This window comes from Nicotiana tabacum, chromosome 6 (assembly GCF_000715075.1).
Source record: "Nicotiana tabacum cultivar K326 chromosome 6, ASM71507v2, whole genome shotgun sequence".
NCBI lineage: Eukaryota > Viridiplantae > Streptophyta > Magnoliopsida > Solanales > Solanaceae > Nicotiana > Nicotiana tabacum.
The window spans coordinates 207,138,781-207,207,013 of NC_134085.1; the positions used below are offsets into that span (position 1 = coordinate 207,138,781).

The 68,233-nt window shown below is 37.7% G+C and overlaps 3 protein-coding genes across 12 annotated transcripts; all 3 read left to right on the forward strand.

Annotated features, from left to right (window-relative positions):
* The first annotated feature begins 36,257 nt into the window (after nt 1–36,257).
* LOC107815454 (ribonuclease TUDOR 1) lies at nt 36,258–43,889 on the forward strand. The gene is made up of 17 exons (XM_016641032.2): nt 36,258–36,606; nt 37,294–37,450; nt 37,545–37,619; nt 37,704–37,817; nt 37,910–38,011; nt 38,615–38,821; nt 38,907–39,122; nt 39,195–39,302; nt 40,014–40,184; nt 40,280–40,477; nt 40,564–40,917; nt 40,998–41,228; nt 41,310–41,498; nt 41,608–41,685; nt 41,820–42,014; nt 42,659–43,036; nt 43,390–43,889. The coding sequence occupies exons 2-17, from the start codon at nt 37,313–37,315 to the stop codon at nt 43,576–43,578; spliced, it is 2,943 nt and encodes a 980-aa protein (XP_016496518.2). The 5' UTR covers nt 36,258–36,606; nt 37,294–37,312; the 3' UTR covers nt 43,579–43,889.
* A 5,698-nt stretch (nt 43,890–49,587) lies between these two features.
* LOC107815456 (inositol polyphosphate multikinase alpha) lies at nt 49,588–52,855 on the forward strand. Of its 4 annotated transcripts, none has more exons than XM_016641037.2 (2): nt 49,588–49,728; nt 51,752–52,855. In XM_016641037.2, the coding sequence occupies exon 2, from the start codon at nt 51,810–51,812 to the stop codon at nt 52,722–52,724; it is 915 nt and encodes a 304-aa protein (XP_016496523.1). In that variant the 5' UTR covers nt 49,588–49,728; nt 51,752–51,809; the 3' UTR covers nt 52,725–52,855. The 4 variants fall into 4 exon arrangements, with proteins under 4 accessions (XP_016496523.1, XP_016496525.1, XP_016496524.1 ...); XM_016641039.2 differs by lacking the exon at nt 49,588–49,728 and adding an exon at nt 49,776–49,826; XM_016641038.2 differs by lacking the exon at nt 49,588–49,728 and adding an exon at nt 49,786–49,912.
* Nucleotides 52,856–52,980: 125 nt separating this feature from the next.
* Nucleotides 52,981–60,533, forward strand: LOC107815455 (uncharacterized). 7 transcript variants are annotated; one of them, XR_001654744.2, is made up of 12 exons: nt 52,981–53,633; nt 53,803–53,937; nt 54,089–54,212; nt 54,348–54,487; nt 54,638–54,782; nt 55,352–55,530; nt 57,310–57,550; nt 57,805–57,888; nt 58,046–58,191; nt 58,583–58,699; nt 58,948–59,133; nt 59,803–59,863. XR_001654744.2 is itself a non-coding variant. In XM_016641033.2 (12 exons), exons 1-12 carry the CDS (start codon nt 53,565–53,567, stop codon nt 60,278–60,280), a joined length of 1,947 nt encoding a protein of 648 aa, XP_016496519.1. In that variant the 5' UTR covers nt 52,981–53,564; the 3' UTR covers nt 60,281–60,533. The 7 variants fall into 7 exon arrangements, 5 of the variants coding, with proteins under 5 accessions (XP_016496519.1, XP_016496520.1, XP_016496521.1 ...); XR_012711145.1 differs by having other exon boundaries at nt 58,592–58,699; XM_016641033.2 differs by having other exon boundaries at nt 59,045–59,133; nt 59,803–60,533.
* The last annotated feature ends 7,700 nt before the right edge of the window (nt 60,534–68,233 follow it).

Sequence of the window (68,233 nt, forward strand, 5' to 3'; positions counted from 1 at the left end):
TGTTGAATCTCTTTCCAACATAGAATTTAAGAGATATGTACCTGAAAATGAAGGTAGAAGGAGTGAATTTCAGCAGTTGCAGCAGTAACAAAATACTGGTAAAATATCAGTACTTCCACAGATTTGAGCAATAATAAGACCCAAGAAACCCAGATTCACAAGAGCAAAGCTTCTTAAAGAATTTCAGATTTTAAAACCAAATAGTATCAATACACAGACTCGGACAGATTCCAAAAGAACAACAAGGTTTCAGATTTTTTCTTTTCTTTTCTATTTTTCTGTTTCAGCTTCACTGTGTGTGTGTGTGTGTGTGAATACTCTCTTTTGGTTTCTTTCTGTTTCTTCTTCCTCTTCAGATTCCAGGAAGAATCTGATTTTTCTGCTTGATTTTCTCTTTTATCTCACTCTAGGTGTATTTTTCTTAAATTCTCTTTTAAAATCTGATCTAAAAATCTGATTTTTCCTCTTCAAAATCTGTCTCACTCTGATTTTTTCCTCTTCAAAATCTGTCTCTCTCTAAGCTCTCCTCAAGTCAGTCCCCATTCCCCCCTCTTATACAGGTCTGCCTTGACCCTTTTCTCCTTTTAAAATCAGCAAGTTTCCATTAAGAACTGCTTTTGATTAATTTAAATGATCCTATCCTGATTTTAAGCAGCCCATTACCCTTTGTTTCCCATTACCCCATTAAATTAAAAGCCACTAACACTCCACTATCAGCACACTACTACCCTCACTGTTTCATTACCAGTAGTACCCCTGAAAGCTTACTGTTATTACTGCCCTCAAGGAAATCAGAATCTGATACAAAAATAGATTTTAAAATCTGTTCAAAATCGATTATCCTTCTGAATTAAACAGCTATAACCAATCCTATCAAGTTCTGGACTGAATCTTGACTGAGAATGCACTTTTCTAACACAATGGTATCTAACCAACATTTGTGAAATTGAAATTAAACCTAATATCACAACAAATTATACTGAATTCAACATAACAAGTCAAACTGAATTTCAGCATTGAACTAAGATCAAACAAACACAGGAGCATTGTGAGTATACTGACAATGCCCTGTTCAGAAAACAATATATACACATTATACATTTGAATTTACTGATTTGCTAACAAACATGATTTAATTGACTAGTATTAATCATTTGACTATTTACAACATTTGTTCATAATCAGTCTAAAACAAAAAGAAACAGACTGTTTCAATCAGCATTTTCAGAAATGAAAATTCATAATATAACTAATCGACGAACTTAATCGAGTCGATTACACACAATGTAAACAATCACAACCAACAGAAATAATTCATATTTGGATTAAGTAGACGGGTAGGAGACAAAGATGACAGAATTAATCAAAAAATAAAAACAGGAAAAATTAACAGGTTATTAAACAAACAAGAATATATGTAGAATACTCATAAGAAACAGAAAAAATACCTTTGAATCCTTCAATTTTATTCCGACTCGGACTCAACTTGGATTCGGACTTTGTTTGAAATCAAACAGACCTTAGTCGAAGTATTTTCTACTGAAAATACTTTGACTAAGGTCGATTAAACCTCAATCTTTAATCAATTTGGACAGAATCCAGAAGTTTGGTATTTCTAGGGTTCCTGAAGATTCGATTTGGGATTTAACCATTTCGGTCAGATTCGAGGGGGACCAAATACGACACAAGGGTGAGGGTAACCTAGGGGTCATTGGGTGTCAGTTTAGAACAGATCTGAGTTTGTTCTTGTTTGGTCCGAATCTTCAAAAAAAATTCGAGAAGTTCTGAGGGGATTCGAACCAAACAAACAACAGATCTATACCTAGGGTGGTTAGGGGAAGCTATGGTGTTATTTTGGAAGCCATTGGAAAGGTTTGAGTTTTCAGACCCACCTTCGATTTAATATTCGAAGAGTTGGGGTCTGATTCGAAGGAAACTAAGGTCAGATCTGTGTAGAGGATGTTCAGGGGATTCTAGGGTGTTATTTTGGTGACCGGCGGCGTTGATGCCGCCGGGTTTCAGGCGGTGGGATTCTAGGGCGGCTAGGGTTAGGAGTGGGGTTTGGGGACGATGATGAACAGTGAGAGGAGGGGGGGTGTTCAGTTAGGGGCCGGGGTAGGGCTTGGGACTTATATAGGGGTGGGGTGGATTGATCTCATCCGTTGGATCAATTAAGATGCACGGTTGAGATCAATCCACTTATCCAAACGACATCATTTGATTTAAGTTGGGGAAAGGGTCAACCCGGGGTTGAAATGGATCGGGTTTGGGTGAGTTTTTTAAGACCGTGGGATCAAAATGGATGAACAGTTCAGATCTAGTTGCCCTAAACGTCGTCGTTTTATTTATGCAGGGGCTGAACTGGACCGTTTGATTGCAATGAATCAACGGCTCAGATTTGAGGTACCTCATGCGACGTCGTTTAGGCTTGTTCGAATTGGACCGGACAGGGGGATGTTGGATTGGGCTGTGGGATTCATTTCGTTTGGGCCTGGATTTTAATCCAGGTCCGATTTTCATATTCTAACTTATATTTTTATTTTATTTTATTATTAATTAATAAAATCCTAATCAAAAATTATAAAAACAAAATTATCATTACAATAATACTAATTATCTTTTAATAACCATTAACACGTAGATAAAACATTAATCACATAACGACACATTTAAAAATAGAACGAATGCATATTTTTTGTGATTTTATTTAAATTATCTTTCAAATGCATAATTAAATCCTATATGCATGCAACATGTATTTTATTTTAATTTTCATTTCATTATGACGAAGTAAACATTTATGGACATAACACAAATATTTAACGCCACGCAAATTCAAAAATTACACAGTAAAAGAAATTTAATTTTTTTATTTATTTATTTTGGAGTAGTTTTCGTAAGGCAAAAAATCACGTGCTCACAGTTATGACAGAAGATCAGCAACTGAAGCTGCTCAAACAACTCTCAATTCTTCCGACAACCTTCCGAACCCATCCCCGAGGCCCCCGGGACCTCCACCAAAGGCACAACCAAGTCCAATACCACAGTTCAAACTTATACCAATCCTTAAAACACCTAAAACAACATCGAAACGTTGAATCAACCACGGATTCAAGCCTAAGAACTCCAAAACTCTCAATTTACGCTTTCGATAAAAAATTCTATCAAACCTCGTCCGAATGACCTGATATTTTGCACACATGCCACATTAAACACTACGGAGATACTCCAACTTTCGGAATTCCATTTCGAGCATCGGATCAAAATCTCACGATCGAACCGGAAACTTCAAAATTCGACTTTTGGCATTTCAAGCCTAAATTAGCTACGGGCCTACAAAACACAATCCGAACACGCCCCTAAGGCAGAAATCATCCAACGGAGCTAACGGAACTATCGAAATTCTATTTTGAGGCCGTCTTTACACTGTACCGACTACGGTCAAATTTTCAAAACTTAAGCTCTCATTTAGGGACTAAGTGTCCCAAAACTCTCCGAAACTCAAAACCGAACATCCCGGCAAATCAAAATAGTAGAAATAAACACGAGGAAAGCAGTTAATAGGGGATCAGGGCGTAAGTTCTTAAAACGACCGGCCGGGTCGTTACATCCCCCTACACTTAAACATTCATTCGTCCTTGAACGAGCATAGAAGCATACCTGAAGTAATGAAAAGATGAGGGTAACAACTGCGCATATCCTGCTCGGTCTCCCAGGTCGCCTCCTCGACCGGCTGACCCCGCCACTGAACCTTCACGGATGCAATGTTCTTTAACCTCAGCTTTCGAACCTGCCTGTCCAATATCGCCACTGGCTCCTCAATATAAAATAGATCCTTGTCCAACTGGATTGAACTGAAATCCAACACGTGTGACGGATCCCCGTGATACCTCCGAATCATCGAAACATGAAATACTGGATGAACTCCTACCAAGCTGGGAGGTAAGGCAAGCTCATAAGCAACCTCCCCAACACGCCTCAATATCTTAAAAGGGCCAATAAACCTCAGACTCAACTTTCCCTTCTTCCCAAATCTCATAACGCCCTTCATAGGCGAAACCCGAAGCAGAACCCACTCTCCAACCATATAGGAAATATCACGAACCTTTCGGTTCGCGTAACTCTTTTGTCTGGACTAGGCTGTACGGAGTCTATCCTGAATCACCTTAACCTCTCCAAAGCATCCTGAACCAAGTCTGTGCCCAATAATCTAGCCTCACCCGGCTCAAACCAACCCACCGGGGATCTACATCGCCTACCATATAAAGCCTAATACGGTGCCATCTGAATATTGGACTGTTAGTTGTTATTGTAGGCAAACTCCGCCAATGGCAAGAACTGATTCCAAGACCCTCCAAACTCAATCACATACGCACGGAGCATATTCTCAAAAATCTGAATAGTGCACTCGGACTCTCCGTCCGTCTAAGGGTGAAATGTCGTACTCAACTCCACCCGAGTACCCAACTCATGCTGAACGACCCTCCAGAATCGTGAAGTGAACTGAGTACCTCTATCTAAAATGATGGAAACTGGAATACTATGCAGACGAACAATCTCCCAGATATAAATCTCCGCCAACCGCTCCGAAGAATAAGTAGTACACACAGGAATGAAGTGTGCGGACTTGGTCAGCCGATCCACAATCACCCAAATGGCATCAAACTTTCTCAAAGTCCGTGGGAGCCCAACTACAAAATGCATGGTAATCCTCTCCCACTTCCACTCCGGAATCTCTATTTGTTAAATTAACTCTCCCAGTCTCTGGTGCTCATACTTCACATACTAACAATTGAGGCACCGAGCGACAAATCCAACTATATCTTTCTTCATCCGCCTCCACCAATAGTGCTGCCTCAAATCCTGATACATCTTCACGGCACCCGGGTGAATGGAATACCGCGAACTATGGGCCTTCTCTAGAATCAACTCTCGAAGCCCATTAACATTGGGTACACAAATCTGACCCTGCATCCTCAATACCCCGTCATCACCAATAGTCATATCTTTGGCATCACCACGCTGAACCTTGTCCCTGAGGACAAGCAAACGGGGGTCATCATATTGATGCTCCCTGATACGATCAAATAAGTAAGACCGAGAAACCACTCAAGCTAGAACCCGGTTGGGTTCCGAAAGATCCAATCTCACAAACTAGCTGGCTAAGACCTGAACATCCATAGCCATAGGCCTCTCCCATGCTGGTAAATAAGCCAAACTCCCCAAACTCTCTGTCCGGTGACTCAAGGCATCGGCCACCATATTGGCCTTGCCCGGGTGATACAAAATAGTGATATCATAGTCCTTCAGCAACTCTAACCACCTTCTCTGGCGCAAATTTAGATCCTTTTGCTTGAACAGGTGTTGCAAGCTCCGATGATCAGTATAAATCTCACAAGGCACACCATACAAATAGTAATGCCAGATCTTCAGGCGTGAATAGTGGCACTAGCTCGAGATCATGAATAGGGTAATTCTTCTCATGCACCTTCAACTTTTAGGATGCGTAGGCAATCACCTTACCGTCCTGCATCAAAACCGCTCCAAGGGCAATCCTCGAGGCATCACAATAAACAGTGTAAGACCCCGAACCTGTAGGCACTATAAAAATTGGGGTTGTAGTCAGAGCTGTCTTGAGCTTCTGAAAGCTCGCCTCACACTCTTCCGTCCACTGAAACGGAGCACCCTTCTGGGTCAGTCTGGTCATAGGGGCTACGATTGATGAAAACCCTCCACAAAACGACGTTAGTAACCTGCCAAGTTAAGAAACTACGGATCTCTATAGCTAAGGATGGTCTGGGCCAACTCTGCACTGCCTCTACTTTCTTCGAATCCACCTGAACACCCTCACTCAATACCACGTGGCCTTAGAATGCCACGGAATCCAACCAAAACTCACACTTCGAGAACTTTTCATATAACTTCTTTTCCCTCAGAGTTTGGAGCACTGCCCTCAGGTGCCGCTCATGATCTTCCCGACTCTAGGAATACACCAAAATATCATCAATAAAGACAATGATGAACAAGTCAAGATACGACTGGAACACACTGTGCATCAAATGCATAACAGCTACTGGGGTATTGATTAGCCCAAATGACTAACAAGAAACTCATAATGACCATACCGAGTCCTGAATCAGTTTTCAGGATATCTGGCTCCCGAATATTCAACTGATGGTAACTTGAGCACAAGTCAATCTTAGAAAACACTAGTGCGCCTTGAGGCTGGTCAAACAGATCATTAATATGAGGCAAAGGATAACGGTTCTTCACTGTAACTTTGTTCAACTGGCGATAATTAATACACATACGCATAGAACCATCTTTTTTCTTCACAAACAAGACATGAGCACCCCAAGGTGATACAATGGGCCTAATAAAACCCTTATCAAGCAATTCCTATAATTGATCCTTCAATTTCTTCAACTCAAGAGGAGCCATACGATATAGAGGAATAGAAATGGGTTGAGTACCCGGCAATAGATCAATGCCAAAATCAATATCTTTATCAGGCAGCATGCCCGGAAGATCAGCTAGAAACACATTAGGAAAATCCTGTACTATTGGGACTGAATCAACAAAAGGGGTATCAATACTAACATCTCTTACATAAGCTAGATACGCGTCACACCCATTCTCAACCATATGATAAGCCTTAAGGAAGGAAATAACTCTATTGGAAGTGTGATCTAAAGAACCCCTCCACTCAACACGCGGTACACCTGGCATAACCAGTGTCACGGTTTTGGCGTGACAATCAAGAATAGCATAATGGGGCGATAACCAGTCCATGCCCAAGATAATATCAAAATCTACCATGCTGAGTAATAATAAATTGGCTCTAGTCTCAAAACCACTAAGAGCAACCAAACATGACCGCTAAATGAGGTCCACAATAAGAGAATCTCCCGCAGGAGTAGAAACATAAACAAGGGAACTCAAAGAATCCTGAGGTACACCCAAGTGCAGAGAAAAATAAGATGACACATAAGAGTAAGTGGAGCCTGGATCGAATAGAACCGATGCATCTCTGTGACAAACTAGTATAATACTTGTGATAATAGAGTCAGAGGTAAAAACCTCGGTACAGGCAGGAAGGGCATAGTATCTAGCCTGGCCTCCCCTTCTAGGGTGACCTCTATCTCCCCGACCTCCACCTCTAGCTGGCTGAGCATGTGGGGTAGAAACTGAAGCTGTAATCATAGCCTGAGAACTTTGCAAGGCACGCTGTGGCTGAGAAGTCTGTGGAGGTGCACCACTCCTAAGTTTGGGGCACTCCCTCACCATATGGCATGTATCACCACACTCGAAATAAGTTCTAGGAGGATGTGGCAGCTGTGACTGGCTCGGGTCAGGTCTGCTGGACTAACCACTGAAAATACCCCGCGTAGGAGGTGCACTAGATACTGAAGGTGCATAATAAGGCTCCTAGGGCTTAGGAGGAGCTGGAACACCACTGGCTGCTGGAAGAGCTGAATGAACGGGGCGACTCATATAACCCCTACCATGATGACCTGCTGTTAGGGAACGGGCAGAATAATGGCCCGACTCTCGAGACCTCTTGGCCTCCCTCTTCTCTCTCTCCCTAGCATGCATACCCTCAATCCTCCTAGCAATGCTCACCACCTGCTGATAAGAAATATCCATCTCCAACTCATGAGCCATGCTAGACCTGATGCTGGGAATAAGCCCCTCAATAAATTAGCGAATCCTCTGGCGAACAGTAGAAACCAAGGTTGGGGAATGTCTAGCCAAACTAGTGTAACTGACAGCATACTCCGAGACAGTCATAGCACCCTGGCACAAATGCTCAAACTCTGCGCGTCATGCGCCTCTAAGGCTCTGAGGAACAAACTCTCTTAGGAACATATCTGAAAATTGAGTCTAAGTCAGTAAAGCTGCCTCGTCCGGACTATCTAACTCATAGGTACGCCACCACTCATAGGCGGCTCCTCGAAGCTGGAAAGTAGTGAAAGAAACTCCACTCGATTATGATATACCCATAGTGTGGAGGATACGATGACACTCCTCCAGAAATCCCAAGGCATCATCGAAGGCTAACCCACTGAATACAGGAGAATCATACTTTTTGAACCTCTCAAGTCTCCATTGCTCATCCTCTGAAGCCGCTGCCCTGTCCTCAGGCTGACCTGGGGCTATAGGCTGTACAAGAATAATCTCTGGGACCTGATCAACATGCACTCGCTGCTCAGGAGTGTCAGCGGTGGGAGTCTGTGCTCCTCCCCTGGCCTGAGATGTGGCTGCAGCAAGGGGAAGCAACCATTCCTGAGACAAAGTGGTGTACATGCTCATGAACTGCGCAAGAGTCTCTTGGAGAGCTGGAGTAGTAGTAGCAGTAGGCGTATTAGGTGCCTGGACTCCGGCTGGAACTGTTGGTGGTACCTCGGTAGCAGTTCGCATGGGTGCTCTAGCTGCACCACGTGCGCGTCCTCAGCCTCTACCCCGGCCCTAGCCTCTGATGGCTGTAGTAGGGGCACGAAAGCCCAATCGTCTTGGGTAGCACGTGTCCTCATCATCTGTGAGAGAATAGAAGACAGAAGTTTAGAATTGTGATGTCAAAATCTCGCACGACAAGGAAATCAAATGAAGTGGAATTTTCCTAACAGTTACATAGCCTCTCGTAGATAAGTACAGACGTCTCTGTATCGATCAGCGAGACTCTAATAAATCGGCTTGTGATTCATGGCTCCTATGAACCTAGAACTCTGATACCAACTTGTCACGACCCTGGTTCGCCCTCCGTGAACCATCGTGACGGCACCTAGTCTCTACGACCAGGTAAGCCTAAAATGCGGAAAATAAACCAATTTGCGAAAGAAACAATTAAAAACTAAAATAGTAAAATAAAACAGTGTTTAAAAGTGCCGCTCGGCATACTATCGCGCCCCCTTTTTTCTCGCGAAATAGGGTTTATGATATTGACAACTCTTTTGACGGGTATTAAATGAGAAGAGTCGACACCTAATGATTAAAGTGCGTTAGGACACTAAGAAGAGTTTGATTTAGGAAAACCAGAGATCGGGTAAGGGCTTGAAATTATCCCAAAGGGAAGGTATTAGGCACCCCTCAGGATCCACTAGTGTGGTTCCCGGCCATACTATAATTGTGACTTTAAATAAACAAATAAGAGTTTCAAATATGAGGGGGTTTTCACATAATGGTTGCAAATAGATAAAATTAAAAGAAGTGAAAGGCAAGCTGAAATTTGAGAAAAAACGGTTTAAAATTTTGAAAGGTAAACAACGAAATAAATAAGTAAAGGAAAGGGGGTCCTAGGTTTATAAATAATATGGATCATCCCACACAATGTCCGGTAATCGCTCCTCGACGAGGGATTACACGTGAGATTATCGCGTGGTCATCACATCCATATCTACCCTTTGTTAAAGCGCGGAATAGTCTCATTTACTTATTGCATGCTATTATCCGCCCCAATCCTATCAGCCCCAGAGGTGCTTGGAACTACTAATCCTAAAAGGGAAAGGGGGCATGAGGTTTTGCAGTTTTAAAAGGACAAAATTCTAAGGTGACAACCAAAACATGTATAGCAAGTATTGGGAAAACACATAAACAGGTATGGCTCAAATAAACCTCCTCAAATCAAGAAAGCATATAGTTTAGCATGTCTTGCATGTACTGATTAGGGTCTGATTAAAACTTAAAAGGGGAAAACAGGCTGATTTATCACATATTTGCATATAAGAAGTCCGAATTAGACCTGCCCGCTGGTTGTAATTAACAAAAAAAAAACTGGTGCAGTCATAACTTTTATCCTAAGGCTTGCCTAAGTGTTAGACAAAACCTATAGGCATGATATCTACTGGTTTCAGAAAAGATAAAGTGTACTGATTTTAGAAGAGGCCGTCAGTTATTCAGGGAAGACGAGTTTTGACAAAAGATTCTGCAGATGTTAGACAATGATATTGCCAATTTTAGACTTATAGGTGAACGAAAACGTTTCATACTAGGTTGTTAATTCCTATAGGCATGCTTTCTAGGTGTTGTTGACTTTAAAAACATTGTTATTGACATGCAAAAATCCTATAGGCAAGTCATCTATATGCAGTTAGTTATTTAACTCCTATAAACAGGTTTGCCTAATGACAGATGCACATGCAAATTGCAAGAAGTCCTATAGGCATATTATCTATATAATATGCAGAATTTCAGAAATGACTTATAGACATGGTCTCTATATAATAGAAAAATGCAGAAACCTATAGACATGGTCTCTATATAATGCAGAAGTGCAGATGTGAGCACGTGATTTTTGCCCTGTATGAGGATTACTCCCAAAAAATTCAAAATAAAACAATTTTCCTTTGTGTGCAATTTTTGAATTTTCGTGACATTTTCTTTTGATAATTATTTGTATTTTTGCCTGTGCATGTTAATGTGTTAAATTAAAAAAAAATATAAAAATATGTCGCATTTGCATTTGATATTTAATTAAGTTTGTTTTACAAAATGAAAAAAATCATAAAAATAATGTACGTTGCATTTTTAGCATTTAATGTCCAAATTGTGTGATTTTATCGTTAATCGCTATTTAATTGTGTTAATTATTATTAAGAGTTAATTAGTATTTCTAGATAATTTTGGGTTTTATAATTTAATCTTAGCATTTTTAGCTTTATTATTTAGGAAATTGAATAAATAGAAAAGGACAAAAATAGAAGAGATCGGATTGGGCCTTTTCTTCAATTTTAAGTCACAGGCCCAAAGATACCCAACCTTCCCCTACGACCCGGTCCATTTCAAACCGGGTCGACCCAGTCCATAACCCAAAAACCCAACACCCCTATCTCCCTATCTTTCATTTCACAAAAAAAAACCCAAAAAACCTAAGAATCTACCCGCCCCCTCCCTCTTCTTCTTCTCCAAATCCCTCCAAACCCTAGCAGCCATGGCTGCCTACCCCTACTACCCGTCTTCACCACCTTCGTCACCACGCTGCCATGACTGCCCCCCCTCGTGCTTCATCGTCCAACTCCACCACGACAAGCAGCCATCGTTGCTGCTTCGCCTTCGTCGACGTCCAGCTCTTCCAGCAACCACCATCTCGTCGTCACTACCTGCTGCTGCACCTCCAGTCCAGTCCGCCATGGCTACTCCTTCATCTTCTTCATTGCCCTCGACAGTAGCTCCTCCTCACCATGTCGGACGACCACCTGAAACAAACCTCATCGCTTCTGCTGCTTCTGCTACGTCCAACCATGTCCATCGCATCCAAACAAACCCCATTGCTTTTGCTGCCTTCCCCACTATCAAACCAGCCATGGACGTGAGCTGTTGCTATGTGCAGCTTCGACGCGTACAGTTCGTCGAGGTTAAAAGAAAAAGGCGGGTTTTTCATTGAGTCGAGATCCGGTACGTCGAGGTTGCTGTCCGCGTTTGAGTTCGTCGTCATTCCGATCCGGTTAGTGGGTTTAAGTTTCGTTTCTGTCCGTATTTTGTTTGATATTTTAGGATTCGAAATTAGTATAAGTTTGATTCTTTTCTTGTTCGTTATTTTCACTTTGATTATTTCTTCAGTTTGTTTTCGTTCATTTGTTCTTGTTTAGTTTTAATATAGAAATGTATTAGTCAACTGAATCCTTTACCTTGTTTGTAAAATTGTTAGATTTAGTTTGAGGTGTCATTGATTATTGAGTTTAGTGATTTGAATCTGTTTATTTGTTCCGTTTAAGCTTAATTTGAATTTGAACTCAGTAATTTGAATATGATTGTTTGATATTGTTGTTGAATGTGAAAGTAGGCATGTTGTTTAAAAATATTATTCAGTCAAAATAATTCCGGTTGTTTCTTTGTTGTTCATCGTTTAGTTTGAATTTGTTGATTGAATTTGATTAAAAATTGGTTATAGTTGCTATATTTTGGTTAATTGATTTAGGTGAATTGGTTATAGCTGATGGGGGTAGAATGGTCAATTGCAGTATTTTCAGGGGTGAAATGGTAATTTCAGTAATTTCAGAGGGATATTTTTGGAATTGAAAATCTGAACAACTTTTATTTTGAGTGCTCTGTCCATTAAGATTAAATAATATTAAAATAGTACATAGTGGAGGACAAGACATGAGGTAGTGGGGGGTTGATATAATTATTTAATATGGTGGGGGACAAGACATAATGTAGTGGGAGAATAATATAATTGTTTAAGGTAAGACATGGGGGACAAGATATAATGGAGGAGATAATGTATTTGTTTAATCAGTAATGGGGAACAAGACATATAGTAGTGGGATTACGGGGCTCAAGAAGATGTGACCTTTTCTTTATTCGTTTAATTGTTTAAAGTGGTCTGTTTTTGGACATAAATAAGGGGAGTTTGGACAGAATTAAGGGGACTTTTTGAAAAATCTTGGAGAGTCAGAGTTAGAGAGTTAAAAAAAATAGACTGGATTTGATCATCATAAATTCAGAGCTTAAGTTGAAAAGAAAACTGATTTGTCAGAACTTAAAAAACTCAGTCTTTGAGAATTAAAAACTGAAAGTAAAGCCTTTCTTTACTACTGAGAATCAGAATATTGTTACTGTTTCTGTGATTTGCATTTGGTACTACTGATTTTCAGATTGGTCTTCCTAGGTTTTCTTTTGGTTCTGGAGTGTTGTTTAATTGAATTCTTGGGTTTCAGCTTGGGTTTCTGGTATTGTTTGTTGTTGGGTTATTCCTGAATCTGTTACTGGTTGTGGAATCATCTCTGTTGGTTTTAAAGTCTGTCCCTGAGTGTTCAATTTGCTAGTGCTGTTGCTGACTGTTCTTGTTGCTTTGCTACTGTTGATCTTCCTTTTCTTTTACTTCCAATACCAGGTACATGGCTGTAACCTTGTCGATATTGTAAGCTGAAATGTGAAAGCATGAATACATATGAAGAATGGAACTTTGAAGCTTTAATTTAGTTTTTTCTTTGTTTCTTTTACTGATTGTATTTAGGCTATTTCATGTATTCTTATTCTATAAATTTCTGTCGCTTTGCATAACTAGGCATCTTGTAGTGATGTACTAAATAATACTCTTTTTTAGTTTGGTTATTAGGTAGTATATGTTTAAGCATGCTCATTACTGTCAAACTGTTTAATAATTGGAATAAGAGGAAAATAACATAAGTTGGTCTTTAGTGAATCGGCTTGGCAAAACTGGTTAGTTCACTAGCTATGAAGGTTTTAATATTGTCAACAGTAGGTTAATCGTGAACATGTAGCTAAATTTAGTTAAGGCATGAATTTGAACTAATTTCGTGAATTAGGCATTAAGGCATGATTTGAGTTCAAACAAGACTAGATAACGTTTAAGTTTAATAAACTTTCGAATAAGCATTAGTGATTAAGGTTAATTCTAGTTTCAAATATTAGTAAATAATTAATTCCAACGGTTCAAGTCATCTAACAATGTGAGTTTAAACTAGTTATAGGATAATTAGTCTCTTTTGAATATATTATTTGTCGATTCCGTATTTTATTTATAATTTCAATTTTTAGTAATATTCCTTTCCGTTAATATTTGTCTTAGTCTAACAATTAATATGTTACGCCCTTTTTCAAGCATGTAATTAATTAGGATTTTTCTATTTTATGTTAGAGACGAATTTAATAAAAAATGTAGTCACTTTAGGATTATCCTTTTAAAAATAAATGAGACGTGCCTCGCCAAATAAAATGCACAGGCTGCGGGACCCTCAATAGATGTTAATAATTGCATAGATTTCGGGAGGGGCCATTTAGCGAATTTCGCGGCCCATCCCAAGATAATAACATGATAGTCTCTTTAGGCGCGTGTTTAATAATCTTACCTTCTTAAATTCGGGTGTGCATTTCATGCGACCCAAATCCAAATCCCAAAACATCGAATCAAATGTGTTCGAGATTGCGGGTGCATTTCATGTGATGCAATCCAAAGACATGTTTTAAACGATGTTCAATTTTCTTTAATAATTTGAATAAAAGCGGTTAAAAGTTAAAATTGGCACATAGGTTCACAATTGTATGAAAATCAGATAAACAAGCCGAATATGACAGTTGAGCGACCGTGCTAGAACCACGGAACTCGGGAATGCCTAACACCTTCTCCCGGGTTAACAGAATTCCTTATCCGGATTTTTGGTTCGCGAACTGTAATACAGAGTCATTCTTTCCCTCGATTCGGGATTATAACCAGGTGACTTGGGACACCATAAATCTCCCAAGTGGCGACTCTGAATCTTAATAAATAAATCTCGTTTCGACTGTCCTTTGATTGGAAAAACTCCTTGAACCCTCTTCGCCCTCTCAGGCGCGGGTAAAAAGGAGGTGTGACAGCTCTGGCGACTCTGCTGGGGATCAACTTCACCCAGAACCACCGGTTCAGGGTTAGAAATTCGAGCTTGATAAATTGTTGTATTTTGACTTTATTATCTGATATTCTCATATGATTTGTGCTTAATATGCAAAATGATGCTTTTACCGCTTTGATATTTTGTGAACTGTATATAAACTGTATCGAAACACATCTCCTCTCTGAGTCTTCTAAATCATGAAGAAGGGTGCACTTCGTGTGACTTCTTTTCTGTTTAGAGTCAATCCCATTTTTAGAACGAGGTTCGGATAAGTTGCAAAGCCGGATTGAGCTTCTGTATCCCCGGTACGCTGCCCCCCCTCGGCTCGAGCTGTCCGCTTGGGTAAGCCAGGTCTAAAACAAACACCCAGGTTCTGAACCTAGAATAACTCAACTTCATGCCAGATCCCTAGTAGGAACGCTTATCTGCATCATGTGCATTTTTTGACTTAGGGGACTCAACACAGGGGTTGGGTCCATCTAGGAATAGCAACCTGAAACAGAAAAGACCATCCTGATGCATCCTACTTACGCTCTGTGCATTTATTTGTTTCGAACCCGCATGTTGACCGGCTTCTGAATCTAAGGGAATGTTAGAAAATTTTTGAAAAAAAAAAATTGAGAAAAAGAGAAAATAGCAAGGGATGAGCTAGATGATTAATTTAAAAAAAAAACAGTGTCCACGTACTGTCGGAACTCTGCTGAAATTTTGAAAAAAATATATTTTATTTTTAAAAGTTGTTTGTTTACCCAAAAAACAGAAAGTGTGTAGGAAAGAGTCCTTTATTTTAGTTTGCTTTGTTTTTTTAAAAAAAAAACGGAAAGGAAAAATAGCTTCTTTTGCTATAAAAGAAATATGTTTGTTTTCAAAAATTAGTTAGTTTATTTGCCGGAACTACGCCGGTTTGATTCTCACAGGGCGTGAGATACGTAGGCAACCCTCGTCGGGTCCAACCTCCACTTTTGCAGAAATAGCCAAAATGTCAGAATTTTAATTTCATCATAAATGAGTCGGGTGATGCCGCTTTTGTCAAATATAGCCGAATGTTCCCGAAAGGGACGCCAGAAGGCTGACTTTGCATAAACAGCCACCTTAGGTCATTTTTTAGTTTTTCGGCCGTTTAACCCACACAGCCTTAGAATCTTCGTCCCCGAGGCGCTGAAAGACCGTGTTTGCAAATATCTGGTTTTCTATTTTTGAAAAGAAAAAAAAACAAGAAAAAGAGTCATAAATAAGTCGGTGGTGCTGTTTTTGCCAGAAATAGCCGAATGTTCCCGAAAAGGACGCCGGAAGACTGACTTTACATTAACAATCACAAGTAATCATTATTTTAGGATTTTGGCCGGTTGGCCCACACAGCCTTAAAATCTTCATCCCCGAGACGCTGAAAGGCCGTGTCTGCAATATTGGGTCTTCTATTTTGAAAAAAAAAAAGTCATAAATAAGTCGGGTGATGCTGTTTTTGTCAAAATAGCCGAATGTTCCCGAAAGAGGCGCCGGAAGGCTGACTTTGCATAAACAGCCACCTTTGGGTCATTTTTTTACATTTTGGCCAATTGACCCACACAGCCTTAAAATCTTCGCCGTCGAGGTGCTGAAAGGCCGTCTTTGCAAAACCTGGTCTTTTTATTTTAATTTAAAAAAAAGAGTCAGTAGTCAAGTAAATACCGCTTAGATTTTTAATCAAAATAAGCCATTCCAGCTTCGGAGATTAATTAAACTGTTCTTGCCGAGATAGCCTTAGAGTATCTTTCAGTTGTCGAAAGGCTATTTTCGTAAAAGAACGGACCAGTTTGTAGTGTCATAAAATAATCCTCCACGACCTCAAAATTCATTTGAAATTGGGAAAGGGGCACGTTTGTAAAAACAGCCATTTGGTTAAAATTATCAAATAGGGGAAGGAATCTGGCTGTTTGTTTTTGAGTTTGTAATTCTTTGATTAGAGTATGCGAGTTATTTGATTTTCGAGTCCGTTTGTTGTCCTTTGTCAAAGTCTGTTAGTATGGTCAGTTTTTTTTAAACTTTTATAATCAAGTTTGTTTTATTATGAAAATTGAAAAAAAATGTGTTTTATTATTATTTATCTTTTATTGTTCCGAACTACGCAAGGTCTGATTCATGGGGGGTCAATATACGTAGGCAATCTCCATAAGATTCGACCACAACAAAAAAAAATGAAAAAAATCAAAAAAAAATCAAAAAAAAAGAAAGAAAAATGAAAAGAAAAAGAAAAAAAAAAGGAAAAAGATGTTGTTAATAATGAGGACCGACTGATTCCATTCTAACCTGTTTTGTTTTGAATCGCAAAGAAAGTTAAGGTGGTTGGTTTGTGGTAAGCCGGAAACACAAGATCCAGGAAACCTGATTGTAATCCAAGACAATGACGCCCAGAATATCACGCAGAATCCTTTACCTGCACATCATGATGCACACTTTGTGGGGATGAGGCCTGATGACAGAGAGCGCTCGAATCCTATTGGGAACTTATTGACTGAGGTTGATGATATTGAAGTTGGTAATGGTCTTGGCAATATTGATGCGAAGCTCAGTGGCTAAAATGCCAGGTTTGATAAGTGGGAGGACGCTCCGTTCCTTGGTTAGCAAGAGAAAAGCTTTTGGTGGCTTATTTTGTTGTCATTTCTGTTGTCCGAATTATTCTTAGGGTTGTAATCCGGATATTGTCTTGTGTCAAACTTTCTTATCCTTCCATTTTTGCCACAATGGTTTATTTAGTTTTGTCCAGGTTTGTTTCATGGTGTACTTTGGTTTGTTTTGCTTACTTTGTTATTTGAACCGTTCCACCGTTAGTCTAATGCAAATTTCGGTCTTTTATTATTTCCAGTCATTTTCTTTGTTTGGTTCTTTTATCCTTTTGTTGTGTCTTTTGTTCAAACACCGATTCTAGGACATGACATACGCACACAGATTTTGGCCTAATATTAAAAGTTGATCATTAAACCATTGGGAGGTGATCGGAACACTTAAAGGAAATAAGAATAGTTTGAGATCACTTGAAGCCCGAACCATGTGAAACTGGGGCGAGTAAAACAAAAAGAAAACCGTTAAAGGCGAGTTAGCCATGTTGACATGGGGGTCGTTCATGGAATAAGAATGAGAGTGTTTCCCAATGTGTGTCAAGTCTGGCACAATCAGAAGAGGCTACAAATCTTTGTTTAATTGTGTTGTTTGCACTTGGCATATTTTGAAGACTGGAATGACGGAGGTATTTTATTCGGCTATCCAAACACTTTATCCTTCGTTAACCATTTGAGCCTTATTTGTTTTCTTTCATACCCCTTTTTCGGAATCAGTAGCAAAGAGTAGAAACACAAACATAAAAAGATAAGAAAAGAAAAAGAAAAAAAAAACAACAAAAACAACAAAAAGAAAAAAAAAAGAGGAGAGATAAAGAAAAGAAAAAGAATGACAACAAAAACAAAAGAAAGTCACAACAAGGAATTGGGAACTACGTTTGACCTGATTCCTCAAAGAGGATACGTAGGCGCTTCACGGCTCGGTCATAGTGTGCATAGTGTAAAATAAAAATAAAAATCCCCAAGCAAGAAACTGGGGCAGAAGTTGTGCTTGATATAGAGAAAGCCGGTTCCGAAGGTTGTAAATTTTGAACCCAAATTGATTCGTTTTGAGCCGCTAATACCCTTTCTTTCTAGCCCTATCCAAAACCTCACGTTACGGTCCAAAGAAAGACCTTTTAACCAGTCTTCAAAAGATGTCAAGTCATACAAACGGAAGTCGGGGATAACACCCCGATTCCCAACAGAGAAGAGGATCATGGACTGGAAATGAATTGATAGCCGAAAAGAATCCCCAGCAGAGAGAGTCATATCGGCAACACTCCAAGTCCCCAGCTGGAAAGTGATACAAATGAGAGAGTCTTATCGGTGAAAATCTTCACAGACACCATAAGGCGATGAAAGTTGAGAAAAAAAAACAAAATGAGAGAGGCTTGACAGTGAAAACCCTTCGGGCACTACAAGTCGAATAAAGATTGAGAATCAGATGGAAATCACCAGACGAAAGTTGTGAAAGGAGATAAACGACAAAGGATAGGCCATATGTGCAGGTCATGACCATTAGGGTTGGTATCCGCAGTTGATAGGTTTTTATTTTACAGTTTTCTCATAGAGAGTCATCTCTTTCCTTTGTCTTTTATTCTGTTCCTTTTTATCTTTCTCCTTTCATAGAAAAATTCCCCAATAGAGTCTGTTTGGTCAGAACAAGTGAGAAATGACTTCAAAATCTACCATCAGTTTTCAATTATGCAAGACGAGATCTGACTAGTACATCCAAGTGGTATAGTCAGCAAGGAACAAGCGCGAGGCTAGTATCAAGAAAGATATCCCCCCAGCAAGAGGGACTTGACAAAAGGATGGACGAGTGTCAAGAGGGATATCTTCGCCAAAATCAATGGTTATAGACCTCAAGCCCAAGGCCCGTGGACAAATCAAGAAAAAACAACGCGGAGAGTGAATGGGCATGATTTGGGAAATTCATATGAGACTAAAAGGTCGGGGAAATGCCAGTTTCCGAAGCTATGCCACAAAAGAAGAGGGATATCCCCAGCAAAAAAGGTTGTTTCAGTGACACGAATAGACAAAGAAAGTGGTTAATCAATGAACATGCACGATCTTCAAGTGACATCAGTTGTCATGAAAATGCATGAGGTCAGATAAGGAGACCGGGAAAATGGTTAAGAGATTTGGGAATAATGAATCGTCAAGAAGGGTGGAAGGTATCAGCCCAAGCTTCAAGATGGACAGACAACGCATAGATGGAGAATGGTTGATGGCATCCCCAGCAGGAGTATCGCAACCAACCACCACATTTTAAACTGATCAAATTTTCTTTGATTTGAAGCAGGAACAGGGAATGCTACCGATGACGGAAAGATGCACCACAAGAAAGATTGTCAAATTGGGGCAGAAAATTTTCGGGAAGTATAACACAAGTTTGGTGAAAAGCGGTATCCCCAGCAGTTTTTCGGGGAAAGGCAAAACGAGTTTTAAGGGAGGTAGTCTTCGAAGGAAGAAGATAACAAAACAAAGAAAAAATAATAAAAAAAAAAAGAGAAAAAAAAAGAGAAAAACCAGTTTTGCAAAAGGAAACAGTTTGTAGAGGAATGAAACATCCTACTCAAAGGAAGTAATCTTGGAAGGAGTAAGATAACATATTTTACTCAGCAGAGTTATCCTCAACAGTGTTATCCCCAGCAGTGTTACTCAGCGGTTTGCAGTGTTATCCCCCGCAGATCATCGAGATGTAGAAGCATCCTCGACAGATTTTCGACCAAGTTCCAAGAGGGTCGGACAACACAGAGTGGGGAAGGAAGAAAAGGAAAATTCATCCCCAGCAAAATAATCCCCAGCAAGTTTTGATAGCGTAATGAAACACAGAGCGGGGAAGGGAGAAAGGGAAAAACCATCCCCAGCAGGAGTGGCACGACCACTCACCATGTTTTAAAACTAACAAATTTTCTTTGATTTGAAGCAGGAAAAGGAAAACTTATTAATGGAGAAAAACATGCCACAAGGAAAAGCACCAAAACTGGGGCAAAAAATTTTCTGCCATTGTCGAAATTTTTCTCGGAGGAACGAGGAAATCAATTCAAGTTTTAAGGGATAGCAAGACAGCACGATTTTAAGAAAAACGGTCGGAGGTAAGACAATTTCAAGTTTTGAGGATATTTTGGGTTCATCCGCCCTCGAATAGGATATTTTGGGTTCATCCGCCCTCAAATAGGATATTTTGGGTTCATCCGCGGTCCGCCCTCGAATAGGATATTTTGGGTTCATCTGCCCTCGAATAGGATATTTTAGGTTCATCCGCCCTCGAATAGGATATTTTGGGTTCATCCGCCCTCGAATAGGATATTTTGGGTTCATCCGCCCTCGAATAGGATATTTTGGGTTCGTCCGCCCTCGAATAGGATATTTTGGGTTCGTCCGCCCTCGAATAGGATATTTTGGGTTCGTCCGCCCTCGAATAGGATATTTTGGGTTCGTCCGCCCTCGAATAGGATATTTTGGGTTCGTCCGCCCTCGAATAGGATATTTTGGGTTCATCCGCCCTCGAATAGGATATTTTGGGTTCATCCGCCCTCGAATAGGATATTTTGGGTTCATCCGCCCTCGAATAGGATATTTTGGGTTCATCCGCCCTCGAATAGGATATTTTGGGTTCATCCGCCCTCGAATAGGATATTTTGGGTTCATCCGCCCTCGAATAGGATATTTTGGGTTCATCCGCCCTCGAATAGGATATTTTGGGTCCATCCGCCCTCGAATAGGATATTTTGGGTCCATCCGCCCTCGAATAGGATATTTTGGGTTCGTCCGCCCTCGAATAGGATATTTTGGGTTCGTCCGCCCTCGAATAGGATATTTTGGGTTCGTCCGCCCTCGAATAGGATATTTTGGGTTCGTCTGCCCTCGAATAGGATATTTTGGGTTCGTCCGCCCTCGAATAGGATATTTTGGGTTCGTCCGCCCTCGAATAGGATATTTTGGGTTCGTCCGCCCTCGAATAGGATATTTTGGGTTCGTCCGCCCTCGAATAGGATATTTTGGGTCTATCTGCCCTTGAATAGGATATTTCGGGTTCATCCGCCCTCGAATAGGATATTTCGGGTTCATCCGCCCTCGAATAGGATATTTCGGGTTCGTCCGCCCACGAATAGGATATTTCGGGTTCGTTCGCCCTCGAATAAAATATTTCGGGTTCGTTCGCCCTCGAATAGGATATTTTGGGTTCATCCGCCCTCGAATAAGGATATGATGGGTCTATCCGCCCTCGAATAGGATATGGTGGGTCTATCCGCCCTCTAATAGGATATTGAATCTATTCGTCCCGAGTGGTCCGGCTTGTATAAACATTGCCAAAATATATATTTTCATAAAGCATTGCCAAATGCATTTTTTAAAGTTGTTGCCGAGGTCAGGAGCCCCCCTGAAGAAAGGAATGACGATTTATTTTTCAAAGTTGTTGTTGAGGTCAGGAGCCCCCCTGAAGAACAGAATGGTGATTTATTTCAAAGTTTTTAAGTTGGGAGCCCGCCCATATAACAGAGGAATACATTTCAGTATTTAAATTTTAAAGTTTTAAAGTTGGGAGCCCGCCCATATAACAGAGGGAATACATTTCATGTCTTTACCAATTAGGCGCCCACCTGTATAACAAGGGAATACATTTCATGTCTTTACCAATTAGGCGTCCACCTGTATAACAAGGGAATACATTTCATGTCTTTACCAATTAGGCGCCCACCTGTATAACAAGGGAATACATTTTATGTCTTTACCATTAGGCGCTCACCTGTATAACAAGGGAATACATTTCATGTCTTTACCAATTTGGCGCCCACCTGTATAACAAGGGAATACTTTTCATGTCTTTACCATTAGGCGCCCACCTGTATAACAAGGGAATACATTTCATGTCTTTACCAATTAGGCGCTTACCTGTATAACAAGGGAATACTTTTCATGTCTTTACCTTTAGGCGCCCACCTGTATAACAAGGGAATACATTTCATGTCTTTACCAATTAGGCGCCCACCTGTATAACAAGGGAATACTTTTCATGTCTTTACCAATTAGGCATCCACCTGTATAACAAGGGAATACATTTCATGTCTTTACCAATTAGGCGCCCACCTGTATAACAAGGGAATACTTTTCATGTCTTTAGCATTAGGCGCCCACCTGTATAACGAGGGAATATTTTTCAGTCTTTACATTACAGGTCTTGAAATCCGTAACCCACCGAAAGGCAGAAAGTTATAACAAAAGATCCACAACATAATGCAGGAAGCCGCATCCTCAAGCAGACAGAACAAAATGATGCAAACTGGTGTTCAGGAAAGCAAGAGGCCGGTGTCATCTCCTTCAGTTCTCGGAAGAAAGAAGCGCAGGAATAGACGCAAGCCGACAAGAAAGCAAGGCATCAAGAACAAATGGAAGATATATGAGATCTTGTAATCCGTAGTCTAGCCTAGCTTCTTGATTTTTCTTTTAAGCACGGTGTAATAAGGAGATCGGTAAGTAGTAGTAACAGCATGCAGCAGCAGTAACAGGAAAAAAGACAGTCCCATGGTAGTCCCAGCTACCAAAACTTCCCGAACTACATTAACCTGATTCCTTTTTAGCCAGGGATATGTAGGAAACCTGCGAAGCAAAGGTTCGGTTAAATCTTTCAAAAAATGCTTCACACGGAGTACCCGAACAGGCAAAAATCGCTCGTATCCGCTCACTTTATCTTTGCACGAAAACTCTTCGTGTTTTCGGACAAAGAGGGGCAGCTGTGAGCACGTGATTTTTGCCCTGTATGAGGATTACTCCCAAAAAATTCAAAATAAAATAATTTTCCTTTGTGTGCAATTTTTGAATTTTCGTGACATTTTTTATATAATTATTTGTATTTTTGCTTGTGCATGTTAATGTGTTAAATTAAAAAAAATATATAAAAATATGTCGCATTTGCATTTGATATTTAATTAAGTTTGTTTTACAAAATGAAAAAAATCATAAAAATAATGTACGTTGCATTTTTAGCATTTAATGTCCAAATTGTGTGATTTTATCATTAATCGCTATTTAATTGTGTGTTAATTGTTATTAAGAGTTAATTAGTATTTCCAGATAATTTTGGGTTTTATAATTTAATCTTAGCATTTTTAGCTTTATTATTTAGGAAATTGAATAAATAGAAAAGGACAAAAATAGAAGAGAACGGATTGGGCCTTTTCTTCAATTTTAAGTCACAGGCCCAAAGATACCCAACCTTCCCCTACGACCCGGTCCATTTCAAACCGGGTCGACCCAGTCCATAACCCAAAAACCCAACACCCCTATCTCCCTATCTTTCATTTCACAAAAAAAAACCAAAAAACCTAAGAACCTACCCGCCCCCTCCCTCTTCTTCTTCTCCAAATCCCTCCAAACCCTAGCAGCCATGGCTGCCTACCCCTGCTACCCGTCTTCACCACCTTCATCACCACGCTGCCATGGCTGCCCCCCTCGTGCTTCATCGTCCAACTCCACCACGACAAGCAGCTATCGTTGCTGCTTCGCCTTCTCAAACGACCAGCAGTCCGGCAACCCCCCCTCGTCACCACCTGCGGCTGCACCTCCAGTCCAGTCCGCCATGGCTACTCCTTCATGTTCTTCATTGCCCTCGATAGTAGCTCCTCCTCACCATGTCGGACGACCACCTGAAACAAACCTCATCGCTTCTGCTGCTTCTGCTACGTCCAACCATGTCCATCGCGTCCAAACAAACCCCATCGCTTCTGCTGCCTTCCCCACTGTCAAACCAGCCATGGACGTGAGCTGCTGCTATGTGCAGCTTCGATGCGTACAGTTCATCGAGGTTAAAAGAAAAGGCGGGTTTTTCGTTGAATCGAGATCCGGTACGTCGAGGTTGTTGTCCGCGTTTGAGTTCGTCATCGTTCCAATCCGGTTAGTGGGTTTAAGTTTCATTTCTGTCCGTATTTTGTTTGATATTTTCAGATCCGAAATTAGTATAAGTTTGATTCTTTTCTTGTTCGTTATTTTCACTTTGATTATTTCTTCAGTTTGTTTTCGTTCATTTGTTCTTGTTTAGTTTTAATATAGAAATGTATTAGTCAACTGAATCCTTTACCTTGTTTGTAAAATTGTTAGATTTAGTTTGAGGTGCCATTGATTATTGAGTTTAGTGATTTGAATCTGTTTATTTGTTCCGTTTAAGCTTAATTTGAATTTGAACTCAATAATTTGAATATGATTGTTTGATATTGTTGTTGAATCTGAAAGTAGACATGTTGTTTAAAAATATTATTCAGTCAAAATAATTCCGGTTGTTTCTTTGTTGTTCATCGTTTAGTTTGAATTTGTTGATTGAATTTGATTAAAAATTGGTTATAGTTGCTATATTTTGGTTAATTGATTTAGGTGAATTGGTTATAGCTAATGGGGGTAGAATGGTCAATTGCAGTATTTTCAGGGGTGAAATGGTAATTTCAGTAATTTCAGAGGGGTATTTTTGGAATTGAAAATCTGAACAAATTTTATTTTGAGTGCTCTGTCTATTAAGATTAAATAATATTTAAATAATATTAAAATAGTACATGGTGGAGGACAAGACATGAGGTAGTGGGGGGTTGATATAATTGTTTAATATGGTGGGGGACAAGATATAATGTAGTGGGAGAATAATATAATTGTTTAAGGTAAGGCATGAGGGACAAGATATAATGGAGGGGATAATGTATTTGTTTAATCAGTAATGGGGAACAAGACATATAGTAATGGGATTACGGGGCTCAAGAAGATGTGACCTTTTCTTTATTCGTTTAATTGTTTAAAATGGTCTGCTTTTGGACATAAATAAGGGGAGTTTGGACAGAATTAAGGGGACTTTTTGAAAAATCTTGGAGAGTCAGAGTTAGAGAGTTAAAAAAAATAGACTGGATTTGATCATCATAAATTCAGAGCTTAAGTTGAAAAGAAAACTGATTTGTCAGAACTTAAAAAACTCAGTCTTTGAGAATTAAAAACTGAAAGTAAAGCCTTTCTTTACTACTGAGAATCAGAATATTGTTACTGCTTCTGTGATTTGCATTTGGTACTACTGATTTTCAGATTGGTCTTCCTAGGTTTTCTTTTGGTTCTGGAGTGCTGTTTAATTGAATTCTTGGGTTTCAGCTTGGGTTTCTGGTATTGTTTGCTATTGGGTTATTCCTGAATCTGTTACTGGTTGTGGAATCATCTCTGTTGGTTTTAAAGTCTGTCTCTGGGTGTTCAATTTGCTACTGCTGTTGCTGACTGTTCTTGTTGCTTTGCTACTGCTGATCTTCCTTTTCTTTTACTTCTAATACCAGGTACATGGTTGTAACCTTGTCGATATTGTAAGCTGAAATGTGAAAGCATGAATACATATGAAGAATGGAACTTTGAAGCTTTAATTTAATTTTTTCTTTGTTTCTTTTACTGATTGTATTTAGGCTATTTCATGTATTCTTATTCTATAAATTTCTGTCGCTTTGCATAACTAGGCGTCTTGTAGTGATGTACTAAATAATACTCTGTTTTAGTTTGGTTATTAGGTAGTATATGTTTAAGCATGCTCATTACGGTCAAACTGTTTAATAATTGGAATAAGAGGAAAATAACATAAGTTGGTCTTTAGTGAATCGGCTTGGCAAAACTGGTTAGTTCACTAGCTATGAAGGTTTTAATATTGTCAACAGTAGGTTAATCGTGAACATGTAGCTAAATTTAGTTAAGGCATGAATTTGAACTAATTTCGTGAATTAGGCATTAAGGCATGATTTGAGTTCAAACAAGACTAGATAACGTTTAAGTTTAATAAACTTTCGAATAAGCATTAGTGATTAAGGTTAATTCTAGTTTCAAATATTTGTAAATAATTAATTCCAACGGTTCAAGTCATCTTAACAATGTGAGTTTAAACTAGTTATAGGATAATTAGTCTCTTTTGAATATATTATTTGTCGATTCCGTATTTTATTTATAATTTCAATTTTTAGTAATATTCCTTTCCGTTAATATTTGTCTTAGTCTAACAATTAATATGTTACGCCCTTTTTCAAGCATGTAATTAATTAGGATTTTCTCTTTTATGTTAGAGACGAATTTAATAAAAAATGTAGTCACTTTAGGATTATCCTTTTAAAAATAAATGAGACGAGCCTCGCCAAATAAAATGCACAGGCTGCGGGGCCCTCAATAGATGTTAATAATTGCATATATTTCGGGAGGGGCCATTTAGCGAATTTCGTGGCCCATCCCAAGATAATAACACGATAGTCTCTTTAGGTGCGTGTTTAATAATCTTACCTTCTTAAATTCGGTTGTGCATTTCATGCGACCCAAATCCAAATCCCAAAACATCGAATCAAATGTGTTCAAGATTGCGGGTGCATTTCATGTGACGCAATCCAAAGACATGTTTTAAACGATGTTCAATTTTCTTTAATAATTTGAATAAAAGTGGTTAAAAGTTAAAATTGGCACATAGGTTCACAATTGTATGAAAATCAGAAAAACAAGCCGAATATGACAGTTGAGCGACCGTGCTAGAACCACGGAACTCGGGAATGCCTAACACCTTCTCCCGGGTTAACAGAATTCCTTATCCGGATTTCTGGTTCGCGAACTGTAATACAGAGTCATTCTTTCCCTCGATTCGGGATTATAACCAGGTGACTTGGGACACCATAAATCTCCCAAGTGGCGACTCTGAATCTTAATAAATAAATCTCGTTTCGATTGTCCTTTGATTAGAAAAACTCCTTGAACCCTCTGCGCCCTCTCAGGCGCGGGTAAAAAGGAGGTGTGACAGCAAAAACTTATAGATATAGTATCTATATGAAATGCAGAAGTACAGAAATATAATAATTCCCTATGAACATGATATCTACCCTTTTGCATGCATGATTCCCTCCCTTTTCACTAGCCATCCCCAATAGTTATTACAAGTTATTATAGCCCGGAATGAAATAAGAAAAGCAAAATTAAAAGTACAACCAAGGGGAGCCTAATTCAGACTTCATGTCTGAAATATGAGATGAACCAACTCTAAAGATCATGATACAAAGCCTTCCTCTCATCTTTGAATGTGTAAGAGTTCCCTAAGAGCCTCATATGGACTCCGGGCAGTGCTCACACCCAAATGTTACCAGATTAAGAACATAGTGCAGTGTGGAAAGGCCAGTCCTCAAGTGTCCAAGTTCAGAGGGAACTCAAGGTCCCAAGGCAAGGCTCACAAGAGGAGGGCAGAACCTAGAATCTAGGAGAGAGTGCAAGTGCAGAAGTGAAATTCTGAAAGGGGAAAAAGGGGAAAAGGGAACAACTCAAAAATTAGTGCATATAGGGGTATAGAGGAGTAGGGAATTTGCAAGTACACAAGAGAAGTAGGATAATGGGCATACTCAGCAATGGGATATGCTGGCACACCCTTCAGTCTGTTAGAGGTTAGGACCTCACTAGTTCAGAACTCAAGTCATGGACAACAATTCATGTTGTCATGCCCTAAGTCATCACTTACAAATACATAGGGGTAATGGGGTAGGGAGCAAATATTCACAGTAGAAACAGGTAGTAGAACATAGGCATATTAAGTTAAATATTGAACTATACATAAGCAGTGAGGTAGCCATGGATATAAAAACTTTAAGTAAACACATTGGGGTGATGCTGAAACTAAAATTAGGACATACCAGTTTCAGAGAAAACAAACAAAGAGGAAGCAGTAGTCTTGTAAAGCCAAAGTGCAAACGAGCAATCAGAATGTTATGAGTTTAGAAGAGAATTGTGAAGTTTGAAGTGTAGAAGTATTGAATTGAAGGTGTCCTAAAGTGCAGAAGGGTCGTGCTCTTTTATAGTGCAGAAATCAAGTAGAAATAGGTAAGAAAATAGTTTGGAAATCAATTACACAAGGTCTCCCTTTAATTAAGGGATTCTGATTTCAAACGGGCAAAATAATTAAGGAAAGGGGTCAATCAAACACTTTTCCAGAGCAGTACAAGAGGGGTAAATACATATAGGTTTATTTAAGGACAAAGTCTTGATAGTACACGGTTTGTGCAAATAAGGAAAGGAAATCAGTTAACAGCTAGTAAATCCGAAATTGAGGATTTCGTATGAATGAATCAGGTCAGAAAGATGGGAAGGATTTCGACTTAAGGAAAATCAGTACCAATCAATTAAACTTATTAAAAGGAACTCTGAATCAATCACAAGTTGGAAAACCATTTTGAAGGAAGATTCCTCATATATAAAAACACACAGACACATTAAACATGAAGAAATTTGTCATGCTATTCAATAGAAGAGTCTAGTGTAGGAGAATTAGAATTGTGTGCAAACAAAAGAAGTTCACACTTAGTTCATAGACCCAGAAATAAGTCTGAAAGAGTCAAGGGTCCTCAAACAGAACCCTAGTTTGATCATATGACAAAACTCGGAGGAAACCCCCAAATTCTAGGGTTTTCGACTCGAGTCAAATACAGAGATGAGGAGGCAACAGGCTTAGAGATTTCTTTTCAGAATCTCATGAGAAGACAAGCAAACACAAATAACATTCAAAACAGACAGAGTGTTGGAGCATAATGAGAGAATAGTCACGACAGTAAATGAAACGTATTTAAGAAAACCTTTTAGAAGGGACTTAAATAGAGTTCAGTAGAAGGAAAACAAAACTTAAGAACTCAGTAGGAAATACATACAGTAGAAGAACACAAAAATATCGGAAAAGCATAACAAAAGATCATATAGGAAAATACAGTAAGATAAACCTACGAGTATGGTACAAAACACAGTAGAAAACAAAGCACAGAAGAACATATATAGCATAAGAAAGCAGTAGAAGCACATGCGTGACAAATACACACAAAGAAAGGAAAATAAGAGTCGGAGAAACATTTTAAGCTTTTTCAGAAACCCTAAATCGGAAAGAAGTAATTTTTTTGAAAGAAAAATTGGGGAAAACGTTTAAAAACTCAAGTAGAGCACATATATAGAACAGATCTAAGAAAAAAATCAGAGAAAACCTCGAATATCTTAGGGTTTCAGAGGAACCCTAAAACGAAAAAGGCTTTGAAAAGGTTCGATCTGAGTCGGAGAGGTTAGAACCATGCTCAAAACATCATTATAGGCCGGAGCAAAACCGGCAAGGGCCATAGAACCTTGTATCTGTAGAGATCTGAATGGACACCTTCGAGGTCAGACATGGGACCTTCGAATACCAAGTGTTTGAGAGCAAAGGGAGATGATTTTAGGTCATCCATGGCTTGAGAGGCTATGGATTCGGTAAGCTTGAGGTAGAAGACAGTGAGAGAGGCTAGGGTTTCGAGAGAGTTTGAGAGGAGAGGGATTTCAGAGGTGGCTGATAGAAGAGAATGAGGGGATTAGGGTAGTCATTGGGGAATTAAAAAGGTAAGGAATGATCGTGGTCGTTGATCAAAATGATCAACAACCTGGATTAAAGAGAGGGCGGGCGGATCGGATAAGCGAGTCAGGGGTCGGGTTAAATTGAAATTGGGCTGGGTAATTTGGGATTTGAAATTGGGTTATTTGGGCGATCAATTTGGGCTATAATTGAAACAAAATGGGGCTATATTTTAAATAGCCAGTTTTTCCCTTTTTATTTATAAAAATAGTAACATGATTTCTGAAAATAAATTAAAGGTACTAAATTAATTAATAATATATAGATATTATATTAAAATGTTGGAACCAATTTTATAATTATACGCGCAATTAAATCTCAAAATAGGCTAAAATTATAATTAAATGCAATTTAACTTTTAAAATACTAAATAAATTTACACAAATGTGCAAAAAATTACCTTAGCTATATTTTGGTATAAACGTGAGAATAAAATAAGTTATTCACCAAAATGATGATATTGAGAATAATTATTAGTTTTTGTATTGCTAAAATAGGGCAATAAATCGATTTAAAAATCTTTTAAAATTAGGAGAAATACTAAAACGTTTGGATATACCTATATATGCATACATACGATATTTTGAAAGTATTTTGCATATATAAAATATACAGAAAAAAGTTGGGTATCAACACATACACAATATCAACTCTCAAAAACTAATACATTTCCTAAAACCCGGAATCTCATGATCACAAGCCTTTGAATGTCTACAAGCATCTAACTCTAGAATGTCTAACAAGGAAACGAAAAATACAGAAAGGCTAATACAAAAGGGAGTAAAAAGGGACTCTTCAGTCTACGAACACGGCAAATATACCTCAGAGTCTCTTCAAACGCCTCATCTCAAGCGTGATAAGTTTGAGTAGAAGTACTTGGATCTGCACATGAAAAACATGCACAGAAAGGGCATGAGTACACTACAACAGTACTCAGTAAGTACCAAGCCTAACCTCGGTCGGGTAGTGAGAGGAAGGTCAGAGCCCTACTGAGGTTAAATAAAATATAAGGTTCAACAGTGTAGAATAAAACAGTATAAATAAGTACAACAGTAAAAGTAACATAGGATAGAAAGGACAACAACAACTACTAAATAGGCAAAGTAAACACAGAAAGAAATACAGCTCAACACAAAGGTAACAACCGGGGATCTCCCAGGATACCGTCCTGTAGTCCCAAATATAAATATCTAGTGCATCTCTCGGGATACCGTCCCGTAGTCCAACTCATAATGCAAGGGGATCTCCCGAAATACCGATCCGTAGTCCCAAATGTAAATATTCAGTACAGGGAGAATCTACCGGGTGCAGTCCCATAGTTCCAATGTAAATGTACATGGGGATATCCCGGAATACCATTTTGTAGTCCCAAAGTAAACATACAGGAGGATCTCCCGGGATACCGTCCCGTAGTCCCAAAGTAAACACACAGCAACATAGTGAGCGGTGAATTAGTGCCAGCTAGTGTAGTTCGAGAGAATACATCTAGTAAATTGTGGTAGTTGCTCAAGAGAGAATTACGACAACCAAAGTACTCACGATCGGTGGAGAATACTTAGGCGAAAGTATAGAAGACAAGCGGGAAAAAATCCAACAATTGGGAAAATCATAACTCTAGACCTTCTAATCTTTTCTCCAACCCTTAGTTTCTTTAGTTGATAAATTTCTATTGCTTTTAGATAATTATTAGTTACTTAGTTTAAATAACTTAAAAGTTATTCGAGCTTGTCCTCTTGATGATATTGAACAACTATAGCTAAACCTTAGTTCTCTGTGGGATTCGACTCCGGACATTTAGACTGGATTATATTTGCAGCGACCGCTTATCCTTTTTAGGAATAGAGTTGGGCGTGATCAAATTTTGGCGTCGTTGCCGGTGAACTAACGGTATAGCTATAGGTGACATATTGCTAAGTTTCAAGTTTGAACTTTTAATTTTATTTTTTGTATTTGATTTTTTAATTTTTGTTTTACTTGTTAATTTGAGAACACATGACATCCTGGAATTATGAGAATTCTAATGTTGGTAATTCTACTGTTGATCTTCCTTGTGTGAATCGTGACAGAAACCACCTGGGTCAAAATAGTCTAAAAATTCTTGAGAGCGAGTTATGTACACCAACTCAATCTTATGTGTGGTGGTCGAGATGGTCACTTTAATGTTTGTGCTTATATTTCTTATCTTTCCCCAACCCCTTACTTTGATGGTTCTACTTTTTCTTGTGAAGTTAATAGGAACAAAAAACCCAGGGATGATAACCTGAAAGAGATCAAGGATATGCTAAAGTACCTTGTGGAACAAAATGATGAAAGACAGATGCAGATATAAAGGAAAGATACTACTATTCGCAACCTGGATGCACAAATGAGTCAACTAGTGGAAGCATTTAATGCTCAACAAGCCAATATTGGGGATAGTAGTCAAGATGAGCATGAATTAGACACTAAATTGAGGTGATAATGGAGGAGGTTAGAGTAGAATACCAACAATATATCCAACTAGAATTTGAGGATGCCGATGTTCAAGAAGTAACACTAGAGTCAGCCAAGGACATTGAAGATACAAATTTAGTTGACTCTAGTGTAATTGGTGTTGAGGAGGTCAAAAATAATGAAGTTCATGTTTGAGCGTGTTGGACCTCATTCCAAACACTTCTCTACATCATGTTTGGATGGTGAAATGGGAATAAACTCTTACGAGCATAAAAATGAGTCCAAGGAAGAGGTAGATGGGCCTTATATTTTGAAATTCTCAAGGCCGTCTAGGCAAGGTGACACTCCTCGGTCGAGAGCCAAAAAGTGCATAAAACTTTATCTAATTTTTGGCTCTCAAGAATTTGTACCGCCCCAAGAGTATAATCATAAGCTTGAAGCAAAACTTGGGGTTCAATTAATAAGCTCAAGGTGGAGGCAGAAAGTGATTCACGTCGTGCTGCGACATTAAATCAAACGCTTGTTGGTGGGAGGCAACCCAGCTTTACTGCTTTCTTTTATTTTTAATTATTTTTTTATTATATTATTTTTGTAGTGTCAATTTGTGATTTTCTAGGAGCGTGAAAAGCAAAGATATTGGAAGGATGCAACAACAAACTAGATGGTTGGAACTAAGTGTGAGGTACCCGCACGAAGGACAAAGCTTAGGAGAAGTCTGAGTATCCCATGAGTTATTGATGCTTCGGTCTTTGGCCTACCAGGGAGTTTCTGTCACCCTCTTGTTATTTATGGTGTGCATTGGGGACAATGCATAATTTTAAGTGTGAGGTGAAGAGACTGTTTGGGTAGTTTTCTATGTTAGTTGTATTTAAAGAGACCGTTTGAGTAGTTTTCTATGTTAGTTGTATTATTTTATGCGCATTTAAAAAAAGGAAAAAATCAAAAAAGAATGATGAAATGGTTTTTTAAGAGAGTGTTTGGGTAGTTTTCTATGTTAGTTGTATTATTTTATGCGCGTTAAAAAAGGAAAAAAATAGGTAAAAATAATCCCTCTTGGTTAATCTATGGCCACAGTTCTTTTCCAAGGGATGACACTTGAACCGGGTAGTAGTTTTCTTTTCAAGCAGAATTTTCAAAAACGTTTTGGACTTTTCCCAACGATGGACTTCCTAGACAGTTTTCTTGAGAGTTTAAAGTCTAAAGAATTTTTGTTTCAACTGATAATAGAATGGGAAGAACTTGAGTATCTATGCTTTTTGACATATGTTGGGGCTTAGAGCTGAAGCATTTGCGCTGAGTACTTTCTTCTTTATTCTTGTGACTATATGCCTTGAGAATATATGTGTTCCTTTTGATGCTTGGGCTCGTCTATTGACTCCTGTTGTTACTTCCTAGTGTTTGGATTATTTCATGACTGTGCTAGTTGCTTTAACTTGAGAGTGGGGTTTGAGCCGTCCTGAGTAAGTCATGTGCATTGTGTGAGGTAAGATTTTGGTTGTACTCTGTGCCATTCATTGTTAGTCTAGAACTTGCCTCGTGTATGTGTCAAAGCGAAATAATTAAGTCTTGTGAATTTAGAAAATGATATAGGCGTTTCTTTGATTGATCCTTCAGTCTATCTTCCTACCAGTGATAAAAATTATCCTTTGATAGCCAATTTGAGTCTGTAAGCCTTTTCCTTGGTACCCACAGTACAAGATGTATCACATTGTTCTTAATTAAATCTTGTTGAACCTTTACCTCTGAAAGCACTTAAGTCGCTAGAAGTGAAGGGAAAGAGATTGGGTATTTTTTTAGGGAAACCATAGAACGGCCAAAAGGTGCATGTGTATATTGAGAAAGCCACTAGCAGGAAATACTAATTTATGGAAGGTGTTGAAAAGATTATTATAAAAAAATCCTCCAATTCACGTTGATATGTGCTAGTGCTTATGTAGATGTGCTTAAAGTCAATGGGCTACGTTATTTACGATTTCGTAGCAATATGTTGAGTGATCATGAAGATGATGTGCTTAAAGGTTAATGTGTATTGTATTAAAAGTACTTACGAGGGTTAGCCACTACTATCCATATCTATCCTACCTGTCCCATAGCCTACATTACAACCCATGAAGACCTAATTGATCCTAGACCTTGCGAGCTTAAATTAGTAGAGACTTACATTACGAGCAAGCCTACGGTACGAGCTTTGGGGGGCACATGAGTTTTTTTTGCGAGAGTGAGTAAATTCTTTCATTCTGTGAGTCATTAAATTATACTTGAATTCATATTTGAGTGTGTGGACTGATTACTCTCTTTGTTTTGTTGGTAAGGGCACATGCTTTACAAAGGATTGGTAAGGAGCTCGTATCTTTAGTTTGCACAAGAAGCGAGTCACAAAGAGGAATGTAGTGGAGTCAATTTTTGAGGCTAGGATGTTTAAAGAGTCACACAAATATTTTAAATAATCTTGGTATGAGTTTAGAACTTGAGAAAATGTATGAGGAGTGCATATGCTGGGTTCTAAGCGTTGATATAAACCATTATTTTTGGTGTGATGCTTGAGTATGTTTTGAAAGATATTTCTTGTCTATGTGCTTAATTTTAAGTTGCTCGAGGACGAGCAAAAGTTTAAGTGTGGGGTGGCGTCAAATGATGAAAAGTACATATTTTTGAGTATATTTTCATATTAATTCTTGTGTGAGCTGCGGGAGATTAAATGGTTTTTGAAGTGAAATATACTCATGATGTGTTTCTTATGCGTAGGAACTAGTTTGCATGATAAATGATCAAAAGATGATAATTCGACACAAAAAGAAGAAATTAAAGGAGTGGGAGCTCATCTATTCCCGTGCGTTGGCACGAAGTCGGACGCGAAAAAGGAGAAAAGTTAAGGCACAAAACAGCGAAGCGAAACAAAACACGGAGCACTTCGCAAAATGGAAGAATTTTAAAAGCTGAATCCGCATCAAAGTCTGCGTCTAAACGTGAAGGCAGACGTGGATCCGCGTCAAAGTCCGCGTCTAGCGCGAAGACAAACGCGGATTCCAGCTTTCCCTAACCGAAGTGGGATTGGAGAATTTCTCCCTTTAGCAACCCTAAGTGATATAAATACATCTTAAGACACAAAATTGAGAGGATGAGACACTACTTTAGGGTTAGACAATACCCTTGGAGGTAAGAACACGCTAGGAGTAAGGAGGAAGATTCAACTACGAGTTTTTCCCCTTCTTCTTCCTATTTTTATTGTTGGTTATGAATTTGAGTATTGTGTTTTCATATACTTTTATGAATAGCTAATTTATTATCTAGAGTTTTGATGGAACCTCTTGGAGGATGAATTCTTGTTATGTTTTCATATAATTTAACCTTTGGATTTATCTACTTGTTCAACTACGTGCTTATTTCAGTTGATTGAATGACCATCAATTGACCGTGTCTATTTAGTGTGTACCGCTCGAGAGAGAGTACATATTTAGGTAGTTGTTGAACAACATCACTCCTAACATATGTGAGAGATCAATACGGAGGGTTTAAAGGCAGTATTAGAGATAACGAAACCTTGGTGCGATCGTAGTGAGCGGTGAATTAGTGCCAGCTAGAGTAGTTCGAGAGAATACATCTAGTAAATTGTGGTAGTTGCTCGAGAGAGAATTACGACAACCAAAGTACTCAGGATCGGTATAGAATACTTAGGCGAAAGTATAGAAGACAAGCGGGAAGGATTCCAACAATTGGGGAAATCATAACTCTAAACCTCCTAATCTTTTCTCCAATCCTTAGTTTCTTTAGTTGATAAATTTCTATTGCTTTTTTATAATTATTAGTTAAATAGTTTAAATAACTTAAAAGTTATTCGAGCTTTTCCTCTTGGTGATATTGAACAACTATAGTTAAATCTTAGTTCTCTGTGGGATTCGACTCCGAACTTTTAGACCGAATTATATTTGTAGCGACTGCTTATCCTTTTTAGGACTAGAGTTGGACATGATCAACCACGTATAAATTTCATTGTATCGTTTTACGAGTAAATACAGACCCTTGGTGGAAATGAAAATTCAATGATATTTTCTTAAATTGGGAGATTTTTGAACGATTTGTGGACCCAAAAAACAATCTGACCAAATACTACCATACAATTTCTATGTAAGATTTTTTTTTTGAATTGTCATGAGAAAATTCAAGCATTTCACATCTTATTGTACCATACATTTGTCAACGTGCTTAATGCAAGTGGACGAGTTTTTAGAGAATCGTGTTTCTTGATATTCATACAGTAAATTTAACTACACAAAAATCGCGGTAAAAAAATAATAATTCTTGCAGTGTAAAATGCGGAAAACTCAAGCCCATGGTTTGCTGCTGACATGGGAAAAGTAACGCCTCTAAGTGACATGGCAGTAGTTTATTGGCAGAGGCATCTGACGTGGCTCTCCGTCTTCGTCATAACTATGGGAAATCCGCCTGTCCTTATCGGGTCCAAGTACGGTCAGTTTTTTCAACTAACCTTCTTTTAACCAAATCAGAAAACCCAAGGTTCTATTCTTTTACTAGATCTCAAACTGACATATTAGTATGGCATTTTAGGTAATTTTACCCGAAAAAGGTGGTGAATCTTATTTTCACTTCCTTTCTTCTATACCCCCGCCTCCCCCCCCCCCTATTCACATATAAATTCTCACCTACAATACGGACTTTTATCTAATTCTCTCCCGATCTGATCCGCCGTCCGCCTCCGGATACAGCCTCTGCATTCTCGCCGTAAACCGTCGTTGTGTAGAAATCCAATTTTGCATGATTTGGTAGCTGATTTGTCCTCAGATCCGTACGTTACTTTGCTTTCTCTCTTTCCATCCGTCTCCGATCGATCCATTCAGTGCTGATCATTCAGGTATTGCTATTGGATGGTGCTTATGTAATTAACGCTTTTACGTGTGTTTGTATCAGAATCAACTTACTTTACAATTAAACGTATCGCCGATGCAATCCAGTATTTCGTTATTTTTTATGTGATTTTGTTGTTGTACATGCATAATGAATTCAAATCACTGGTTTTGGGGCGTATTCACATTGTATATTACGAGTAACCTTTGGTCCTGTTTATATAGAGGAGAGAAGCGCTGTGCTATGCTTGTATGTTTGGGGAAGAATTGTTTTTTTGACGTGTCTGCGTTAACATTCGTTTGAAATTATATTATTTTAGTTTAATCACTTTTACAATATTTTGGTTTGGGATGACCTATAATGCATAACATGTTTTTTTTTGCCAATTGCGTTTTTAAGGCTGAGATTTTGGTCGTTATTTTATATACAGCAATTAGACAGGTTTACTTTTGCTGAGATCTATATTCGAATTTGTTGTTTTGTTTGCCTCTTTTACCTTTTCCATGTAAGATCTCATTATTCTGAGTTAGTAATCCTTACTCATATAAAGGTTTTTGATTTTTATGTACCAAAAGAGTGCCCTTGGAAAGTGTGGCTGTGGCTTGTTTTGTTTCTGCATGTCTACCTGGATGATGATTCTTGCAATCCTGCCTCCATTAAAGTTTCGTTTCCTAATTTGGATTGTTATTCTCAGGCATTTAGCAGTAGTTGAAATGGCATCAACAGGATGGTTGAAGGGAAGAGTGAAAGCCGTTCCCTCTGGTGACAGTTTGGTGATAATGGGCAGTTCCAAGGCTGAAATTCCCCCTGAAAAATCTATTACCTTAGCATCTCTAATGGCTCCACGATTGGTATGACTTGCACTAAGAACCCTTTTTTTTCAAATGATACATATCTTCGAATTGCTCTCCTCGTTCAAATCTCATTCTAGCTTTTCACTTGTAGGCACGTCGTGGTGGGGTGGATGAGCCATTTGCATGGCAAAGCAGAGAGTTCTTGAGGAAGCTTTGCATTGGAAAGGTGTTCTTGCATTGATTATTCTAACTAGTATGTATTTCCTGTCCTTTTAATATGATTCTGAACTGCATCCATTTTTTTCCTTAGGAGGTCACCTTCAAGGTGGAATATACTGTACCTTCCATAGGGAGGGAATATGGCACTGTTTTTCTTGGCGACAAGAATGTTTCCATGCTAGTTGTTGCTTCAGGCTGGGCCAAGGTTGGTGCATTGGTGTTAATTTCTCTGTTCGTCAGCTGACTTATTTCCCATTAGATCTAGTTTCATGAAATGATTAATTTTGATGGAACCAGGTCAGGGAGCAGGGTCAACAGAAAGATGCTAACCCCTATTTAAAACCGCTGCAAGATGCTGAGGAACAAGCTAAGCAACAAGGTCTAGGTCGTTGGAGTAGGGTGTGTTTCTCATTGTCTCTAATGTGTCTTTGTTACTGGACAAATATTGTGAACTTCACCATTTTACTTGATCAACAACAAATGCTGTTAACTTCAAAGCAATATCTATCCAAGCTTTATCTTCTTTTGGATGGATGGATTGAGCCAGGGAAAATGAATTTTCTCTGCAGACTGGAACACTAAGAAGTAGTTTGCTTCTTTTCCAGATGTTTTTGCGCATGTTTTTTGTCCCATTTTGTGGTCTGCTTCTGTATGCAGTACACCCTCAGCTACAGGATTTAATCTAAAATGTATTGAGGTTTGATTGTTAGAACTTCAGGATTAGTGCCCACTGCTGAGACAGTGGGTGGTATCCAGATTAACCTGTTTTATTTCTTTTTCTTGTTATTCTTTCACGTATAATGGCCAGCAACTAGATCTTTATCTAAACTGTAATCTTTTATGAGTAGCTTCTGTCACTGTGGTCTGTGTTGGCTGGTGGATCTTTTGCGCAGTATCTTTGTCCTTTTTAGTTCAGTGGTCCATATATTGTGAAATCTCAAGCTTGATGCCTTCTTTATTTTTTATTTTTGCGTAGTAATCCCTGGCATACTGCTTTTTCAGGCACCTGGTGCTTCTGAGGCATCTATTAGGAATCTACCTCCATCTGCAATCGGTGATCCTAGTATCTTTGATGCAAGGGGCCTTTTGGAGGAAAATAAAGGTAAGCTGATAGAAGCATTTGTTGAGCAGGTTCGTGATGGAAGTACACTGCGAGTGTACTTGCTTCCAGACTTCCAGTTCATCCAAGTGTTCATTGCCGGAATACAGGTCAATGCAGTACAAGTTGAAATTTCTACACGGCCAGCTCTTGTTACTTTACCAGTGCCCCTTCTTTTTTTTTTTAAATAAACAGGCACCAACTATGGGAAGAAGAGCAACATCAGAAACTGTTGTTAATGCTAGTATTACCTCTGATGAACCAAACGGAGAATCAACTACTGAACCTCGTGCTACTCCGACAACAGCTCAGAGGCTGGCAGCCTCAGCAGCATCTGTATCAGAAGTTGCTCCAGATCCATATGGCAGAGAAGCAAAGCATTTTACCGAAACTCGTGTGTTAAATAGAGATGTGAGATTCTTGTTAGCTCTCAATGGTTTGTGTTTCCGGTTTATTCTTTTTCTAATTTAGTTTAACGTGCAGGTTCGGATTGTCCTGGAGGGTGTTGACAAGTTTAGCAATCTGATTGGCTCAGTGTACTATCCTGATGGAGAATCGGCAAAAAACCTGGGTTTGGAGCTTGTTGAAAATGTGCGTGATAGACATACAATTGTTGATACTTTTGCTTGTTTAATCTAATTATTTCTTTGTCTATTAAGAAACTGATGTTTTTTAGAAAAGGTCACCGTAAAAGGTACACTTTGTTTTTGAAAAGAAATTGGAAACTTTCTTAACCTTAACTGCCTTTCTTGTTGGTTGTCTCTTGTAAAGATTAGTTGTTTACTGATAGATTTTCTCTAATTCGGAAGGCTCTGATTTTACGCTTCGATATGCTCAACAAGTGGCTTATATCTTGTTCAGTGACACAGTTAGTCCTCTTGTTTTCCTGGTCATTAGTAGTACAAATGCTGTCTTCAATATTATGCATCTGTGTGCATTATGTACTGTGTCCTGTCATAGTATTTATTACCTTTACATTCAGTCTGGGCATTATCTCTCTCTCATTTTGTGCCATCCCTTGTTTTCTTTATGTGGATTTGCAAGGGATCCTCTTTCACCTAAATGCATTAACTTTCTCTTGCCATAACTTTCTTCACTTAACTCTTTCTTTAATGTTTGAAGTTGTAGTTTAAAAGCTGTTTATTTCGGTTATCTCTACTTTTCAATCAGTTAACTCATTGACGGTGATCAGCTAGTTCCTCCTAATTCTAGAACAGGAAATGTATAATTATTTTGCGGTTTTTAGAACATTCAAGTCCTGTCTGATCTAAACTTTATGCCCTCTCCTTTCCTTTGGCATAGGGTTATGCTAAGTACATTGATTGGAGTGCAAACATGCTTGAGGGGGAAGTCAAGAAGCAGTTGAAAGATGCTGAGCTTCAGGCCAAGAAGACTCGCCTAAGAATCTGGACGAACTATGTACCCCCAGCAACAAATTCCAAGGCTATTCATGACCAGAATTTCACAGGAAAGGTAGCTATGAGTCAAAGGGTTGTTTAAGTAGTTTTATACTCTCTCTCTCTCTCTCTCTCTCTCTTCTCAAATGATTTGTGCTTGGCTTTTTCTAGGTGGTTGAGGTTGTCAGCGGAGATTGTCTCATTATAGCTGATGATTCTCTGCCATTTGGACATCCATCAGCAGAACGAAGAGTTAATCTTTCAAGTATTAGGACTCCTAAAATGGGGAATCCTCGTAGAGATGAAAAGCCTGCTCCCTATGCTCGTGAAGCAAAGGAATTTTTGAGAAATCGCCTTATCGGAAGACAGGTATTGCTCTCTCTCTGATGTCTCCTCTCCTAATTTCAGACTTACAGAATCAGAAGGAGATGATTTACTAACTTAAATGCTTTCAGGTTCATGTTTCAATGGAGTACTCTCGAAAGGTCGGCATGGCAGATGGGCCTGGTGCTCCTGCCAGTGGCACAGATTCAAGGGTGATGGACTTTGGATCTGTATTCCTAGCATCAAAGGATGGGGATGATGCATCACCTGCTCCATCTGCTGCAGGCAACCAGTTGGCTGGAGTGAATGTTGCTGAGCTTTTAGTTGGCCGTGGTTTTGCAACTGTTGTTAGACATCGTGATTTTGAAGAACGCTCAAACTATTATGATGCCCTTCTCTCAGCAGAATCACGCGCTATTTCTGGGAAAAAGGGCATGCATTCTCCTAAAGAACCTCCAGTGATGCATGTTACAGATTTGCTAGCAGTTAGTATCCTTCTCACTGATTCTCTTTTTTTATGTGTCTCTAAGGAAATATCTAATTGTTTCTGCTTTATGTCTTTCAGGGACCGTCAAAGAAAGCTAGAGACTTTTTGCCTTTCTTGCAGCGTAACAGGAGGATGTCTGCTGTAGTAGAATATGTCCTCAGTGGTCATAGATTCAAACTGTTTATTCCCAAGGAGACTTGCAGCATTGCTTTTTCTATCTCTGGAGTGAGATGCCCAGGTCGTGATGAACCCTACTCTGAGGAAGCCATTGCCTTGATGAGGAGGAAGATAATGCAGAGGGATGTTGAGGTACATTGTTTTCTTCTTACATTTGGAATGTGTTACATTTGAATTCTCTCTCTTATTTGTTTCCTGTTGTCTTCTACATAGATCGAGGTAGAAACAGTTGATAGAACAGGTACTTTCTTGGGCACATTATGGGAATCGAGATCCAATGTGGCAGTGACTCTACTGGAAGCTGGTTTAGCAAGGCTTCAAACTTCTTTTGGTACTGATAGAATCCAAGATGCTCATCTTCTCATGCAAGCTGAACAGGCAGCCAAAAGGCAGAAATTGAAGGCAAGAGCTTGATCTGCTATACATAATTTTTTTTAAATAAAAATGGTCTGTTATACTTGTTAGTCATGGGTTTGTTCTTTATTATTTATTAACAAACAACTCCATATAGGTATGGGAGAATTACGTTGAGGGAGAGGAAGTTGCCAATGGTGGAGCAGCTGAAAAGCGCCAAAAAGAAGAGGTGAAGGTAATGTAATTAGATCTAGTGCTTCTCAGTTAAACATTGTTTAGCATAATTTACCATCTGGATTCATTGTGAATACTAGTTTTATTTTATGATTGCTTGACTTCTGTACTTTTTACATCCATATATATTCTCAGGTAACAGTCACTGAAGTTTTGGGAGGTGGTAAATTTTATGTTCAGTTGGTTTCCGACCAGAAAGTAGCTGCCATTCAGAAGCAGCTTGCTTCTCTAAATCTTCAAGAGGCTCCTGTAATTGGTGCCTTTAATCCAAAGAAAGGTGATATTGTTCTTGCTCAATTCAGTGCTGATAATTCATGGAACCGAGCAATGGTAAGTGATCCAATTTCCTTTTTCTTGTACTTTATTTTATTTATGTAGTTCCACAATGCTTTGAATTAAACAGTTGGAGATGTGACTTGGATTACTACTGAGTACCCTAACCCTGTGTATTCTACTATGTGAATGGAAATTATGATATTAGCTAGTTTTATGAAGTCAAACCTTTAAATTGTCAAAATTATTATGTGCTACTTTTTACTTGCTACTTTTCACTTAAACAGAGAAAGTTACAATGTGATGCTTTCCCATCAATCAAATAAACCATCTGCTTAAACTGTATACTCCATTTTTTCATCACATGAGCTGTACTGGTTAGTTAAGTGTTTTCTTTGGTACTAAATAGATAAATATTAAAAGTAAATCCCTGTTCATGTAATGTCTCTTGCTCTTTAAAAACAATACATTACTTCGTCTTGCGGCTGCTCTGGTCTGCTGCTCTGCGTCTCATGAATTGAATTTCGTTCATCAACTAGTTGTCCCCCAAGCCCTTATTTTACCCAATGTATATCTTGGTTGGGTATTACTCTAGAGGTTTCATGTCTTCTGAAGGATATTAGGTGATTTTATTGTGTTATTATTTTGCTTGTCATATCATTTTTTTTTATTCTGATTTTGCACTTTAAAATTTGTTTAAGATTGTCAATGCCCCTCGTGGTGCTGTGGAATCTTCCAAAGACAAGTTTGAAGTTTTCTACATTGATTATGGAAACCAAGAAGTTGTTTCTTACAGTCAGTTGCGGCCTCTAGAGGCATCTGTTTCCTCCAGTCCTGGTCTAGCTCAGCTCTGCAGTCTTGCTCATGTTAAAGTTCCTGGGCTAGAGGATGATTATGGTCAGGAAGCAGCTTACCGGCTAAGTGAGCTTCTTCTAAGTGGGCCAAAGGAATTCAGAGCTGCTATCGAGGAAAAAGACGCTTCAGGTGGAAAAGTCAAAGGTCAAGGAACAGGGACAATCTTTTTGGTGACTTTGGTTGATCCTGAAACTGATGTCAGCATAAATGCTACCTTGCTTAAGGTTTGAAATTATGGTCCCTTTTATGTTAATTATGATTTGAGATTATTCTACTCATTTAGCAACTAGTTCTTTTTTGCACTGCCCCCTCCCTAGCTTTTGGTCTCCAAACTTGTTTTGGTACTACAGTATCATAGTGAAGCAGTTGGCTGTTCAAATTCCATTTGTGTAGTCCCAGTCTGTTAAAACGTGAAGGTTTAGCTAGATTATCTTTTATCTGGTAAAGTTGGGTTTTAAAAGACCTAGAGCTTCCATTCTCCAAAAGAATTTGCCTGTGCCCCTACTTAAGGATTATATTTTATTGTGCTGGTGGTGTTAATAGCAGAGCATCTAACAAGGACCTGTAAATTTTTCAGGAAGGACTTGCTAGGATGGAGAAAAGGAGGAGGTGGGAGCCCAAGGACAAACAACAGGCTCTGGATGAATTGGAGAAGTATCAAACAGAAGCACGACAGAAAAGACTTGCAATGTGGGAGTATGGAGATGTCGAGTCAGATGATGAGGATTCTGCTATCCCTGCTAAGAAAGCTGCTGGCAAACGGTGAATGCAACAGTTAACTGGTGGCAATTGCCAATTTGGATGGGGCTTTTTCGGGCTAAACTCCCACCAATTAAACAAACAAGACAATTGCTGTCTAAGGAAATAGAGCACTGAAAGTTTGAGTTAGCTTTTAATGTGGTGTTCACATGTAACTTTAGGAGTGAGACTTCAGGAGGTGAGAGAAATTTTGTTCTTTGTTCTTTAAATTTTCAATTTTTAACTTATACGACTCTGAATAAACCGGCCTCCTTTGTCGTTCCATTTGGAATGTGATAAATTTTATGTTAAAACTGAGGCAATATTTACTCTACCCAATTACTTTCTCTTCTTTAATCTACCACTCCCAATGTTTCCTCAACTATTCTTTCTGCTTACCATCTTGATTGTCCTTGTTATTTGGGTTTTACATATTGTCAATGAATATTTCGAGTAAAGAAGGAAACAAAAAAAAAAAAATTCAATCATTTGATGGAATGCTTAAGAGGTAAAACAAGATTAATTATATATACATTAAGCGTGTGTAGAAAGGGAAAAACGCAGAATATGTCAGAGTGGGGGGATTTGATTCTAAATTGGGGTTTCAGTGGTATATGTGCGTTAATTTCTCGCGCATCTTCGTCCCTTATCAGCAATTCCGGTTTTGGCCGGAGAAGAAAATATTTCCTGCTCGTTGCATGTGATACAGCATAAGATTCCATTCGAAGCATAAGATTCCATTCGAAGTAACGTAACAGGATTCGCTGTTGCACCATCTTCCATTCTTCTCCGGATCTACCCGCTGAGGGTGGCACGTGTGAGTCCAAGCGTGATTGGAAATGCAACATTGCTTAGAGTTACGAGAGTTATGGAAATCTCTTGAGAGAAAGAACACTTTTTAAGCGAGGAAACGCCTCTCTAAGAGAAAACTTTTAAATTCTCGACAAGGAAGCCCCATAAAATTCTTCTTTGTTGTGTTGCTATCATAAAATAGCGTTCTTCGCTTCTGAAAGCTCCATTCGTGCCCACCTACCGATCGAGGAAGACGCTACCAATCCCTGAATCGAGGGACTACGCGCTTTCAATCCCTTACAGCTGCCTTCCAAGCCCTTCCACTGCCCGAACTACCAATCGCCCCACTATCTGCTAGTCTGGTTCGACTCGAACTTCTGTCATGTCAAGCATAATGGAAGCAAAAATGTTATGGTTCACTTGTTGGAGAATTTGTATTGAAGAATGTTGTATCACCTTGTAAAGCCGATATATGAACTCTTGGGTTTTTCATTTGAACACCTTTACTTGAGAAAATGGCTACTAATAAAGACTTGTGATGGTGCGTGTTGTTCAATTGCTGCTGACATGGATTTAATTTAATATTTTGTATAGCCACATCTTCCATTCATTCATATTTTGTTGACACCTGTATGTTCAAGGTTCCACTTCTTTTTTTTTAATCAAATTAATTTTTTCTACACAAATCCCTTCCACTCCCTCATAACCCGCCGGAGAAAACCTTACCGAACTGGGAATCAATTTGAAAATCCGTAGATTTAATCATCGGCAACCGGTCAAATATCTTCGGCGATTGTCTTTTTTCTATACCACCCAATACCTTTCACTTTCATTGTTTATCATCTTCTCACCAAGAAAATATGAACCATCTGCAAAACCTTTTACCACCAAAAATTACAAAGAAAAAATCACCAAAACTCAAAGACAAAAATCACCACCTCTAAAGATCAAAGAGAAAAATCATGAAGCAGTGAACAACTTTTACCATGATCGAAATCAGACCCGACTTTTCCCAACAAATCAACAAATAATTTCAGAAAATCAGAAAGCAGCGACCAATGATCGAAATCAGTCCCGTTTTTCCCAACAAATCATAAAATAATTTCAGCAAATCAGAAAGCAGCGAACGATGTTTGCTTTTCGATTTCTTTTGAGCAATTTATACTACAAAATCAGACCTGATTTTTCCATCTTCCTTGATCCGATGGGTTTGTTTTTATGATAATGGGTGTAGATTTTTCTCTAAGACGGAGTGAAGAATAGACAAATATGGCGGTTTAATATGGAGCTTTTGGAGTGTGATTTATTAAAAATTTTGTTATGGACTTAATTTGGAATAAAGGGAAAGAGAGGGAACAAGAAGATGAAGAGAAATGGAGAGAAGAGGGGTGAGAGGAGGAATAAATAGAAGTGAATCTTTTTTTTTAATTATTAAATTTTATAGTATTCACACGCTTTATACTCTAATCAGGAGCCTACCTGGAGAACAAAGGGAAAAGTAATTCAAGTGTTGGCAATCAGGAGCCTACCTGGAGAACAAAGGAAAAAGCAATTCAAGTGTCGGTAATCAGGAGCCCACTTGGAGAACAAAGGAAACTGGGTCGGTCCATTTGGGGTTTGAAATTGGGTTAATTGGCGAGGCTGATTTGGCTAGAATCGAAATAGTTAGGGCTAAATTTTAAATAGCCACTTTTTCCATTAAATTTTCTACAAATGTTTATTATGTCCATCTATTTTTAAATATGAAAGCCATGGGAAATCACCGTTTGGGATGTCTCCAGATTTCTTGAAAAAAAAATCAAAATTTATTAGGTGTATCAAATGCCAAAATCAATGATAGAATCATATAAAATAAATAAATTCGAGTAAAAAAATTCTTATTCCAATTCAAATGGTGAAATTTTTCTGACTGTGTAACAGTATGAGTCGAGGTTTTCTGAGTTTGCCCGTCATGCCATTTGGATGGTTCCGACAGATCGTGACAGGGCTCCTGATTGTTGTCTTCCTTGGAACATTGCTGCTTCCCTTCGTTCTCCATTTGAGCCTTATTTGTCTACATGTTAATTGCACCCCAAATTCACAATAATTGTCTCGCCGGGAACCACATTAGTGGATTTTGAGGGGTGCCTAACACCTAAACCCTAAACCCTAAACCCTAAACCCTAAACCCTAAATATTAACACACAATTGACCACATCAGCTATAATACTAACACATAAGCATCGTCAACGGTCAAAGATGTTTACAAACTGATGCAAGTTTAAGTGGTCAGGAAGTCATTTCGCCTTCAATTAGTTGCTTAAACTTTGAAATTGCCTTATTTTCACCGCACCAGCACAGTGGTTCATGTCCATTATGCAATTTATTCTGCATCTCTTTTGCCTCTTGATCTAGAAGGAAGTATTGGTTCACCTTCTTTAGATGATTTTTCTAAGCTCCTATCTCTCAGTTTCGTAAGTTACATATGAAAGCAGAAAATGTAGATATATTTGCATTTCCCCTACCTAGGTTTTCTAGTCACTGTTTGCTACGTAACCCTTTTTCATATGGGGCATTTGTATCTATACTCGCTTTTTGTGTTACGTTTTAACTTGTGTCCGCTTTGCAAAAAAAATTACAAGCGTACCTGCTTTTTCGCATAACTTCAGCATACGGGGCTGAAGTAGCAAAGACAATCACGCAAAACTTCAGCATTCTAGTAATCGGGCCTGAAGTTCAACTCTAGAGCTGAAGTTTATTTTTTAACTGGCGAACTTCAGCTCTAGAGCTGAAGTTTTTGTTTTTGTAACTGGCGAACTTCAACTCTAGAGCTGAAGTTCTTGTTTTGTAACTGACAAACTTCAGCTCTAGAGCTGAAGCACCACAATTAGCAGTGATTTTTTAATAAAAATAGTGTACGTCTTCTCAGCTCAAACACGAATAAACATACAAAAACTCAAAAATTTTACAGCTCATCCTACTGGTAACTTAAACTTTTTCCTAAGACTAATTTGCTGTAAATTTGGAGCAGAAGTACAACTACCAAACTGTTCAATTAAAAAAAATTGACCTTATAACTAAAGCAGCGTTGCTTCTAGAGATAAATACCAGTTTATTTTGTAACTTGAAGAAGAAAACGAAGGAGGAGAGAAAGGGGAATGAAGTTATTTAAAAAGTAGGTACAAGTTAAAAATTTTTAAAAAAATGGGTATAGGTTAAATGGGGGCGACCAAATAGGGCGCCCCGTGCAATTTTTACTTTTCCCATGCATGTAGAGCCGTCAAATGGGCTTAGCCCATAAGGCCAGCCCAACCCAGCCCGTTACTTGAGTAGGGTTGAGCTAGAATTTGTTGAGCTCATTTAAAATTGAGGCTTATAAGCCCGACCCAAGTCAGCCCGCTGGCCCTTGAGGCTTGACCGAGGCTGGGCCTGGGCTGGCCGTGGGCCAATAATTAATTAACTATTAAATATTTAATATTTAAAAAAGTAAAAACTAAAAAAAACTATTAACTATAATCCCCATTCTCCAATCCTAGATTGCTCGTTTACCCTTCCATATCAACTAGAATTAGATTTTTGACATGCATGTAATATGACAAAATTAATTTTTCTTTTGCTTAATTAATAACGAAGTCGAGAAGTTTTAGGTGGCCAATAATAATCTTTTTCAAAAGAAAATATTACTCTAAGTGGCCAATGATCAGTTTGGATTACTTTAATATATTATTAGTATTTAAATTGCTCTTCTTCAGTATAAAAAAGATCAATTTTAAATACAAAAAAAAAATTGACCACTAGCAAATTTCAGAAATTTTAAAAATTTTATGGATTATAATGATGAAATCAACAAATGATGTTAATCCTAAATTTAAAACCTCAGCATATAAACTTATTGAAGTAATCCTTGAATTTGAGGAAAATGAAAGAAAAGTGTTAAGAAAATATTCATGTATCTTTAAAAAAGAAAGCTAGAGATATAGAGAATTTGCATTTCAATTACGAGATTCTTCGCCAAATATCAAGCTTTTTGTACGCTCTAAGCAAACAGATGTTGTTTACATGATTAATCGATTATATCACGAAAAAATATTTAAGGATTTAAAGAATTTTTTTTCTAAAAAAAATTAAAAGGCCGGCCCTCCCTAGCCCGCAACCCTCCTAGGGCTGGGTTGGGGTGACCATTTTAAGGCCCACTCATATGGCAGGCCGGCCCGTTCTAGCACACCAAAATTAAAAGCCCACGAGACTTGGGTTGGGCTAGACTGACCCGTTTTGACAACTCTACATGCATGGTTAAGATTTAGTTTTATCATGCCAATAGTTCTAGAACTCAAAAACATGCACGTATCATAAATTTTGATCGTAAATTAACCTGTTATTAGAATGACGGATATAAACATGAGTAACACTCCATTAAGTATGACAAAACTAGGAAACATGATATATTTAAGATCTCCACTTGCCTCGTATCCAAGCAAGCGCACAACTTCTCTATTGATTTGTCTGATTTTCTTGTCCCACTCAGTCAAATAACTCGCTCTAATCTACGCAATGCAATAACACGATCAAATTACCCCTAAAGGATAAATTTTAAGATTTAGTCAAAGTCAAAATTCAATCTTGAGCAACAACGTCAAGTTGACGAACCTGATATATTTATTTCAGATTATCCATAATCTAGCTCGGCCTTTGATCAGCTTAAGTTCACTTATCAAAGCATTAGCAAGGTCATCTTTTAGGACCCCAACACAGCCATCTATTTGTCACATATAGGGCTACTTTTTTATAAATTAATCATTCAAGATCCCAAGTCATCCTCACCAAATAACAAAATAATTAATGGATTTTTCTATGTGCTTCTAAAAAGGTTTTTTTTTTTGTTTTACCTAAATTGAAAAAAGATTTGGAGTTAGTTAAGATCATTTGGTTGTGAAAAAGAAGAAAAGGAAAAAATATCTTTGGTTGACTTGGTGGAGATATTAATAATTATATACTTCAGAATTTTTAAAAAGGAAAAAAAAAAGAAGCTACCATGTGGGATCAGACAGATTCTAATTTCACGTGATGCGGATTCTTTACTAGGACCCCAAAGGTAAGGTCCCTCTCAGCAGTGGACATGGTGTCAGCCGACGTCCTATGTCCGAATATCACCTTGTTTAGCTCGGTAATTTTAAAAAATATATATATATATAGTGTATAATGACACCCGTAATTTTTTGATGAGTTTATTTTTTTATATTTTGACTCACCTTAATAAAATAATTTGGCTCCGCCGCAACCTCTCAAATAAACACGTTTTGGAAAAGCCCATTGCCATAACATCACTATAAAATATAAATTGCCTGGGTATACCTAATTAAATAGCAGAATCTCACCAAATACGAAACTGCTCCAATTTTCTAAATCTGTAAGTTGCTTTTATTCTCATTTTAGAATTCCTACGCAATGTCCCTTTAGTTTTCATTCTGATTTGCTTTTCTCTCGAATTTCAATTGTTTCTTTTGGGTAAAGCCTTATTATTGAATCGAATTCAGTGGAATGTGTTTTTAATCGTTCATTAAGATGTGATCCATTATAAAATGGAAGCAAAGGTGTATTGTTTATGTTTCTTTGTGATTTGTGTTGTTATAGCTTTTTGTTGCCTTTTATGTAGATTCGTATTTTATTTATTTTATTTTAATGAAATGGGGGACATATCTGCCATCTGGTTTATTTTAATGACTACTTTTTCACAGGGATATCATTTTTCTTCAATTCTTCCACCAAATTTCTTCACGTTACCTTTCTCCCATGTATGATTAAGATTTTCTTGTTAGATGCCAACATTTTCTAAAACTCAAAAGCATGCACATAACCCTAAGATTCTGATTTTGATTAACCTCTTAAAATGATATGATGCTGTTAAACAAAACAGATAATACTTATGTACTTATTTATGTGCCTTACAAACTCGGTACATTATTCGTACTGACGTCCCTTTTGCCTGGGAACGCTGCGTAAGAGAAGAAACTTTAAGAGAGGGTAGATTACCAGCTTAAAATCATAGGCATAAACTCTGGAAGTGTAATGTGACAGAAGTTAATGAATGAATTGGAAAAGTACTTCAATAATTGGAGAAGAGTCATTTCCTTATGACAGCAAAAGAGCTACAATGGTAGTGCTTAGGCAAATGTCTTCTGAATTTATAGTTATATTTGTTCCAACAAAAGTTTCTCCTCTTGATTTAACATATTGTGCATTTTACAACTCATTCATTAGAGGGAATCTGCAGGATTTTTTTTCCCTCTCAATCACAAATGCGATGTTTTCTGCGAAAAGAAGAGTTGAATGGCATTTGGCTTTGGTGTCTCGTGAAAATTGTTAACTGGCCTGCATAGCAAATGCTTCATAATTTTTGCCTTTCAGGAAATTGCACATTAAATGATCTGCCCATGCTATTGCTAATTGGCTCTAAAAGCAGTCCTATTGAACACTTCTGCTGCCTTTTATTATATTTAGAAGATGGATTCACATGTTTTCGTCTTCTTGAGCCGAGTTTCTTTCAGAAACAGCGCATCTACCCCGCAGGGTAGGGATAAGGTCTGCGTACACACTACCCTCCCTAAACCCCACTAATTGGGATTTCACTAGGTCGTTGTTGTTGGATTCACATGTTCACGCTTGGGGAATTAGGACCTCTAAACTTATAGGAATAACGTAGAGTTGTAGACTGAGCATTCATCCTGATAACAACCTCTCTATCCTGCGGGGTAGGGGTAAGGTCTGCGTACACACTATCCTCCCAGACCCCACTAGTTGGGATTTCACTGGGTCGTTGTTGGATTCACATGTTTACGCTTGGGGAATTAGGACCTCTAAATTTATAGGAATAACGTAGAGTTGTAGACTGAGCATTCATGCAAGATAACAACCCCCCCCCCCCCCCCCCCCCCACACACACACACACAACAAAAAAAACGAACAAAAAGAGATGACACCCTTCTTCCTTCTGGCTATAACAGTATCAAGCCCAACCAGTAGAGGAAAGAAGTTTTCACCCACTGAACTGTGCTGGATCAATGATACTGCACGGCAATGCTACTTTAGGGATGTAAACTTAACTACGAGGTGTATATATGTATGACAAGTTTGAATGGTCTTACTCATTTTAGTGCTAGGAACGTGTGAGTTGGAGGCTTTTCAAATGGGACATGTATGTTTTTGTCTATACAGTCCTTGGCAATCATGATGAAATTTAATTCAAATAGTGTCATATCCTCTAAACACCTATACCAGAAATTAGAGTTGGAATTCAAACTGCATGAATTACTTACTGTTGTTAGTCAAGAAATTAGTGAAGTCAAGATATCCTTCTCTGTTTAGTCAGATTGCATTCTTTTGTTTCCCTGGAGGGCTGATATATGAACTGTAATTCGTTCTACGATTCACAGGAAAGACTTCTGCTTTGGAGACTTTGAGTTTCTGTATTGTGATTCATCATTAGTGAGGATGCTTAAGATCCCTCCGCATCAAGTTGCAGGACACCAAGCAGGTAATGGGAAGCTTGGTCCGCTCGTGGATGAATCAGGACGTTTCTACAAGCCTCTCCAAGGCGATGAACGAGGGTCCAATGAGGTTAAATTCTACGAATCATTCTCTTCCAACACTAAGATCCCAGAACACATCTCCAAATTCTTCCCCATCTTTTATGGCACTCAGCTCGTAGAGGCGTCCGATGGATCTGGCTTGAAGTCCCACTTAATTTTACATGATCTTGTTCTAGGTCGAGTCAATCCATCAATAGTGGATATTAAAATTGGTTCAAGAACCTGGGCACCAGAGTCAACTGAGGAATATATGCAAAAGTGCTTGAAAAAGGATAGAGAGACATCGAGCCTTCCCTTAGGATTCAGGTTATCGGGGATACAAATCTATGGAAATAAAGAATCAGGTTACTGGAAACCTGAAAGGACTTCAATTCAAAACCTTTCTGCAGAGGAAGTCAAGTTAATGCTGAAAAAGTTTGTTTCTTCTAACGCGTCGACTGACTTGGACTTGGAACCAGATTGTGCTTTTGCAGCAACTGTATATGGCGGTTCTACTGGCATTTTATCGCAGTTGCTAGAGTTGAAAGCATGGTTTGAGGATCAAACAATGTACCATTTTTATTCTTGCTCAATTCTGATGATATTTGACAAAGAACATGCATCGGAAGGACGGAATCCAGGTGCAATAATCAAGTTGATTGATTTTGCTCATGTTATTGAAGGAAGAGGTGTCATTGATCATAACTTCTTGGGTGGTCTCTGCTCTTTGATAAAGTTCATATCTGAAGTTCTTACTGCTCCAAATGAGCACACAACAGAAGTTTCCTCAAAGCCTGATCATCAGAACTTTATTCTCTCTGATAACGGTGCCAATTAATTCAGCTTAAAATCATGTTGCAAATTACACCTTTTTTTTAAGGAAATTCTATTCTAGCATTGCTATGACCCCAGTATATAATAATTTTTACTGGACCCCTGATCATAAATAAACTTTTCTTTCAAATTTTATACTCTATCTAACTTACTTTTAATAGTGCTTTATTTTTCAAAGCATATCATTTGTTGAAGCCTAGTTGATTGATTTATCCTTTGAATGTATACATCTTCCACTAAATGAGTAAACATGATATTATGATAAGAACTTTACTCTTTAAAGCTTACCTTTTCTAAATCTTCCTTCATAGTTGTATTAATTTAGTGGATATTAATTTTATTTAAACCCGTAACAATTATTTTGTCTGTGCTGATTGTTTTGAACTTTTCAAAAGACGAACCCGAAACCAATTATTCCAAAAAGGAGAAAACTTAAAATCAAATAATTTAACCTTAACAATTAAAAATTAAAATAAGAATACATAACACTTAACCATGTGTGAGTACGAAAAACACATATCTTATATTCAATTGTTTGGTGTAATTGTGTGAATAAGGAGGACGAATTTGAAACAAACTTATAACTAAACAAATATTAAACCGTTTCTTGTCTAAAAGCCACTATTTTGATCACTTGGACTTTATTCAAAAGATTTGAAGAAAAAAAAAAGAACTTTTATCAAAAAGACCCAGTCATTTTATTATTTAACTGCAACGTCAAAAACCAAACCCAGGCCGAATGGCGTGATAGAAGGCGCCAAAATCAGTTTATAAGCGAGAGCGGGAGGGAAGAACACTTAGCGTGACTGAGAGAGGGAGAGAGAGAGAGAGAGAGATCCAGAATATGGTGATGCTTTGCTTCGTATTGGATCTGCGGAGCTTATCAGCTCCATTGCTTCGCGATTTGAAGCAGGTGATATATCCACATGCATTTACTTATGAACAATTATATGCAGCAATTGAATTTGTTGACTATTTGCTGGTGCAAAGCATTGCGTTGTCTTTTTTCAATACTTTTCGAATTTCACTTGAATTTACATATTTAAAATAATAAATTTGACCGATATTCTCTTCTCCGCCAGTCAATGTTGCAGCTCGCAAATTTCTACGCGATATCGTCTCCAAGCAGTAGTACAGACAGTTCGAGATCAAAACCTCTGCTCGATCGCATCGGATTGTGCTATGTATTCAAAAATCGAATCTCACGCACCGATGAAGTAAATATAATATCTCTTCTCTATTTCTAGCTCGAGTATTTAAATGCTTAGGTCCGTATATTCATTTGTAGACTGAAATGCGTACTACTGCTATTTTTACCTGGTAAACTTGTAATAATACTCCCGAACTGATAAGTGATGTTATACACAGCTTAAGATAGCTTATAGTGCACGAGGCAACTTCAATCTCCGTGATTTCCACCATGCAGTGAACAATTTGCCTTCCGATGCCTTTTTACCTGATTTCAACAGTTCTGGAGCTCTATGTATCAGCGGTAATTTTTACGTGAATTTTTATTGATTTCAAAATATTTAAATGCATTCAAGTTGTTGTTCTGCTTCATGCTTATGCTTAATTTGATTTGATCACTCTTGCTACCATTGGTGTGGTCACCATTTGGCGCTTGCAGATTTGAAACTTTGCAGTATCCTAAATGACAAAGTTTTGTACTCATGGGGAGGTCATAATAAAGATATTACGAGAAAGGTGATTTTGATTAGTTCCTGCATATTTGAAAGCCTGGACTCTGCTACCAAAAAGGCTCTCATGGTGATTCATCTACTCTCTGCATTCATATCATTATCTGTTCTACTTTATTCTCCAGATTTTGGACTGATGATTAGATGTCTTAATTGTTCGATTTCTAAACCTTTTGAACTGCAAGCTTCAAGTTGAAAAAAGTGGTGGTTTTGCTGACAGGATGCAGCAGATAACTGTGTTTCCATAGAGTTTATTTTCTTGGAGCAAAATTCAAGTCATCTTGCTGATACTCTTGGAAGTATTAACAAATTCTTGAAGCAGATTGGTGATCTCGAGAACTGCGCATTTCAAAACTATATTCCAGGTTAGAGACACTCCTTAATCCTTCTGTGTAGGAGTCCTTAGAATGATACTTAAAACCTATTTGTTCACCGTGATTTTCATTTTATGATTTAATTCATCTTGATCTTGTCGAGGGTAAATGTAATAAATTGTCTAGTTGAGCAAGGCCTATCATTGGTTTATATAACAGATTCTTAGAATCAACTCTGTTTCCTGAGTTACCGTAGAGATCATTTTGTTTAAAAATCCTTTCAGTCTGTAGGAAGTGAGCTTCCAGATATTAGATTTTAGAAATGCCAATTTTGTTCTTCCTGGTTGTAGCAGGTAGTTCAAAATGAATCTGTGACAAGTTCTCCTTCTCCATGCGTGGTTCTTTGCATCCTTGAGTATGCAAAGAGGTTAAATTTTCTGTTGAGGGATATAAAGGTCAAATGTCCTTGACTTGTTTTAAAAAAAATTGAATCATAAAGGTTAAATATCCTTAATTTTGTTCAATGAATGAGTACACTTGTTGGCCCCTAACATCTTTGTATAATTCCTAGGAAGAATCAAGTTCTCTTTTCTTGTTATTTATAACAAATAGATCTGCAGATGCACATGCTTTGTCTGGCTTGGTAAAGAAATGGTTTCAGGAACTGAAGGAGGCCATGGAAGAACAATTACAGGCTCGTTTTGTCTTCAAGAGCAATCTTTTAGGTTCAACAAACCAGATATCCTGCAACTTGTGCACATCTTTCAACCAGATAATCGATGAACTCGTTCCTTGTAAGGTATACTCATAAAGTTCATTAGGATACCATGCAAAACAATTGATTTATTCTAGATAGGTCCTAAAAGTAACTTCTTGTTTTGAAAATGAAAGTCTTGATGAGCTGGACGGTAAGAATTATCAGTTATAGATTCTTTAGTAAAATCATTGTATCTTTCTCACTGGTTAGGGTTCTTCCTACTGCTAAGTTACATTCTTTAACTGATTGGTAATTGGCCTTCAAGTTTTGGATTTGTTTCAATGATGTATTTAAACTACTTGTTTGTCATGTGATGGCCTGATGAGGGTTAAAAAACAGGTGATATTTTAGATACTATGATTTTAACCATGAGATATTATAAAAAATTCTGAGTAATTGTACAATTTTGCATGATGATTTACCTTTTATTAGTATAGTTTCCCTCCCATATTACTTTCTTGAGACCAATCTCTAGTAGTAAATCTTTGATTGACAAATAGCCCTTGTGCTTGTCAAGTAGTGCGTCAAAGTAATACTACTAATTATGGCGTTCCCTTTAGTTTTCATATCTTTTTTCTAATCACAGATTTGAGTGGGAAGTCTCATAAAACCTTACAAACCATTGAAGTCTTTATCCTTGCTTTTGCAATTTAATCAACTAGGTAATAGAAAAGTAGCTGGGTTTTTTATGCTAAAACATTAGTGTTGAAACCTCATATAGATCTTACGTTCTTGTCCTATAGGAAATATTAACTGACTTCAGAGTTTACGTTTAACTTCTCAATGTTAGTTTTTAAAATGGCAAAAATATTAAAATCCATTAAAGAAAGATAGAATATGCAACAGATTATTTGGTTAAACCTAGAAAGGAGACGAATTATTAAAAAGTAACGACCATCAACTACAGTCCTCTGTGTTTCATATGATGTTCATTTAGTCTTCCTATTCAAGGATCCATCCTCATCTCTAGAAAACGTGTTCTTTCTTTACTCCTCTATAATAACAAATTGCTACCATTATAACAACTATTTTCTTGATTTTGAGTCCTTCCCATAAATGCCAGAATTCTTTTAAAATTTTTAGCCTGAAGGATTGTTAAGTTCCCAAGCCTGTTTAAGTGTAGAGATTTTTCTAAGGCCTTTCAAATTCTAAAGCTAAATAGTTAATTCATTTGCACTTGTTTTGAAATGCCTACTTAGATTTGAAAAACAAAATCAGTTTATCAGCTCATTTCTGTCGTTATTTTGGATTAACTTCAAGGATCAGAAATCCCTTTAAAATTCAAATGTCTATCCTAACAGGCCCATGTAAAATTTCAAATATGTGCCAAAGATACTATATTGGAAAAATGCACTGTTAGATTATCCAATTTGTTCATCAGGAAGTTCAAAAGTTGTCAACCAGAATTATTTTGGCCCCTTGCCAATACTGTATTATGGGTATTGCAGCTGAGAACTAGTTTGGAATAGGAGATATTGCTGAATTTTTTCTTTCTTAGAGAACGCTTCTCTTAGAAGGCATATTTTTTCTTACGAAACTACACATAATGATTGCTTGGTGCTTCTCAAGCTGTCAGAAATCATGACCAGACGAGCATATGTTGATAAACGAATTCAGTTCATTTGGTCGCAATAAAGTACACATCTTCGCGAACTGTTATAAGCTAGTTTTATGGTGAATGTTATTGATATCCCTACCATTAATTGCATCAGTAAACCATTTTTATTCCCCCTGGGTGTCCAAGAGTATACATCTTTTATTTTCTTGTAGTGAGCAGCAAGTCTCACGTGAAGTTTCTTAGAATTGTCACTCCTTTAACAGTCTTGCAGGTGTCATGGCATTCCATTTGACAACTCAAAAATGATCCGGACGGGTAAGTCTTCTTGTCCAGTAACTGGAGTTGAGCTTGGAGCACTTGATTTGGTTGAGAGCTCTGTGAAGATAGGAGAACATACAATCCTCTACATGCCCTCTTTCCAGTGTTCCCGGGACCTTCAGAAAGTTCCTTTACCAATTAACTTCGATGTTATTGAAAGAACTAACTTGAGATCACTTGATGAAGGTAAGTTTGGATGAAAATAAAAAGCATTCTGTGTTAAATTTTGCATTCTATTGTTAATGTCTGGTCCCAGTTGAAAATATATTAGCTATGAGAAATCAAAGTCCTAACAAAGAAAAAACTTATACCGATGCCCTCTCTTTGCACTTGTGAGAGAGGAAGCCTTGCCTGTCCCTTTCTTAACTCAGTCATCAGTTTGCTACCTCTTTCTCATGACTGATGATCTACACTCAATATCAGCTTTTGTTTCTTAACAGGGATTATTTTAGGTACTTCCTACATTGTTACCCCAGCTTTGTTTGAGTTGGATGATACTGATAAATCAGAGCTAAATGCTAAACGTAAGCGGAAGGCCTACCATTATTCATTGCTGCCATGCCTTTCCATAGTATATACTGCATAACCTTGCCCTACTTATAAAATGTTCAAATAGTCGCTGAAATTAAACTGAGAATACTTTTCATGAATAGATGATGATCTGGCTCTGTGATTTGGCAGTTTTTCAAGTGCTGTGTGGTGTTCTGCATTCCCTTGACCAGGGTTTGGTTTGTTCATCAAAATGTAATGTAGAAACTGCGAAGCAAACGTCCTTCCTGTGCTATTATATTCTCTTACCTTCAGAGAAAGGAGTAATGATTCTCAGAGTAAGTATGTAGTCCCTGTCATATCTGAGCCTTTATTTTCCTACTAAAAAGAAGTCAACAACATCTATCTCTCTTCATTTTGATAAAAAATTAGTGCTTTATTTCGTTCTCATTTTCTTAAAAAATTTCATGCGACAGAATCTCTTGTAGGTCTAGACTAGAATATGCCATCAACGAGAACGTGCAATAAGCTATTATTATTGTTGTTGTTTCTTTCCTTTAATGTTTTTATGTTTTCCTTTTGGCCCTAAAGTCCAATCTGTCAACAAATTATAACCGGCAGTGAAGATATTTCTTTCTTCCAACAATCCCTTGATTATTCTTGTTTTACTGCATCCAGCTATCCTACAATATTTTTTCTACTCTTTATTCTGTGATGTCACTGTATTAGTATTTTCAGCGGCTTGCTGGATCAGAGGAAGCCTTGCCTGTCCCTGACATCAGTAATATCACTTGCACCCCAGTCACCGAGGATATTAAAAATTCTTTGCAGGCCTCTTTGCTTAAGGTCTGTTTCATTAGGGAAATTCTATTCCTGTTCTTTTATTTGATTCTTCCAATACATCTTCGTTTCTTACTGGGAGCAAGACCAAATTAGATGCATTAATGAGATGAAAGATGAACCAGCATTCATTAATAAATTCATGAAGCTCTATAAGCTGGATCTTAATTTATCTTTCTCAAGGATTTGCAGTTTCACATTCTCATCATTAATGATAATGTAGCTTTATCTCTAAACCGTTTGCACTTTGCTAGGTATAAAGAAAAGGCTGAGTGTTCTTCCTTGGTGCATAGAGGAAGGTCATTTTTGGTACTTCTCCAGATTAAGTTCTGATGCTCTTTGTTATTCCAGATCGAATTAAGAAATTATGATCCAGTTCAGCACGAAAGAGGCTTCCATCAAAGACTAAACTTGCTTGTCAAAGAGAGCCTACAATTTGGGTAACTTCTTTTCTCTCCTGTAGTGTTTTTCTTTATCTGCTATAAAAATATATTTCACCGGTCACTGGTCAGCCATATGATCTATGGACTGGTTTTTTTCTTGAAGTTCATCCCTTTTCATTTTCTGTCAATAGTTGACGTGAAAGTTTTTCTGGTGGTCTGAAAACCGCACTAAGTTGCTGATGTGTATTGTTGATTACTCCATAGTGTCCATTTAAGTGCCACCGGCTAATATAAATGTTTTAGGAACTTGTTTCCTTTCTTAGTTATTTATAGGGGATCAATATAGCTAGTTGGTTCAATTGGTGTCTTCTCAAGCACTTCTTAACCTTTGTTCCATGCTCCTGGTCAGGGTTAACTATAGCACATTCCAATTTTTAGCGAAGAATCTATGCTGTTTTATAGTTGATTTTGTTAGGTGATGGAAGGAGTCATCTACTTCGATCAGGAGCTATTTGCTTTAATAAGATTCACAACAAATTTCATTATTCTCAACTCTGGAAAAAATTAGCTTCCGAGCTTTAGCTTTAGCCCGAGCTGTCTGATCTGCTAATCACCATCCGTGCTGATCACGTGTAAATCGGCTTTATATAGGCATTGAGTTTAATTACTTATTTTCAATATTTTCTTGGCTTGTCATGGAATTCATCTTAAAAGTTTGACTATCAGGGCAATACCTGCTAAGGCTAAAGAACCGGTGACCGCAACAAACATAGCCCAGCAAGACCCTATGATAGAGGACTTATCAGATCAAGCCAACAATTTGTTGGTTATAGGAGACAACGTGCTGGATAGCAAAACGACTGATGGTAAAATCGGTACTAGAATTACTGAAGAATGGGAACAGCTAGTTGTATTAGAGATTCCAAAGATGTCTTCTCCCACTTGTATCTCCAAGCCAAAGTTGGATAAAGAGGTTTCATCTCCCCCTAAAACTACTGGAAAACTTGATGACAAAACTTCACGAATCCTTGAAAGGCTGGAGGTACCAAAGCAACTGCAAAGAAAAGCAACTTCCCCTACAGTGTCAAGCTCTTCAGTTAAGACGCCTCTGATCCCCTTTGGACGTGGCATTACTGACGCTAAGGCCATTGTTTCGAGCCAGCCTATAAAGCCCAACTTTCAGAGGCTCAAGAGGAAAAGATAACTAGCTAGGGAAGTCCTTTTCAAGAAGAAATCTCAGTATGCTGAGGTCCGTCTTCTCGTTCTCTGTTGATTTGGTATCTCTAATTTTCTAGCATGTCGTCTTTCATAAGCAACTAATCATGTGCATAAGATGTTCTTATATCGCACATCAATCTCAACGTTCTTGAACTATTAATGATTCTGGATGGTCATGATTACCAACCATACCTTGTGACCTTATAAGATGAAATGAAGTGCTTTGAACTCTTATATGATACGTTTGGCCGAGAAATTGAATTTATCAGGGGAAAGGTCATTGTAGCATAAGCCTTTACCGATGCCACTGAATCATTATAAAGAAAGAACTTGTCCAGGGTAAATGAGCTGGAAACACAAAACTCAGAAAAGATAAGTTTAATTAGTTCATGAGAACTTTTGTGTGAATTCTGATGTATTCTTACATAATGAAAGATGTGTATTTCAAACCATAGTTCTAGGGGTGAAGCATCATCATCCACCTAAATTTCAGGGACGAGATTAGATAGATACACGTCGGAGGGACTAGAAAGACCTGTTAGTGAGTTCTTAAATGTCTTTTTATACTTCATGAAGAGAGAGGCATTATGATCTCAATATTAAAAGGAAAAAGTGCCTTTAGCTCGATTGTGGATTTTTACCGTATTCTTCGCTCTTATTCCCCTTTTCTTCATTTTGGTCAGTCTTCGTTCCTTTTCATATAGAGGTTAAGTTGAAGCGATCAATGTCTCTTACTTCCATCTGTCGCATGACCATTTATGCTTTCGTATGAGATTGTGGGGTAACGTTGATTCTAATCTAATGTGAGAATCTTAATCTCAACTAGAATACCATTCTTAAATCCAATGAATTAAGTGCGGGGTACTATATAATGTCTTAATGGCAGCCTTTAAATTTAATGGCTAAACAATTTGATGTTCTAGAAAGAATGACGACCTTGAACTATAAAAATGTTTTAATCGTAACATTTCCTTTTGGTTTCGTTGAAAATAATAAGCCTCTGCGGATCCGTATGTCATTCGATCATGTAAAAGTTGGAACCAACAAAAATAGTTGCAGAATAATTGAAGAGCTGTAGAAAGTTGTTCAACCATTAAATGTGGCACCATAATCACATGATTACTTCAATGCCCAAAATACCGAGTCCATTACTCAAATGGTCACTCAACTATCCCAAATTATCTTTTATAGTCACTTTTCTTTCATTTGTAACAACAAAGTCACTGAACTATACCTATTGCACTCAAAAGGTCACTCAACTAGATTTTTCAAATTTTGGAGTGTCAAATACCTATTTTACCCTCTAAATTATAAATATTTATCTTCTTTTTATTTTTTTTTTAAACTTTTTAATCTTTTTAATATTATGATTTTTTAATTTACATTATGGACTTACCTATAGAATAAATAAATATTATTTATAAATTAAAAAAATAAAAAGTATTTAAGTATATATATGTCGGAATAACAAAATAACGAGCATAGTAAAATAATTAATTAGAATAATTTATTAGTAATAATAATTTTAGTATTAACAACAAAAATTCAAAAAGTTATTTATATAATTCAGAATGAAAGAAAATAAAGGTTGTAAAATATATATTCCATGCACGTAATATAAAAATAATTATTTCTTTACGTGCGTGAAATATATATTTTACAACCTTTATTTTTTTTTATTTTGAACTGTGTAAATAAATTTTTGAATTTTTGTTGTTAATACTAAAAAGTTTTAAAAATATATAAAGAAGATAAATGTTTCTAATTTAGAGGGTAAAATAGATATTTGGAATCCAAAATTTGAAAAATCTAGTCGAGTGACCTTCTGAGTGTAATAAACATAGTTCAGTGACTTTGTTGTTACAAACAAAATAAAAGTGACTTTAGGAGATAATTTGGGATAGTTGAGTGACCATTTGAGTAATTGACTCCCAAAGTACCTGGACCTAGATTCAAATATCCGTGTTTCTTTCCTACGTGCTTGTCATCTTATTAACAGAAATAAGATTATTATGTAAGAAACTGAACATCCTTAAAACTTGTCTAGTCAAGATTTTATGGAGACCGATGTGATAAAAAAGAGTCAATGGGAGTAAATACTTCAATAGCAACATTGACAGAGAAACTACCCTAGTAATCAACAAAGAATATGAAGAGCAAGTGTTGCTATCAGCAAGCAATTTCAGGTGCATCACATCAGCCATTTTTTAACCCGGAAAGTGGATATCACAATAAGTCATGCCTAACAAATTTACTTAGTAAATGGAACAAGAGAAACAAAATTACTATTCAGTTGACAATTTAATAGGAATATAAATATACTGTTAGAGTTTATTGTCTGTTAATTTGTAGCAAAGATGAGAACAGCGGGAGTCAGTGACATGATATCATGAAAGGTGTCAAGTGAACAAATTAAAAGGGAACGGTATGACACAATTGCACACAAAAACGTAGCATTCCTAAAGGGATTAAGAAACGTAATTTAAGAGGCAAAAAACAATCCGAGCAAAATAGGTAGTGCCGTAGTGCCATCAATGAAACATGGATTACACTATCACAGTAGTCTTGGGATTTCCATAAATATCAATTTGAATGGCGGGAGACAGATTGAAAACAGCAACTAGTTAGCCGTAGAAAAGCGTTGGCAAGAACCTGTATTTCTTTTTTTTTTTTCCCTTAAGGTAAACAAGAATTCAGGGAGGTCAAAGAATGTTTGGCTTCAAAGTCTAAGAGCCCGTTTGGACATAAGAAATTTTTCCCTTTTTTTCAAGAAAATCTCACTTTATTTTCGAAATCAGCGTTTGTTCATAAAATTTCTAATTTTCACTTAAAGACGAATTTTGAAAATTTTCAAAAATTTGAAAAACTCCAAAAAGCTATTTTTCAAAATTTTCACCCAAATCACTCACAAAACTTCAAAAACAACCCAAAACTATATTCATGTTCAAACACAACTCTAAGCTAGCGTTTGGACATAGATTGAGTTGAAACTTGAAAAAATAATTTTTGAAGTAGTTTTGAAAAATAATTTTTGGAAGTTGAAATTATGTTTGGACATGCATTTTATTTGAAAAAAATTTGAAGTTTTGTGAGTAGGAACTTGATTTTCACCCAAAATCTACCATAAACTAGATTTTGGAAACTTGCAAAATATTTTCAGAAATTTTTCAAAAACATATCACTAATCTATGGACAAACAATGTTTTCAAAAAAAATTTGAAAAAAACTTGCCAAAATGTATGGCCAAACGGGGGCTAAATATCAAATACCATTTTCACTTGAATTTTTTTTTTCTATTTTGGAATTTTACAATTCTTTTGTCCAAACACCCACTAAATATTAGTGTAGGAGGATCTGCTGAGGGAAGCTGATGTGTAAAGATTAAAAGTTAGTGCTTAGGCTGATTAGTTAATAGTTAGTGTAGTTGTTAGTCACATGCGGTTGTTTGTAATTAATAGCTTAGATGTTGGCAGTTGTATATATAAGGGTATATACACACATGTAAAGTCACACAGATTGTATCAGAGAAGACATTGTTTTATTTCCATTCATTCTGCTCTTTCTCTCTTAAACAATTTCCCCTTATATATCTCCAGATACCACCATTGTAGCATCTCTGAAGCTCCATTAATGTAGATTGCTGGAGCTCTTAACATGGTATCAGAGCGTAGAGACCGTCTTTTTCGCTTCTGCTTCTTCTTCTACATGAGAGAAATTCTACCTTCATCCTCTTAATTCAATTCTCTCGATTCGGCTATGGTGATAGAGAAAATCGATTATACTCATCCTCTTTACGTACCTCCATCGGATAGTTCTGGCTCGATACTAATTCTGATTCAACTTACCGGATCTGAAAATTATGGCCTATGGCGCCGGACGATGCGAATTGCTTTTCAAGCTAAACGCAAATTAGGGAATGTGACTGACACGTGTAAGAAGGATTCACTCAAAGTAGAGCTGCATGAGGATTGAGAAACCTGCAACGCAATAGTGCTCTCCTGGATAATGAACACCTTGTCAAAGGACCTCATTAGCGAAATAGCATATGCATCGAATGCACATTTGGTTTGGGAAGATCTGCGAGAGCGTTTTGATAAGGTAAATGGAATACGAATTTTTCAGTTGCATCGAGAAATAGCCACAATTTCATAGGGATTCGACCATGTTGTGGTGTATTACACTGTAACACTCCTCAAATGTATAAAAATTTCAAGACACGCTAAATATATAATTTAATTTTTTCCCCTTAAATTATACTTCTATTACGGATTTAAACCCTTGTGAGTGATTTTGAGTTACTTGTATATTTATAAATAAGTGGATATGCAATTAGGGAATATTAATAATTTTAATATTATTAATTATTAAAAGTGGGTATCATTAATTATTAGTTAAGTTAAAAAAAATCAAAACAAAACAAAAAAGGACAAAATAACCAAAAAGGGTGGGGAACAATCCTAAAGCCCTTAAGCCCATAAAAGGATGGTTGAAAAGCGTAAGGCAAGCTTAAAGCCTTAGCCTTCGAACGAAAAGGGGGGTTAGGGGAAAATTCCAAGCAGACTTCTGCGTATAAGAAACAGAAGCACGTCCCAACGAAAATACTCACGCAAGCAACGGAAAATTCTAGGTTTTTTTACAAATCACTAGTTCTTGAACTCAAGTATATACAATTTTCTATTCTCAATTATCCTACAGTATAAGAATTGGATAGTTAATTCCCTTCTTCCTCTGTATCAACAGTAAGTTTAATGTTTAGGTGTGAAACTTTGAAATTTATTAAAATGTACTGGTTGTTGTAGAATCAATTGTCTGACGGGTATAAATTGGATTGGGGCCTATGTATTGGCTCGAGAAATTTTGAGGTGAGTTGATATAATCCTTTACTAAAGTGGTTTAACTTACAAAAGCATGCATATAAGGTGTTAAATGAATTGCTTAAGAGAGTTTATATTTACTTAATTGAAGCGAGTGAGTATCTATTAACTTAGAATTGTTCTAGCAAAAGTTTAGATGATTTATTATGATATATGTGCATAAATTTTTAGATTTTTGTGTTATTCTTATATGCTATTTTCATGTTGAAAATTTATGAAGAAGCAAGAATTTTTAGAAACACTTTTACATGTTTATTTCATTCTTATGTCATGCTTTACATTTAAGGATACCAACATGAACATGTACATGATGTTCTATAAAGAAAAGATTTAGACTTGAAAAGTCACAAGAAGAAGTTTTAGAAAGAAAAGATTTTTGGGAGTATTCTTATTTTGAGAAGGGGTCATCGTCCAGGTCGAGGGTCCTGACCAAGGCGTTGACTTCCTGAAACTACTTGTACCAAAGTGGGAAGTACACGAGCTGAGGGTCTCATTGCTGAGAATTTACTTAGCCATGCTAAGGTATGATATATGAGCGTTGAGAACCATGAAACGAGTGGCACCTCGTGGATTGGGCCTATTCGATCAGGTTGGGATCAAACCCGTGCCGATCACAAGGTGACTGAGACATAATTAAGTCAGGATAGTTGGAACTCCCAAAGTATAAAGTGAAGTATTTTTTTATATAAGAACGAAAAAGAAAAGAATTTCTTTTAGAATATTCATAAACTGCTATTATGCAATTATTCTTATAAGCTTTATGTTTTACATGCATTAAAAACCTTTGCTTGTAATGTATATGTTATTAATTTTCGCCCCCTATTATTGAGACTCACTAAGTACAATAGATGGTACTGACGTTCTCTTTTGGGAACATACGTTAGTCTGCGGTACAATGTAGGAACCGGTTTTGTAGGCGAGCAGGCTGCGGGTTAGGATTTCCTTCTCTTCTAGTGCTATTGGTGAGCTCCGCTTTTGTTCGTGGAGTATTTCTTTCTCTTCCAGTGCTATTGCTACACTTGATCGTCAGAGTGCAGAGGCATCTGCAGAAGTTATTACAAGTATACTTTTAGTCTGCTTACATAATTCTTATGCCATAATGGATCTAGGTTCAACGTTTTCATATGTGACTCCATACTTTGCAATTAACCTCGAACTAAATTCCTAGTATCTACTCCAGTTGGCGAGTCAGTGAAAGTCACAAAAGTCTATAGAGGTTGCATAGTTTCAGTCCAAGGTCGCAACACCAAAGCCGATCTCATAGAGTTAGAAATGGTGGATTTTGATGTGATCATGGGTATGGATTGGTTGTCTTCCTGCCATGCCATGTTAGATTTTCATGCCAAGATAGTCAGGTTCCATTTCCAAATGAAAAAGTCTTAGAGTGGAAAGGTAGTTCAGCATCTCTTGTACGTAAGTTTGTTTCTTACCTTAAGGCACAACAAATGATTAGTAAAGGGTGTCTCGCCTATTTGGCTCACATCATTAATCTAGAATTAGAACCACCAGCTCTTCAGTCTGTGCCAATTGTTAGAGAATTTCCAGAAGTTTTCCCAGATGACCTTCCCAGACTTCCTCCCGAAAGAATCATAAACTTTGGCATTGATCTCATGCAAGGCACTCAGCCCATATCTATACCTCCTTATAGGATGGCTTCAGCAGAACTTAATGAGTTGAGAGAACAATTGAAAGACCTTCTTGACAAGGGCTTCATCAGGCCGAGTGTTTCACTGTGGGGTGCCCCGGTCCTGTTTGTCAAGAAGAAAGATGGGTCACTCAGAATGTGTGTCGATTATCGGCAGTTGAATAAAGTTACCATTAAGAACAAGTACCCACTGCCAAGAATTGATGATTTATTTTATCAACTTCAGGGTGAAAAGTACTTTTCAAAAATAGACTTGAGGTTAGGGTACCATCAGTTAAGAATCAGAAAAGAGGATATATCTAAAACAACCTTTAGAACTCGCTACAGGCACTATGAATTTCTAGTTATGTCCTTCGGGTTGACAAATGCTATAGTTGCATTTGCATTCATGGACCTCATGAACAGAGTTTTCAAGCCATTCCTTGATACCTTTATTATCATGTTTATAGACGATATTTTGGTATACTCTAAGAGCAAGGATGAGCATGCAGACCGCCTCAGGATAACCTTGCAGACCTTGAAGGAGAATGAGTTTTATGCCAAGTTTTCAAAATGTGAGTTCTGGTTGCAGTCAGTGGCATTTTTAGGCCACATAGTATCTAGTGAAGACATAAAAGTAGACTCTCTAAAGACAGAAGCAGTCAAGAACTGGCCAAGGCCGACAACGCCAACCAAAATCAGGAGTTTCTTGGGATTAGCTGGCTACTATAGAAGGTTTGTATAGGGATTTTCCTCACTTGCAGCTCCATTAACTAAGTTGACTCAGAAAGAAGTTAAGTTCCAGTGGTCATACGCTTGTGAGTAGAGTTTTCAAGAGTTAAAGAAGAGGTTGACCACTGCACCTGTATTAACCTTGCCGACAAGTTCGAGTGGGTTCACAGTGTATTGTGAAGCCTTCAGAATTGGCCTCGATTGTGTTATTATACAAGATGGAAAAGTTATTGCTTATACTTCCAAGAAGTTAAAGAATCATGAGAAGAACTACCCCTCACACGGCTTGGAGCTTGCAGCAGTGGTATTTGCGTTAAAGATATGGTGACACTACCTTTATGGAAAGCATTCTGAAGTGTTTACAGATCACAAAAACCTCCAGTACATTTTCAAGAAGAAAGGATTAAATTTGAGACAGAGAAGGTGGCTCGAGCTATTGAAGGATTATGGCATCAATATCCTTTATCACCCGGGAAAAGCTAATGTGATAGCAGATCCACTTAGTAGGAGGTCAATGGGTGTCCTGGCCCATCTTGCAGTACAAAGGTCAACTTTGGGTCGAGAAATTCAAAAACTGGCAAATGATGGAATTAGATTGGATGAGACCGAAGAAGGAGGTATAACTGCTTATGCCTTAGTGCAATCATCCCTTGTTGTGCATGTTAAGGCTAAGCAAGACGAAGATCCGTACTTAGTGAAGTTAAAAGAA

Excerpts from the sequence above, each read along its gene's own strand:
- LOC107815456 (XM_016641037.2), top strand. The coding sequence starts at position 51,810 with ATGCTTAAGATCCCTCCGCATCAAGTTGCAGGACACCAAGCAGGTAAT.
- LOC107815454 (XM_016641032.2), top strand. The coding sequence starts at position 37,313 with ATGGCATCAACAGGATGGTTGAAGGGAAGAGTGAAAGCCGTTCCCTCT. Across the intron at positions 38,012-38,614 it reads GTCTAGGTCGTTGGAGTAGG|GCACCTGGTGCTTCTGAGGC; the intron begins GTGTGTTTCTCA and ends CTGCTTTTTCAG. Across the intron at positions 41,686-41,819 it reads GCCAAAAAGAAGAGGTGAAG|GTAACAGTCACTGAAGTTTT; the intron begins GTAATGTAATTA and ends ATATATTCTCAG.
- LOC107815455 (XM_016641033.2), top strand. The coding sequence starts at position 53,565 with ATGGTGATGCTTTGCTTCGTATTGGATCTGCGGAGCTTATCAGCTCCA. Across the intron at positions 53,634-53,802 it reads TGCTTCGCGATTTGAAGCAG|TCAATGTTGCAGCTCGCAAA; the intron begins GTGATATATCCA and ends CTTCTCCGCCAG. Across the intron at positions 54,213-54,347 it reads TGGAGCTCTATGTATCAGCG|ATTTGAAACTTTGCAGTATC; the intron begins GTAATTTTTACG and ends TGGCGCTTGCAG.